Source organism: Tamandua tetradactyla, chromosome 4, assembly GCF_023851605.1.
Source record: "Tamandua tetradactyla isolate mTamTet1 chromosome 4, mTamTet1.pri, whole genome shotgun sequence".
In the NCBI taxonomy this organism is placed as follows: Eukaryota; Metazoa; Chordata; class Mammalia; order Pilosa; family Myrmecophagidae; genus Tamandua; species Tamandua tetradactyla.
The window spans coordinates 22321774-22393862 of record NC_135330.1 but is presented as its reverse complement, the minus strand read 5'-3'; the positions used below and the strand labels follow the sequence as shown (position 1 = coordinate 22393862).

The 72089-nt window shown below is 41.0% G+C and overlaps 1 protein-coding gene across 1 annotated transcript; it reads left to right on the top strand.

Moving 5' to 3' along the window:
* Positions 1-18976: 18976 nt before the first annotated feature.
* On the top strand, positions 18977-50667 carry DPT (dermatopontin). Its single transcript, XM_077156898.1, has 4 exons — positions 18977-19358; positions 32088-32213; positions 45335-45442; positions 49555-50667. Exons 1-4 carry the CDS (start codon positions 19054-19056, stop codon positions 49619-49621), a joined length of 606 nt encoding a protein of 201 aa, XP_077013013.1. The 5' UTR covers positions 18977-19053; the 3' UTR covers positions 49622-50667.
* Positions 50668-72089: the final 21422 nt, after the last annotated feature.

The window sequence follows — 72089 nt, the reverse complement described above, 5'->3', positions numbered from 1 at the left end:
TTTGGTTTGGGGAGGGGTAGGAGAGAAACAGAGTACTTCTCAAGGTTGCTTGGAGATTGATTTTTCCTTAGATCACTTCCTTGTATTTTTACCCGATGAATGTCACAGTTCTCCTGGGCCCAGTTTTAGAAGAGGGGGTGCTTTCCAATTCCACATTAAATAGAGCCTACGTGGCCCCAGGGCCCCAGCGTTTTCTATTCCTCAGGAGCCTTTAGCTCTATTTCAATTTGCAATTAGTATGCTAAACTTTTCTCACTTGCCACCAACCTGACGGAGCAGCTCTGCCACTGTCACTGCTGAGCACAGGCTGCTCTTTTTCCCTCCTCATGGACTCCTGGATTCTTCTTTATTATGACCTCTCAATAAATACTGGAAGGGAATAGAAAGACTGAAAAACAGTTGCTGTTAAGGTAGGCATCTTTAATATTGTCACATTACCTTCTCAGTGAAAATCACATGCAAAAGATTCTTTCTTAACAATTTCATTTACCCAAAGTGAAGAGCTAATGAACAGAAACAGTAGCAACCAACAGATATCACTGACCACTTATTTTCACAAAGGTTTATACAGGGATGATGAAAGCCCTGACTTTGAACACGTAAAGTGAGCCTGAAACCTGCTCCACCGCATGCTAACTGAATTACCTTGAGCTCCCAGTACTTCAACTGCCCCCCTCCATAAAATGGGAATAATGTTAATATACACCGGATGCAAATGAGCCAATGCACAATGAGATGCTTATTCTAGGGCCTGGCACAGGTGAGATGACCAAGAAATGCCACCAATGTAATTAATTGGTGGTAGTGATAATTGTTTTGTCAATGTGGCCACACTGAAAAGCAGAGGAAATAGAATGAAATGCACATTCCATGAATAGAAAGAAACAGGGGATGAAGAACGATGGAGAATAACCTTAAAGTTCCTTAATCGGGACAGATGGCCACACTGTTACTGATAAAAGTCAGTCAGCAGTAAAGGGGCCTCAGCTTTAGAACTGCATTTTAATGAGAAGGATTTTTAATTTAGTTATCATATGGCTCAGGGGTGTTGGTGATAATTTCATTCAGTCCACAAATATTTTTACTGCCTACCATGTGCAAAAGTTTTCGAAATAAATTAACTGACATTCAGACAAGTGTGGTACTCATAATTTCTTGTTAGCGGATGTGACTTCTTTGGGGGTGAAACTGAAAATCAAGCCACGTTAGACCTATGCATTCTCCACTGAGAACGCTGAAAGGTCTTCAGCCTTCTCTGCCGTCCAGGTGCCCTCGCACTCCACGTTCCATCTCAGCCCAAGGTCCTTAGTTGTTTCCTGGGGTATTTTTGCCTCTTCCTGATGCAAATCAGAACTAAACTGTCCTAGTTCATCTTGTCTTTGGTCTCCCGGTACTGCAGTCTCAGGTAGCCATAGGAACTGAACTGGAAAACCGCATTTCACATGACAATACTGGGTTGTAATCCCATTAAAGTGCTAACCATTCCAGAAATATGTACAGGGTTAAGAGGAAAAGCTGGAGATTCAGCATCTTGGTCCAAAGAACTGAATCTAATAGAATTTCAGACCCTAGAGCAGGAGGATGAGCTGCAGAAAGAAATTCCTCATGTGCTCCGATCATATGCCCTACTCTGATATTTTTGCCAAAAGATGAAGGAAGAAGGACAAGAATAAGAGGGAGAAGTGATGAGCAGGATACTGAGTTAGGTTTTGGAAATACCTAAATAAATGAGATCGCCTGGACAAGATTTTAAGTAGGAAATAATTATGTGATTTGGGGCGGGGAAGGGGACATGTTGCTAAGATACTTTTCACTCCAAATGGAGATTTTAGTCACGTTATATTTGTGATGGAATCTTGACATTTTCCCCCTCTGTGGAAAATTTCCTAGGCTTTCCATCTTTCACTGGCCACCTGACTTGACTCCTGTTTGACTTGTTGGAACAATCCTTAAAACGTCCCAACTCACTGAGCAGACTTTTAAAGGGTAATTTGTGATTGTATCAACACATGACTGGCATAAGTGGCCAATCCATAAATTTGTTTTTCCAATAGTCTGAAACGATGGCTTCCCTAGGGTGGCTCCTAGTACTGAATCAGATCAGGGCGGTGTAGCAGGTGAGTATGAGTTCTTATCAAAATTTGACTATTTCGTTTGTTTATTTTCACACTCTAGCTCAAAATATCTTTTTCCTGAGGAGATATCTTTGAAATCATAATGCAAGGAGAAAGTTCAATTCATTGAGGAAATATGCAGAAAGGAACCTAAGGCTTATAATTTGAGGTCATTTGATTAGAAGCTCATAATACTATGCGGATATAAGAATTTTCATTTTTAACCTGACAACTGTTTTCTGGAATTTGAACTTAAAACTGGTTTCTTTGAGTATAGGAGCAGTTCCCTGTATTTTACCTCATCTGGATATTAATCCAAAGTCAGAAAATATTAGAAAAGATTCCTTTAAAGTGGGGATTCTTAATCCATGGTTTATGGATGGATTCAAGGTGTCTATAAATCCCCCCAAAATGGAGGTTAAATGTTGAATATATATGCTTTGTCTTGGAAAGAAGGTTTACAGTTGTCAGATTCCCAGAGATGATCTTCAAAATGTTAGGAACCACTGCCTTGTTTATCAGCTACATTGACCAGCTCATTTTACCAATTGGGAAACTATTCTCTCCACCCCAGCATGAAAGGGTGAGCAACTTGCTTGACTTTCTTCATGAGTGAAGCAGAGCCCAGATGCGAACAGAAGTCTGTGGACTTCGGGAGCATAAGAGTTAGAACCAACCCTGCTGACACCAGCACTAACAACCCCAGCCTTGAAACCTTTCAGTTCAACAGTGGATACTAAATACAGTTTATAAAAGCGTTATGTTTTATCATAGCTTATAAATGTTCCTTTAACACTGAGGGGGAGCCAGAATCACATCAGTTAAAAAAAATGCATGAAGCCAGATTTACTATCACAGGATTTGACTCTGACTTGGGACAGGGGCTACATATATGCTGGAAAAAATACTCCCTTCTTAACTTTCTCCTCCATTTCATCCAGCTCACAGGTTTGGCACTTGAGGCAAGCATTTGGTTTCCTTTGATGAAGCCCTAAGGTTGGGGAGGTGCTGTCTGCTTTTGCTTCATGGAAAAGTACTGCCATATCTAACCCTGACATCTGAAACCTCATACCACAATTCTCACCCAGCAGGTCTTTTGGGTGTGAGATGGTTGCACAACATTCTCTTGGAAAATTATGGAGAATATAAAATTTCACAGGTAAGGTGGAAGCAGTTCTGAGTGAGAACCTTTGGCAGTTTAATTTCCATCATCTTCTTCCCACTTCCAATTTTCATCCTTACCTCTCTTCCAGTCTGTTAATGAGATCTTGTGTGCATGTTAACTACACATTTTAGGCAGTCTATAAATATTAGTTGTGAAAGATCCAGCAATTAATAATTATTTTACACATATAATGCATAAAACAGCCTTGTCTTTAGCTGGAGAGTAAAGTTGGATTTGAAAAGGTTAAATTAGCTGTCAGCAATTAAGTGATCTTGATCCCCTTTTCTTGCAAACCTAGGGGGAAATTGCTCAATTCATCCATTTCAATGCTGTCCAAGCAGCTCATTTAATACTATTAACTCTAGGAGTTGAGTAAGTACTCTGATTTCCACAAGCAAGAATTTTTCTCAATGATTTCCCTTGTAAGTGGAATTTCTGTATACAGGATTCTGTCTCCTCTCACACAATCAACTTCCTGACCATTTCAGGGTGACTGTTAATCATGGTTTGCTTCTTGCAGTTTTAGTTGTTGCCTGTCCTAGCTATCAAGTTTGGCAGAAGTTTTCTTTTTGGGGGGGCTTTGGGTGGGTGGTGGTGCATGGTCTAGGAATTAAACCCGGGTCTCCCGTATGGAAGGTGAACATTCAACCACCGAACCACCCGTGCACCTTCAGAAGTTTTAATTCACTGTTTACTTTAGTTCAGCAATAAGCTTTGAGTCTATACTAGGTGCCCCCATTGATTGTGTAGAACACATCACTGAAACAAGCAGTCTTTGCCCACAAGGAGCAAGCACGTGGTTTTGTTTAGGGAATTTCATATAAGCTACTACTCATAACACAAGGCAGCATGACAACTTCATGTTGATAAGAAATACAGGCAATGTGTTATGGCAGTACAGAGAGCAATGACTCTTAGTCGGGTGGTCAGGTAAATCTTTAGAATGCATTTGAGCTGAGCTCTTAATGCCGAAAATAGTGAATAGATAACATTTATTGAGTTCATACTACCAGATATTGTGCTTGGCACTTTCACATGCATTTTCTCATTTCATACTCGCAACAATCCCAACTTTACAACTGAGCAAGCACAGTCATCGAGTTCAAATAACTCTAACTGCCAAAGGCCAGGAACCAGGGATGCCTGCAACGGGTTGTTGCCTACAACAAACTGAAATCAGTCCAAAGGAGGGACTTCGCCAGGCACTTAGGGTATTCTTTGCTGAGATGGCAGTGTTTACAAATGTTCTGATTCCCCGGTGTGAGCTGTTCTGTGGAAGTTATGCATCTGCAAGGCGCCTCACCCACCAGAATGCTGTCCTGGTTTACTGTGGGGTACGTGAAGTATTATAGTTTGACATCATTGGCTTCTTGTAAGCTACTTTTTAATATTTGAAAAGTCTATTTCATATTTTTAGGGTGGTGTATTTGTGTGCATATATGTGTATGTGTGTGCAGGCATGTATTTGTGTATATGTCTGTGTTTGTGTTTTTGTGTGTATTTGCATGCTAATATGTGTGCGCAGGTCTAGGACAAATCAGTGGATAAGGGTTGCAACATATAGGCACTTTCTTTCAAAGCTATGCATCTGACTTGTAAAGTGTACATATAATTAAAGAAAATAGATTACCATCATGAGTCAGATAAACATTTTATACTCTACTCCTTCAGTACTAGCAGTCCTTTGTCATCATTGTAATAAATGACTGTTTTTTTTTTTGAGCTAAACCCAGGCTACCTCCCAATATAGGCAAGGCTGAGTCCATGACCTCTGGAGTCAGAATTCCTTGGTCCTAGTTCCAAGACTCATATTACCTGGCTATGTGACTTTGGGCTATTAATAACAGCACTCTGTGAACAGTTTCCTCATTTCTAAAATGTGCATAATCCCATCTCAAGGAGTTGTTGTGAGGATTAAATGTAATGATAAACAAAAAGAGTTTAGCATAGTGTCCAGCACATAATCATGAAGGTGGCAACTTTTGTTACATCCATAAAGTCGTTGCCATGGTATACTTACTTTTGCTGGTTTAAAGCTATTATGTACCCCAGAAAAGATATGTCCATTAATCCTCATTCAGTATTGCTGGGTGAAATCTTCTTTATTGTTTCCATGGAGATGTGGCCCACTCAATTGTGGGTGGTAACCTTTGATTAGATGGTTTCCATGGCAATGTGTCTCCACCCATTCAAGCTGGGGTTATTTACTGGAGCCCTTTAAGAGGGAACCATTTTGGAAAAAGCTTTAGAGTCAAAAGAACTGACAGAGCTAACAGAACAGACTGAGCCCCTAGGAAACTGTTGACGATTCCTGGAGAGAAAGCTGGCAGATATCACCATGTGCCTTTCCAGCTGAAAGAGAAACCGTGAACATCATTGGCCTTTTCAAACCAAGGTGTCTTTACCTGGATGCCTTAATTTGAACATTTTCATAGCCTTGTCTTAATTTGGACATTTTCACAGCCTTAGAACTGTAAACTTGCAACTTAAGAAATTCCCCTTTTCAAAAGCCATTCCATTTCTGGTATATCACATTCTGGCAGTTTACTAACTAATAATACACTGCTCATAGAGTTAAGTCAATGACCATTCTGCCTTTAGAAAGAGGAGGAAGATTTTTTTTTTTTTATTTTTCATGGTAAATCAGGATTTTCTTTTTTAAAGATTGATGAACTGAGACCTGGCAAAAATAATATTTACTTTCTCCCGTTTAAACTAATAACCCTTTCCCCACATACTGGTTTGTGTTTGTTTTGTTCTGTTTTGGTATGGCTTTTATTTTGTTTTTGGCTGACCTCTTTAAAAGAAGATACTTTATACAATTATCAGATTGTTCCTAAAGAATTAGAGTTTAACAGACGGTTTTCATTAACAAAACCCAAATTTCCTTACATTATATAATATATAAAAGCCAACATCATTTACCTCTCGTGTGCCTGGCTCTTCCAAGTATTTCGCATTTATTGACTCAATTCTCACAACAGTCATATGCTGAAGGAACTATTAAGTTCACTGTTTTACGGAGGAGAAAAACAGATATATTATTAATTTGCCCAAGTTTCACCATCCTGTCTTCCCAGGGTCCTCTAAAATCAGAACCTGAGGCAAGAGCTAAAATATCAAGGAAATATTTTAGAGATGCAACCCCAGAACAGCCAGGCTGAGCAGAGAAAGAGAAAGTGAGGTAAAGAAAGAGCTAAAGCATGCAGTGATACTCAGCAGGCATGCTCCCTGGGAGTCTGGAGTTTGCAAGGAGAAACTGTACCTTGGTGCAGTCCCTGGGAGACAGAAAGGAGGGATATTTATCTGCCCATTTCAGCTCTGTGCCCCATGCACCCCAACCCTAGGAACATACACTGTCCAGCAGCTCCAGGGTTTATCCAGTCCATCGGTGGCTACTCAGGAAGCCAGAAAGCACAGCTTCACTGTGGCATACCCTCCACATTAAAATTTGGAGGGGCAAACTGGTGCTGGGGAGAGAATTGTCTGAGAGAGAGAGAAAGAAGGAGTTGGCTAGGGAAAATGGAGAAATCTGACAAGGAGTGGGTCCTATACACACAGGTGTATATGGGACAAAGACTGTCTTAATCCAGGGTAGAAACCCTAGAACCCAGACCTCAGGAAACCATCAGTGCTAATGGCTGTAGTGAAGTAAGTAAAGAAGTAAGCGTGCCTCTGCCTGACAGAGGGCAAGGGCCATTTGGTGCCTCTGTAAGGTATCAGGTCAAATTCCTTAAAATCAAAATATTTCAGAAAGTGTTGATAATTTGGTTTACTGAGTTTATCGGAATTCAAAAGTCACTTGATAGCTACTAATGGTTTTGAGTTACAGTGCATTTTCTTTGTGAGGTCCAACTGAAATGAGCTCTTGTCTGACCTTATAGTCACAAAACGGATACGTTCCATGTAGAAGCTATTATAAACACCCCTATGTATACACGCACACACACATTTGTATAGAGAGTGAGGTGGAGTGAGGGGAGAAAAGAGGTGTATGTATATTTATGCACCTATATTTACAAAGTATGACACTTTTTTCAGTTTTGCCTCTTTGCTCCATGAACTATACTTCTTTCTTAGAGCCATCTCATTTTGGATATTGCCATAAGTTGTGCTGTTTATTGTTCATCATTTTCTCTGTATGTCACTAACCAGAAGATCACATTATATCAAATTTTGATTCAGAGACTCCTGGAAATATTTTGGAGGGTGGAGGAGTGTGAAATGAGAAAGGAGGAGTAAATTATATTTTCACTTCATTGGAGCTGGCCTATGTCAACGGGGTGATCCAATGAAATGTTAATTCAGCTTCTATAGTGGATGCACCAGACCCTGAGCTGGCCTCTGGGATCAGTGGTGGACACCACAGATGGGTTCACTGCTCTCAGATGGTTTACTCTCTAGGTATCCAGACAGTAACTTTTTGCAGGGTATCCTGGGGTCATATGTCCAAAAATAAGTCAGAAAAACCATTCTTTCTGAGCTACTACATGATCTGAATTCAGTGTCAGACAAACAGAATTCATGCCCTGTTCCTGAGGATAGGTGTGTATGAAGTCAAAGACTGAAGGGGACCTTAGCCTCCCAGTTTCAGTCAACAAGGAGCTGATGAACAATTATTAAATGTCAACAGTGTACCAAGCACAGTACTCTACAATGAAGAAATAACAACTAGCAAACACCATTCTGGAACCAGCCATCACGGAACTTACAGGCTGTGGGGACTTGGGCATTACCAAATAGTGACACAAATCATTATAAGATTGCAATTGTGACAAGAGCTCTGAAGGGGGTGTATGCAGTTCCTGGAGAGTGCGGCATGGGGGATTTGGCTGAGTGGGGGAGGTCTGGAAGGCTTCCCAAGGAACTGAGAATTAAGTCAAGATTAAGCAAGGAGGAGTTTGTCAGGAGCAGGGAAGTGGGAAGGGCATTCCAGGCCATGGAGAGAACAGGCAAATTAATTGTGGGTTCCCATTCCATGTCCCCTCACCAGACACCCAGTATCAGTCTGTGAAAGGGAGGGTGGCAGGAAGATATAAATATCATAATTTTTGTTTTTGTTTCTTTTGCTAGCTCTCTAGGTGATTCTGACGCAACCGTGAGACATCCCTCATCTGGAGAACACAGACTTTGTTTTCCAGCAGACTTTGAAACAGACCTTCTCTACCAGTTGTGTGACCTTGGGCAAGTTTCTCTCTAAGTATCAGTCATCTTGTTCATAAAATTAACATAATGTGCCCCTCAAAGAATATGAAATGACATTAGATATAATGAGTGTACAAGTATGTGCCACATTTTTATTGATATAAGCATGCATGTCGGGGAGACATTGTTTTTGTCTCAAGGGGATCTCCAGGGACAGAGATCTCCTGTGGCCCAGTGGGGAAGAATGACTCATGTGTCTAAGGACAAATCAGAGAGATTCCTAATGTATTTCAGGAAAGATTTACTTTTTACTACCTCAATGGGAAAAGTTGCAAAGGTTGGCATTTGGATAGAATGATATGAGGGTGGTGGAGCAACAGATAGAAGGAGTGTTGGCTTTACAATGAAAAGGGAATCATGTTGGTGCTTCTCAACATCAAATAGCTTGGGAGAACATTCTTCCCCCATAAGTAGCTTAAAATTATTAGCAGCGGGAGACAAGCACCCAGTCCTAAAGACTGTCCCAAGGTTTCAGGATCTTCATGGCATTAAATTCAGTCACCTTTGTCAGGCCTGGGCAGGAAATAAGTGTATACTCAAAACAATCTCTTTAGTATGCCTAAAGAGGATTAATAAAGGAACTATTTACAAAAACGTGAGCAGGATGAAGGGTGAACACCCAGGGCCAGCTAAACTGGAAACCACTGAACACCACCCCTGGGCCTGGAGCACCTGGATGATGGAGTGCTGTTCCTGGAACCCAGCAGAGGCTTTAGCTTGGGAAGAGGGGCCACGCAACAGAAGCCAGGGCTACTTGCAGAGAAACACAGTCTCTGTCAACTAGGGCCTGGCAGGGGAATTAATATTTTGACCCCTCTCTTCTCTCATCCTTCTGCATGTGCCTCCCATTGGCTGAGCCCAACAAGGAACCAGAGGGCAAGAAAGCACTTAATGTACTACATAAGGCCTCCCGGGGCACAGTGCAGAAAAGAGAAGACATTTGGAAAGTGACATTGAGAATGCCCAGCACATCACTTTGCAAAATAACAGCACATGTTTGTTGAGCTCCAGGCTCTGTTCTAAGGACTTCATATGTATTGTTTCATCTAATTTTCATGATAGATTACAAGTAAAGTAAATACATGTGCACATGTGCACATGCATGCGTGCTGGCACACACACATATACCCTACGGGGCTTTGACATCACAGCAGAAATACTGCAATCTCTATTAGTGTTTCTGCATAGGTGGAGACAGGCCACTGCCGAAGAGAGCTAAATTATTTTAGTAGATGTTAATATTGCAGCATTTTCATAAACCGGAGTAGAAAATAGTACTAATTAGCGTGCAGTGTGCTCAGCTCCAGGCTGTTGACAGAGAAGGAGGGAGGCGGAGCTGTTGCCTTTGCTGCAGTTCTCAGTTCTGCTCTGTCACTGTCTGCGTGGGTGGAGTGTGCGCAGAAGGCAGGCAGTCAACTCCACGAAAGCCAGATTATAGTGCAAAGTTCTCTGCACAGCCCACGTGCCTTGGAGCTAGAAGCACGCCCGTGCTTTGACCAGCACCCCGGGAGTTGGCAGAGAAGCCTGCTTTGTTCTGCCTCATAACTGGGGAAGAATACAAAATCAGAAATACCCTCAGGGAATAAATATGCCTGTGGTTCTAGACTGTGGAATGTATAAAAGTCATCTAGGGAAAGCTTATTAAAAATACAGATCTCAGGGCCCTGCCTCTAGAGATTCCACTTCAATAAACCATGGATCTATTTGCTGGTTAGCATGCTCCTCCATGATAATGAGGTAGGTGGTTTATGGACCTCACTTTGAGAAGTGCTTATTTGGAGTGGGCATGAGTCTTTAGAGTGGAGGAGACTGTAGGCTTCATAGGTAAGCAGGTCCAATGTCTGAAACTCATTGATGTTGACTGACTGTACAGTGCCAGAAGGAAGTACAAATATGGAGCCACAGGGATGGCAGTGAGAGCCTGAATCTTAAATAGTAAGCCAGGTGTGATGAGAGGAAGCAGCAAACACAGCAGCACTAGAGGAACCAATTAACAGAGACAATGGAAATGCTGGTTCATCTGAAGGGCAAGTGGCTAAAGTCTCTTTCAGGAAGGTTAGCTCCCTAGCTAAAATGCCCCAGCCCCCACCTCCTTGTCTTCAGGATGCTCTGGGGGAAGGGGCTGGTGAACATGTATGAAGTGGGTCTTCTAAAGCACTCGGGGCTGGGCCACCTTGCTTCCCTAAAGGACATGTGCACCAAGTGTATTAGTTTCCAAGGACCGCTGTAAGAAATTACTACAACTAGATGGCTTAAATCAACAGTTCTGGAAGCCAGAATAGGAAATTGAGGTATCAAGGGAGTCATGCTTGCTCCAAGGGCTCTAAGGGAGAATCCTTCCTTGCCTCTCTAGCTTCTGGTGGTACCAGGCATTCCTCGGCTTGGGGTTGCATAAGTCCAATAATGCCTCTATCTTCATGTGGTCATCTTCTTCCTGTGTGTCTCTCTGTCTTTTCTCCTCTTATAAAATTTCAGTCATGTTGGATTAGATTCTACCCTAATTCAGTATGACCTCAGCTTAACTTGAATGTACATCTTCAAAAACTCTATTAAAAAAAAATCTATATCCAGACAGGAACCGGAGTTAAGACTTCAACATATTTGTGTGTGGGGGGTGGGGGTGGGGGACACAATTCAACCACAAAGTCTCTCAATGCCAAGTTCTCCAGATTCCAGAGATACCTGGCAGAACTCCTTGGAATTGATGTCAGAGTAATGCGGTGTGCTTCAAGAGCCTCAGTTTGGACTTAGGAGATGTGAGTTTGTGGCCAGACAGGTCATGCAGTAGTTTTGTAACTTTGGGCAACACTCTAATTCTCAGAGCCTCAGTTTTCCAAATTTGAAAATAGAAATAATAAAACCAGCTTTACTATCTCCAGCAATGCACAGATGAGCTGAGATCAGATTAAAGCCTTACAAATGGAAGAGAATAAATAATTACCAAGTGCCTACTATCTGTCAGATCAAATGGTTTATACACATGTAAAATGCATTGCAAATGAAAGCTACTGTTATTTCATAAACTTCAGGTTACAAGCACCTATAAAGCTGCTTTCAACGAGGACATTTGACTTGGAATGTCCTCACTTAAGTGCTTTCTGATTGGATTGTTTTCTTCTCAAAGGGATATTCCTTTAGCATGTTCTCTAGCATCTCTGGGTTATAGTAGGTATCTTCTCATTTTTGTTGCTCCTCTTACAAGCACATAATATGTGACTTAAATTTCTCTAGACCTCCTTCATCCTCACTATCCCAGAACACTAATTAGGCACTTAAATCTGTGAGTTTCCTTCAGGAGCATTTCAGAGTTAATCTGGTTTCACTCCCCTCTCCATGCCCAAGAGAATTCTGGTGCCATTGCTTAAGAAGGCTTCCTCCTCCACCATGATGACTCCTCCATCTACCTACTACTCAGAGGCTCCTGAATTTTCCTCCCTCCCTCTCCTGATACACCTCTTTCTGCAAACTCCCTCTCACTGACCTCTGCCATCCCAACTCTCTCGATTAGTGGAGACCCTTTGAGTGGTAAAGCTACACCCTCCCAGCTTCCTTCATTCCTAATCCCCACCATTCACTCATCTGCACAAGAATGTTCTCAACTGTGCAGAGCCCTGGATGCAAATGATGATGCAAACTCAAATCTGGTTTCTAGGTGTCTCTCAGAGATGATAATGACAATCAATACTTGTACCAAGCACTACATTTTACAAAGGCTTTACATAGCCATCATTTGATTTGACTCTCACAATAACCTTGTAGTGGTAAAAGTAGCAAGTACTATAATATCACCCATTTTACAGATAATTAAAACAGATCTTGTCTAACTAAGTCGTTCTCAATGAGGAGTGATTTTGCCTCCCAGGGGACATTTTTGGCAATGTCTGGAGACATTTTTGTTGTCACAACTTGCTGGGTGGGGAGGGTACACTGACATCTAGTGAGTAAAGGCCAGGAACACTGCTAAACTTCGACAATGTACAGGACAGTTCCCCCTCCCCCCAATAAAGAATCATCCAGGACAAAACATCGATAGTGCTGAGATTGAGAAACCCTGGTCTAAAGTTGTTAAGCTTACTTGTGGAAGCAGGATTCTAACCCAGATGGTTGGATTCCAAAAATGTCCAGCTCTTCTCAGGACCATCTGCTAGTGCTCTGAGGCTCTTACCTGACTACCTGGCATCTAGGAATACAATCTCCTCACTTAAGAGCATCAGACAGATGAATTCAAGTCTCTTCTGTGCAATGGATTGGCTGTGAAAATTCAGTCACGTTAACAATCATTTCTGAACCCTGTTTTCCTCAACCATAAAATAGTTATCCTGGAACTGTTGCAAGATTAAATGAACTGTCACATGGAAACACATAGTAGAATGCCTGGCAGATGTTAGGTGCAGTTTATTCTACCCCTTCCAATCATCTCTCCTCTCTTTCCCCTGCTTCAGAGCTCGGCTTACTATTTCTCTTGCTTCCTCCAGTATGAGCATTTTTAACCACACTTGTAGCCCCAGGTCTAACCTAAATGGCCTAATGGTGGGTTCTACAGAAGATTTGAGAAAAGCAATAGATCATGCAAAAGGCAGCAAGCTTGAGAAAGGGGAAGGTAGCTGGACAGCCCTAGGCTACAAACAGCCTTCTTCAGCTAAACTGGGAAACTGGCAAACATTCATTCTGAACAATGCAGATTGCTCAGCAGACACTTGCCATGGAGTTCCTGACAATTACGTATTTAAACACCCTGTAATTTGATTACACAGAGCTGTAGCCAAATCCTGATTATCCACAAGGTGCTAAAAGGGGAAGAAGACATAATGCAATGATAAAATCCTGCAATAATTTTCAGCCAATATTTAAAGCTACCTATTTTCTCATCCGGGAATACCAGCTTCATCTAGGCATAAGAATAAGCCATGCCCTTGGCTCTCCCAGTAGTTCATCCACAAAGCCAACAAGGACACACCTAGAATACTCCAGGTGAATTCAGATGTAAGGAGACCTAGAGTCTGCAGTGTTCCCTACCAATATGAAGAAGGATCTGTCCCTTAAAATGCAGGAGTAGCTCAGAGAGACAAATTGATTCTTCGGACATTCTGGGGGCTCCCCACTGAGATCAGGTCAAAGCAGAGTATTCAGAATCTCTTGAGAAGGGATTATAGCTCTGAAAAGGCTGCCAGATAGAAGTGGATCCAGGCCTCAAAAAATATCACCTGGAATGTCTGTGGGTTTCCACAGCTTTCAAAAGAACCCTGGCCTAATAACAAGCGTTGGCAAGAATGTGGAGAAATTGGAACCCTCACACATTGCTGGTGAGAATGTAAAATGGTGCAGCTGGTCTGAAAAACAGTCTGGCAGCTCCTCAAAAGGTTAAAGAGAGTTACCATGTGGCCCACCGAGTTTACTCCTAGTAATGCACCTAAGCGAAATGAAAGCATATGTCCACACAGAAACTAAACAGTAATGTTCATAGCAGCACTGTTAAAAATAGCAAAAAGTGGAAGCAATGCAAATGGTTATCAACTGATGAGTGGATAAATAAAAGATGTATAACCATACAATAGAATATTATTTGTCAATAAAAAAGAAGCATTGATATATGCTACAATGGATGAACCTTGACAAAATTGTGCTAAGTGAAAGAAACCAATCACAAAATACCATATATTGGATAATTCCATTTACATGAAATACCCAGAATGAGCAAATCCATAAAGATGGAAAGTAGATTAGTGGCAGAGTGTTCAGGGGAAATGGAGAGTGACTGCTAACAATACAGGGTTTCTTGTTGGAATGATGAAAATCTAAAATTGATTGTGGTGAATCTACTAAAAGCCATTAAATTGCATACTTTAAATGGCGAATTGTGTATCTCAAGAATGCTGTTATTAAAAGAAAGAAAAAAGGAGGAGGATCCAGGCCTGTGAGTGTACATTGGCAGAATCTCTCCAAATATCTCAAATGCATTTATCTATTGGGTGGTGAAAAAACCCATTGGTTACAAGTGTGGGCTGTGGAATAAAAAATGAATGAGTTGAGGTCAGATAAGCTCAGAGGGGGGTTGCACCACCTTTGCTTCAGTATCACTAATATGACCCCTTATAAAGTGATGACTCCTGGAATTTGGGTGGAGGTATACACAATGGCTCTCACATCACCGTGCATTAGAATCACCTGAAATGCTTGTTAAAACACATGTTCCTGAGCCCCACTGCCAGACTGTCTGCTGCAGTAGGTACTGATGGGACCAGGAAATTCCTGTTTCTAATATGTTCCCAGGTGATGTGGCTACTGGTGGTCCTGGGACCACACTTGGAAAACTGATCAAATCCTTAGTTCTTCAAGGTCCCAGAACCTACTAAGCAGACTTTGACAACAATAACAGAAATTCATAAGGCAAGTTAGTTTTGTATGTTATGTACAAATACTTTTATGATTATTTTACTTGCCAATTATTTCTAAATGCTAATTTATGATCAGTGACTGCAGTTTTGTTCCTTCTCCAAAGATGATACATTCAGATGGGGATCGTTTGGCTTTAGATGGGTTGGCTGCTGCCGGGAGTTTCCTGGTAAGCGGGTAGCCTCTGGGCATGGCGTGTGCTGGACACAGGGCCTGCTGACCTTGATCAACATCCTTGTGCAAGGGCTCACTGATGGTTCCTCTGTCCTCTCTCTCTGCCTGTCCTAGCCTGCCTTAAATCCCCCCTCAGCGAGTTTCTTGCCCCTTAATCTTAAGGGGTGCTGAGGGATGACAGTCCATCTTCTGCAGATGTTCTAACTTGTTAGGGAGTGTAGACCCTGCCTGACAGGGTGTAGAACTCTCTGGCTATCTTAAGTTGAGAGGGAAAGAGTTTGGAGGGACAGTTGGAATGGCTGAAAATCCTAGAATCAGCAATAGTTTGGAGTGAAAGGCTTCTGGTCTGAAAGAAATAAACTTGACGAGAAGCTTAAAAATCCAAGGACTGATAAATAGCCAGAGGGGGATAGTAAGTGAGCTTAAGATATGCATCAGCAAGTAAGACTGGGGAAGAGGGAAGGAAATGGCCATCTTTTAGTTTTCAGGGTGAATTTCAGCTGAGAGATTTGTTTGTGTTTAAGTAGTGTGTGTGCTAAATTAAGGGGCAAAGGAATGAGGCTTAGAAAGGGCTTGATTGAGCTGCAACTTTGGCTGCCCTTAATGATTGAAGTTTTGATGGAAGAATGGAAGGAATTCTAGATTAGGAACTTTCCAGCTCTGGGAATTTGGGCAAAAATATAGTTTACTCGTCTGTGAAAAACAGATCCCGATAATTTCTCACTAATATACATTGTAAACTTATAAGGAAAGTAATGTGGTAATTTAGTTAAAAACACATGGTAATCTTTGAGTTTGTTCAAATTAAATTATTGATGCCTGTTCAGAGAATCCATTCTTCCTGAGTTCTCCAGCAACTCACTCGAAGTTCTCAGAATTTTCTGCTGGCTCCCCCAACACATTGCATGAGTTAGGATGCTTTCAGCTCTGAGTAAGTGGAATCTGCACCCGAACAGGCCTAAGCTATAAAGATGTTTACCAAGAAAGTCCAGTGGTGGTAACTCTAGCTGTAATATGAGAGGTCTGCAGAGAACGGGAACCACACAAAGCCTGGAAATTGTTGTAAAATATATAACTGTAAAAAAGATGAATACTTACAATGAGTTGCATTGTCTTTTTGGGGCTCTTTAGGTTTAAGATCACTCTTAAGTCACCCCCAGAGTGTAGAATACAACTCTTGAGCATTAGGGTGACAAACAGAAGTTCCCTAGAGCAGTGGTTCTCAACTCTGGCTTTACACAAGAATCATAAAGGAGGTTTAAAGGTTTTTACTGACTGGGCACCACTCAGAGGATTCTGGTCCTAAGAGTCTGGGGTCAGGCTCAGGCACAGGTGTTTTTTAAGAGCATCCAGGTAATACTTGATTGCTGACAGAATTGAGAAGGATTGTTCATCATAGCATAAGTCAGACTGGCTGCTCTAAGCTGGGAGGACTCTAGCTGCTGCAACTGGGCGGTTTACAGTGTTGAGGATCGAATTATATCCCCCACAAAAGATATGTTCAAGTCTTAACTGTGTTCCAATGGTGTGAACCCACTGGTAAATAAGACCTTTGAAGATACTGTTATTAGTTAAGATGTAGACCCGTTTAAGAATAGGCTCATCAAAGATCCTATTTAAACAAGACCAAATTGAACCAGGGTGGGCTTTAGTCCACACAACTGGAATCCTTATAAGGCAGAGGGAATTCAGATGCAGTCAGTGAAAGCCAGAAGACAAAAGAAGCCAGAAAGAAGAGAGAGATCACCCTGTGGTAGAGAACTGCTATCATCACCCAACCTGGGAGAAAGCATGGCCTTGCTGATATCTTGGTTTTGAACTTCAAGCCTACAAGACTATAAGCCAATAAATGCTTGTTGTTTAAGCTAATATACTGTGTCATATTTGGCACAGCAGCCCCAGCAAACTAAGACATTTTGCAAAAGAAGAAGTGGGAGAAGATGGTGTCGAAAACAAACTGGGACTCATATATCTGTTCAGCCCAGAGCCTTGTGTCCTCCCTTCAGTAACCATCATCACAACAAATTGCCCTCCTCCTAACATGCACACACACACACACACACACACACACACACACACACACACACACACACACACTGCTGTGTCTGACTTTCTCCAATGTTACCTTGATGTTTAACCTAGTCTGAATGGCATCTGGTAAACATGACATGTTGTTGAGCCGGAGACAGGATTTATAGTGTGATTTTTCCTCTGCCCCACATTCCTTTAGGAAGGTAGTACTTAAACTTTGGTGTGAAAAAGAATCACCAGGAAAATCTTTTCTAAAATGTAGCCTTCTGCACATGCTTTCTGAGGTTATATTCTGCTAGGCCCTGAGGTGGAGCCTAGGAGTCTATAGTTTAACAAAGTTCACACAGGTTTCTGATAAATTGACCTACAGCTACAATTTGAAGAAATTTCCTTAAGGACAGTCCTGATGAAAAATGGGAAGTACCATGTGCTTATTGCTGAAGGGTTCAAAGGATTTGAACAGCCCCAATACTAAAGAAGACATACAGATGGCAAATAAGCACATGAAAAGATGCTCAAAATCGTTAGTCATTAGGGAAATACAAATCTAAATCATACACAATGTCACTACAAGCCGAGGGCTAAAAAAAATTTAATGTCTATTTGCTAGTAGGCAAACACAACAGTGCAGCCACTTTGGAAATCAGTTTAACAGTTTCTTGTAAAGTGTAACATGTACTTACTGTATGGCCCAGCAATCCCTCTCTTAGGTATTTACCCAAGTGAAATAAAACCTTCCTCACACAAAAACCTGTATGGGCAGATGTTTATAGTAGCTTTATTCATAATTACCAAAAACTGGGAACAATCCTACTATTCTTCAACTGGAGAATGAATAAACAAACTGTGGCACATCCATACATGGAATACTACTCAGCAATAAAAAGGAATAAACTGCTGATACCCATACCATGGATGAATCTCAAAAGCATCATGCTGAGTGAAGGAAGGTCACAAAGGACTACATGCTATACAATTCCATTTATTTGATATTATGAAGAGGGCATCAATAGTAGATAAATAGTTGCCAGGGGCTGAGTGTAGAGGCAGGAGCTGACTACGAAAAGGCATGAAGGGATTTTTTTGGTTGATGGAATTATTCTGCTGAGATCATGGTGGTTGTTATGTGACCATGTGCTAAATATTTAAGAGGATGGATTTTTAGATGTAAATGATACTTCAATAGAAAGAAAACAAGAAAGGAAAAACCCTGAAGGGTAAAACATGTAGTTATTGAGATTAAACATCTTTACGTAGCTGAGAGAAAACTGCAGTTTCTAGGTGTGACTGGGTCCATTTTCAGTGGCTAGAAGGATACTTGAGTGCAGAGATAATGCCCAACTTATCTCTCCCATGAGTCCATAGTACTTCAACGATGCATCTGAAGAATTTCCAGAGCAGCTCTGCAAACTGGTACCCCATACCTACTCTCAAGGGTTAAAAGATGTTGGGCTGCAAACATACAAGAATCCAGGAATCCGTTCCAGTAGACATCTGAATGACTCTGTCCTTTTGTTCTATAATTTTGGTTTTGAAATCACTCTCTGGATATTTGTACAGTCCTGGCAGGCTGGTTGGAGAATAAACAGAGGGGTTTGCTTATGTGGGGAGGGGGGCACTGAGGAGTGAGGTGCTCAGAGATGCAGGACAAATATGCTGCTAACCAGTACTTTTTCCAAGGAATGTTTCTAAGGGATGTGAAGCCATTTGTTTTGATAACCTATGTGCAAAGTTGTTCTCTCTCTGTCTCTGGAGAATTTCTTCAACTTGCTTGTTCCTAGAATTCCACCTTAAAACATCCTGGCTGTACTTGTGGCCAACATCTCAGCGCTGAAAAGTTTTTCTTTAACTATGACACGCTGCAGTTGGATCTTACTCACCACATCTGGAGGCCACATGTCAGCGGCAGCTGTATAAAACAGCCAGCCCAGCAGACCCAGGGTGACACATCTTGCCAGAAGCCCAGGCAGCATGGACCTCATTTTTCTGTGGGTGCTGCTGCCACTGGCCACGGTGGCCTGGGCCCAGTATGGCGACTATGGGTACCATTACCAGCCGTACCCTGACTATGCCGACGACGGGTGGGTGAACCTGAACCGGCAGGGCTTCAGCTTCCAGTGTCCGCAAGGCCAGGTGGTGGTGGCCGCGAGGAGCATCTTCAGCAAAAAGGAGGGTTCTGACAGACAATGGAATTATGCCTGCATGCCTACGCCCCAGAGCCTCGGGGAGCCCACGGAGTGCTGGTGGGAGGAGATCAACAGGGCTGGAACGGAATGGTAAGGGGCAGCTCTCTGGGTTCCTGCTGGGGACATCTCTGTACATCCCAAACCCTGTGGTGAGCCACTGGACCCTCAGGGAATAGCAGAGCCTAACATCTGGGAAAACAGTGCTGGGAAATCCACCAGCCCTGCTCTGGGTGGGGCAGGGCTGCAGTTGAGCAGAGGTAACCCAGGATGGGGAGTGTCCATGGCAGATGAACTCCGTTGTGGTTCTGCTCCTTCGGGAAGCAGCCGTACTCTAAGTTTGGTGCAGGGACAGGTGTGGGTCTGCAAACCACTTGTCACCAGCTGCACAAGGATAATTACAGAAGCCAAAAGTGTTTACAATTTTTATGGCAATTGAAAGTTGTTGTGACATCCAAATGGCCATTTTAGGTTTGTAGCCATTTATTTTTACCATTGTATAGTCCACAACAGTTTGGGAAAAATCATCAACTGGATGCTCACCATAGATAGTTTGGGAAATACTGCTTTAGAGCATGTGAATGGAGGAGAGGAGACAAAGGAAAATGACTTTAGACAGCTTTCTCTTGCCCCTCTTAAATGAGCTCTCTGCCAGTCCTTATTTTCATCTGAATTTAAAATGGGGTCCCATGCTAGAAAATAGAAAATAGTTTACCACAGGCCTTTAGAGAGAGGTGCCATGCCCACAGGACTGATCTGCTTGGGCAGCTGACACGGAACTGGTCAGAGCCCGCCCTCCACTGTGGGGTGTGACCATCCCCACCAGGTCTTAGTCCCATGACTTTGCCAAGAGTCCATCCTAACAAGTCACTGTTGATGCTGGACTATTGGACCTTACATTTCATGACTTCATCTGCTTCTACAGAGGTGCAGGAGCAGGCATTGATTTATCTGGTTAAAGAGCTGTAATGTCCTTGGACGGGATGCCATGGTCTGCATGGTCAGGGAAGCCAGATGGAGCCAGGGCCACCAGAGGGTGGAAGGCAGGAAGGGGTGGTGACGGCAGACCCTGGAGGGGGCAGGCCCAGGGAGAAGGAGCCTCAGCTGGCAGGGAGAGCAGTTCAGAACACTCTCTGTGGGCTTCTAGCAGGCTCCTGGGGTAGTAAGGAGACGATGCATGATCAGGCTTGAAACTCTGGAGGTTGCTCAAGTAGCAAAGAGATCAAGAATGGGAAATCTTAGAGCGGGAGACACCAAAGGGTAGGGAGAGTCAGACCAGAGTAGAGGCCTCTGAGTAATGAAAACAGCTGTCATATATTGAGGGCCTACTCTGAGCAGATACCTTGCTGAGAGCTTATGTGGATTATCGCATTTAATGTCCAAAAATTCCATTAGTCATTTTAGAAGTGAGCCAAAGGTGGCCGCAAGGTTGTTTCCAGAGCCTGCATTTGGATGCACTGAGTCTGAACACCGAAGCGTCTGTGTTCAGCTGCAGTGACCGCCTCCTAGAGGGCTCGGGGCAGCCAGTGGAAGGGGTGGGGTGACAGGTCCCACAGGCCACTGCAAGTGGGGGGACCAGGGCTGCCAAGGCTGGTGACTATGTGGGCTCTGCTTGGACAACCTTTACTGGGTCATCCTCACCCACCCTCACTGCCTCGGGGAGCAGATTTAATTATCTGAAACCCCTTCTGACAGATGGCAGTCTGACTCAGAGTCGGGCGCTCGCAATGACGGACAGTCTCCAGCGACTCCCTGCAGCTGGGCCCCTTGCCTGGTGTGGAGCCTGGAAATGACCTAGTTACAGCCATCCCTCTGCTTCTTCCATCTCAGGGCCCACCATATGCATGGGGCCCCTTTGCAGAGCCACAGTAAAACAGCACTCAGAGATGCTTCCTCAGACTGCAAAGGAAGAGCCTGGGGCTGTGAGTCAGGAGGCTTGGGTTTAAATCCTGGTTCTCATGACTTCTTGTGGTATGACCTTGGACAAGACGCTCAGCAATCAGGGCCCCAAGACCTCATGGAAAATGAGCAGTCAGACTGCACTGTCTCCTAAGGTGCCTCCTTTCCAATACCCTGTGTCACTGCTTGCCCTGAAAATGCACTTAGATTTCTCCTGCATTCTGCTGATACTTGTGTGCCTCCCTGCCAGTGAGAAAAGCTAAATGATGCTTAGCTTTCAACTTGCCAACTGGTCTGTCATTAACTCCCAATACTATTGGAAGTGAAGCAAAAGAGGAAGTGGGTGAAATAACATGATTCTGTTTGGCCAGTGGGAGGCAAGTGAAAAGCCGGCAGGCGGCATTTTGGGATGTGCAGGGTCAAGTGAGTTTTCCTTCTCTGCGTCTATCCTCAGTGGCAACCTCCTCCCTCTCCACTAATCACAGTGTAAAAACTCCTGAACACAGAAAACAACTTCTTTACAATAGGGCAAGGTTGCCCAAGGACCGAGAACAACTGCATGTGGGTGCTGGGTGGAGCAAGGCAAAGCTGGAATTTTCTAGAGAGACTGAGCCACATGCAGGGAGCCTGGATTTGGACGTCCTGTTTCCGGCAGGTCTTAGCTCTGGTCTTGGGTATTCAGTTCCTCGTTCAGGCAAAAGGACATAATGTCACCCACCTCACAAGCTGTCAGAGGGCATTGCTGTGCTGCCTAAAAGAGAGAGTGTAGGTGAAAACACTGGGCCAGTCAATAAAAGTAATGAATATGGGATTTGTTAAGGCCTTTTTGGAAAAGTTAGCTTTAAATCGAAACTGAACAAAGAGAAAGAATGTTCTGTCTATTGGTTATCTGTTTTTCTTCCTGGGCTTCAAATGCTCCCCCAAAGACGTTTTAAAATAGAAGCACTTATTAAGAGCTGCCTATTTGAATTTATGAATTCACCAAAGACAGGCCATGAGATTGAGAAAAGCATCCCACCAAGCTATGTTAGTATTAAGGTCAATTTGAGGCTGGATATGTTGGGCAGGAACTCAGTTTTCCATAATCAGACTATAATTAAGACCAAGTCTGTGTACAGTGCTGAGCTGATTCATAGCTCTAAGGATTCATGGTGCACAATTCTGGCCTGCTCAGAAACTGGCCTCTGTCTCAAAATCAGCATCGCCTCCCAATGCCCTTAACCTTTTTTCTGTTTCCTTCACTCCATTTGTCCCTATCTGGTTTGTCATTTATTTGTTTATTAGTTGTCTTCTTCAACATGTAAGCTTTGTGAAGACAGGGACTTTGTCACCTTTACCGTGGTATCTCCAATCCCTAGAGTAACGCTTGGCACATAGTAGGCCTCCAATAAATAATTAAGGAGAGAGTACATTAGATTAATTGGGGCTTAAGCCAGCTGGAATCCCAGCCAGTATGCCCAGAACCCTCATCAAAGATGCCTGGTGATTTTCCTGCCTGTAACGCGGGGTTCAGTGTTATTGTTCATATTTCATTTTGGTTTGCTGTATATACCAAGCTGCAGGATAATCTTTTCAGATTCCCTTAGCATCTCTAAGAGATAGTGCAGAGGATAGCTGACACACTTGGTTAACTTCAGGACAAATTCTTATTAGGTTTCCATCTTCCCAATAACCTTAGCGTCCACACAAGCTTACAAAACAGAATACTGCATGTGTTATCTTGGAAGCTGTAAGGACTGCATGCAACATTGGTATCAGGGTTTGGATCCTGGAACAGAAAAAAGGACATTAGTGGAAAAACTGGTGAAGTCCAAAGAAAGTCTGGAGTTTAATGTTGTTTCAGTGTTAATTTCTTAATTATGATAAATGCAACTTAGTCATGTAAAATAACATTAGGAGAAATTGGGTGAAAGTTGTACATGAATCCTGTGTATTATCTTTACAACTTTTCCCTAAATCTAAAATTACTTTAAAGTAAAAAGTAAAAACAAACAAACATTGGGAGTTTAAAGGACAAACAAAGCATAACAGAATTAAAAAATGCCATCACTGGAAGACGCCTTGGCTGTAATCTAGAGTAATCACTTTACTTTGTAGATTAGAAATTATGGCCAAGAGAATGAAGCAATTAAAATCACTGAAAAAATCAGTGTAATGTTTACATTAGATATAGGCGCAATGACCATAGCCCTAATCTGTGTGGCAATTTAGAGTTTATGAGGAGTTTCTAATTCATATGTTCATTTGCTCATTCACTCATCACCAAATGCCCATCATCACAGGCTCTGCCAGACTCCAGGGATACTTTATATACAATAGAGAGTCTATGTCCTTGAGTTACTTGTAGTCTAATCTTATTTGGTCTTCACAGTGACACTGGGAGGCAGGCAGGGACATTACTACTGTTCCAGTTATACACCCAAGGAGACTGTTATTCAGGAACACGAGAAGACACACCTCGCCAGCTCACAGCTAGTGGAGCAGAGCTGGAACCCAAGCAGGTAGTCTGATATCGCATTTCAGCATGTGGATATTAAATGTTTACATTATTTTTGTTCTTGGATAAAGTGCTAGTGAGTGCTAGGTTAAAGAAGATAGCAAATCCATGTAAAAATGACTTCGGAGGGCAAGAAACCTGATGGGGAGAGAGCAGGATTACAGCACATCTAGGATTCTTGCCAACTTTCCATCTCGGTCACTCTCCTATAAGTACTAGGAATCAATTGTCTGGGGGAACTCGAGCTGTGCAAAAAGGCTCTTGGCTGTTCTCGTAAGGATGGCAAAGGGTCACTTCTCCCGGGAGGGAATTAGCTTCTGTCTGGGTACCTGCTGGACACAATCTTTCCAATAAATAAGAGATTTCCACAGAGTTAGGGCACCTTTCCTAGGTTTTCCTCTTCTGGTAGGGGAGAGGGAGAGAAGGAGACATAGAGGAGAAGGGAGAGGGAGACAAAATGTGTTTGTGTTGAAGTTTCTTGAAGAAATGGAAAGCTTATAAACTCTGCAGTCAAAGACAAAACAGTTCTCATAACGCAGCCTCACTACTACCTTTATGCAAGTTATTTTGACTCTCTAAACTTCAGTCTCTCCTTCTACAAAAATAACACCCTAGAATTGTCATGAGAATCAAATGAGGTAATATATATACATTATTGGTCGTATATCCTTAGGGAAAGTTACTTAGCCTCTCTGAACTTGGGTTTTCTTATATATAAAACAGGGGTAAGGAAGTGATTATTTAAGCCAATTTCATAGGATTATTTCATGATCAAATTAATACCCAGGTAGTACAATGTCTGGCACATGGTAGGTGATTAATAAAGGCTATTTATTACTGCTGTGATTACTCAAAGGAAACTGAGTCTCAGGGAGGTTAAGTAACTTACAAATATCACACCATTGATAAATTACCAAGCTGAAATTAAAATCCAAATTGCTAGATTACAAAGCCCCTGAGCTGTACCATTTTGATTCAATTAAAATCCATAAATATTAAATGTACATTATGAGTGTTTTGAATACTTGTCACATTTTAAGAGAGGCAATGAGGTAGTGTTCAATCCTTTGTTTGACAAACATAATGTTTGCTTATCGTGAAGCTTCCAACATTAAGCCTTAGCCCATAATTACTCTCAGGGTATAAATATATCTCCAGATAATCTGGATCTTCTCAGAACCTTTGGGGTAGCCTCCACTACTTGTATTTTTCTAAAATGAAGCAGGTATTTGTATCTGGGGGAGGTGTTCTCACTCTGTCCTCTGAAATGTCTTTCTATCCAGAGAAGTTGATCCATAGTCATTTCTGCTTCATCATCTTAAAATCTGATGGAGAGACTAGCAGGCTTGCAACATGGACATGGAGAAGAGAGCAAAACTCTTACTAAGAAGAAGACAGAGAGCAGACTGAGTACCACCCAGCATTATTTATAGAAACGGTTCATAACCCCAGTACTGTGGTGAGAGAATGGGTAGTATATGGTGCAATGTTTGCCTTCAAAATCTTGCACTGTAAAGTTGTGAGACAACTTAATGATAGTACAAGTTAGTTGAAATGTGTGATGGTGACATCAACATGTCACAAGGAAGAAAACTCATTATGAATTGGAATTATCATGGAAGGAAGGCTTCTTAGAGGGCGTGAGCCTTGAATATCTACTTTCTGTGGCTCATCTCATTGTCCCCCTGCAGGAGAGCAACACAGACAATTCCTAAGGTAGGCCCCCAAATTTACAGAAAGTGGTTTTTGGAAGCCAGGATGTTGCTTCTCTTTCTATTAGATTACAAATATTTATAATAGTAATGACATTATATTACTTTCTTGCCTCCATACTTTGTGCCAGGTGCTGTGCAAGGCACTTAACACACATCATCAATTTAACTGTTACATAATCATACCATATTAGGAAGTGTCATGCCCATCTGGCATTAGAAAGTGTCATGCCCATCTGGCAAAAGTAAGCATAAATGTCAGTGGAAATGGAAAGAAGTGGCATGGAGTCTGTGATGGTTAGGTTCTAGTGTCAGCTTGGCCAGGTGATGATGCCCAGTTGTCTGGTCAGGCAAGCACTGGCCTAACTGTTGCTGCAAGGATATTTCATGGCTGGTTGTTAAACCAGAATGCTGCTTTATTAAATCATCAGTCAGTTGATTGCAACTAAGGGCGTCTCAACTAAGGTATCTCAACTAAGGGTGTCTCAACTAACGGTGTTTTTCCTCCAAATGGTATAATCCAATCCATTGAATTTGAGCCAATCAGTTGAAGACTTTTAAGGAAGAGAGAATTTTCACTGTTTCTTCAGCCAGCAAGCCTCTCCTGTGGAGTTCATCCAGATCCTTCACGGATTCGCCAGCTTCAAAGCCTACCCTATGGTTATTGGACTTTCACATTCCCATGTTGCATGAGAAACCCTTATAAATCTTGTATTTACAGATATCTTCTGCTGGTTCTGCTACTCTAGAGAACCCTGACTCATACAGAATCATTCTGTTGGAGCTTAAGAGAGAAATCCAGAACTTGAAAGGTTACTTTGACCTTATAAATTCATCCCAAAATGTGTTTGTCTCTGCCTTTTGCCATTGCATTGCCTCACCATCCCCAACCATACTCCTATTTCTCTGTTCTTCTATCTTTGGCACCAATCTACTTCCTCTCCCAAATATCCATATTGCCATAGTGTCTGCCTACCAGTACCAGGCCTTGCGAAAGAATTCCCGACCAGGTACAGCACCAGGCACAGCACCAGAATATTTGTCAGAAGATTGAATGAACATTCTAAAGTTCTGTGGGCTGTATTTGAATGCCTGATAGAAGCTCAATGGATTATTCTGAGAAAAAGAATAGAATTAACAGGAGTCAAAGCTTTAAAAGAATGAAACTCTTTCGGTGGAATTTAAGTCCTCATCCTACTGTGGGGAAGAATTTGGGGAGCTGAGGAGGCTAGGCCACATGGTCTCCAGACTCAAGGATTTAGTCATATGTTTTGACTATGTGCAAAAATATTTTTTGGTCCAGTTCTGCAGTGGAATTGAACTCTGGCCTGCAGCCCTGGAAACACATCTGGTTATTTGTAGATGTTGGAGGAAAAAGACCAACCCAACAGCCCATCCACTTTATGAGGTTTTGAAAAGTCCTGGCCAAGCTGACACTGCTTTCATTTATTCTGTTCTACACCTGACCGTACCCCAGCCCCAGCTTGCTAAGAATTTGGACTTTATATACATTTGGACAAAGACCAGTCGAGACTAGAAGCAGACTCAAACTCCATAGAAGAGTTCACAAACAAAACCAGACACTCGCATCTTCCCATCTTGGCCAAGGTAATTCTGCCCATCCAAAGCCCTGGGAATAGTACAGAGGACAGAGGAAAAGCAGCCTAGAGTACTGAACTGAAGCCAAAGGGCAATTCTAAGACTATTTTTGTTTCAGAGAGCTCATGAACATGAGCTTTAGCTTCACATAAATCTGAGTTTGAATCACAACTTTTCCAGTTACAGCCTTGCCCAAGAGTTTTGCAGGCATTTCTCTCTCTCTCTCTCTCTCTCTCTCTCTCTCTCTCTCTCGCCCTGTCTCTCTCTGTCTCTCTCTATATACTAATTTCCAAAATTCACAGCACTCTATACCCACTAAGCAACAACTCTCCCTTCCTCCCACCTCCTGGTAACTTCTAAACTACTTTTTGTCTCTATAAATTTGCTCGTTTTAAATATTTCATAGACACGTATCTTACAGTATTTGACATGTGCCTTGCTTATTTCACACAGCATAATGTTTTCAAGGCTCATTCTTGATGCAGCAGGTCTCATTCCTTCTTATGGTAGAATAATCTTCCTTTGTATATATTTACCGTGGGCTGTTAATCCCTTTGTCTATTCATAGACCTTTTGGCTCTTATGAATAACGCTGCTGTGAACATTGGTGTACAAGTATCTATTCTAGTCCTTGTTTTACATTTCTCTGGGTATACACCTAAGAAAGGAATTGTGGGGTCATATGGTAATTCTGTATTTAACTTTTTGAGGAATTTCCATGCAGCTTTCTACAGTGCATGTGCCATTTTACATTCTCACCAATGGTGCCTGAGGGTTCCAATTTCTCCACATCTTCTCAGTGTTAGTTCTCTTAGTGCTCAAAGTGACCTAGCTCAAGGGCCACAAAGCACATTAAGATCAGAGCTAGGACAGAGGGTCTGACCACCGAAACTCAGTAGGGGCTCTTTCCCCTGTGTCTCCACTGCTTTCATATTTTACTATTGCAAATAGGAAGAGCTTTCTGTCTGCTTTCAGGGTGGGGGCCCTGAGATAAACCATTCTCAGACAGACCACTCTCTCAGAACAGATCCATGACTGTGGTTACCGGAGGAGGACTAGCTACCTTGTGATTCTCCTTCTGGAAAGTGCCTGCTGTCAGGTGGGGCAGGGCTAATGATTTCAGTTTGTAAAACTGAAATTGAATCTCCAGCCTGAAGGGGATGGTGAGAAAGGAAGCTATGTCTTCACAAAAGGAGAGGAGAGAGCCTCAGAATCAGCATATAAATGCCCTCACGCTCTAAGGAAAAGGTCCTAGGAATCTCTGCCAGTTCACAATTCACCAGGAAACTTTTTTTCATTAAATTATTTAGAAGCAAAAGCCAGGCACAGTAAAGTGGATCAGAGCTTCAGGTATGTCTTTTGACCACCACCTTTTTTTTTTTTAATTGAATTTGAGTAACTTCAGTAAGGCTGCCTTCACCCCTCTAACCTCCTTGACTCCTGAACCCTGAGTTTACATTCCTGCAGCACATGGTGAATGTTCAGGTGAGCTTGTTAAATGAGGTGCTTTTTAAAAGAGTGATAAAAGGTGAGAGGAATAACCACAGCTTTCATTTTCTACCCTGTACAAATGAAACCCTATGCTGGTTTGAAAGGACTTATGTACCCTAGAAAAGCCATGTTTTAATCCTAATCTTGTGTGAGCAACGGTTTCTTCTAATCCTATTCAGCACTATAGGCTGGAAACGTGATTAGATTATCTCCATGGAGATGTGACTCAGTCAAGTGTGGGTATTAAACTTGATTAGATGGACACGTGTCTCCACCCATTCTATGTGGTAGAGACACGTGTCCATCTTGATTATTTAACTGGAATCCTATAAAAGAAGACACATTTCGGAGCAAGCTTCAGAACGATGGGAGAATGAGGAGAATGATGGGGGAATGAAGAGAACGACGGGAGAGCCACAGAACATAGTCACAAGAATGACGAGAGGACCACAGAGTCCACCAGCCAGCGACCTTTGGCGATAAAGAAGTAGAATGCCCCTGGGGAGCTGCATGATGCAGGAGGCCTGGAGAAGAAACTAGGAGCCATCACCATGTTCACCATGTGCCCTTTCAGCTGAGAGAGAAATCCTGAACCTCACTGGCCTTCTTAAACCATTCCCTGGATGCCTTAGATCTGGCATTTCTGTAGACTTGCCTTAATTGGGACATTTCCCTGGCCTAAAAATTGTAAACTTGCAATTTATTAAATTTCCCTTTTTAAAAAGCCATTCTGTTTCTGGTATATTGCATTCCAGCAGCCGGCAAACTAGAACATACCCCCAATTTTTTGCTCTGATAACAGAAGATGGCCTGACTGGTCATTTGTGCATTCACTCTTCCACGAAGCATTTGCTGAGCACAGGTGTCAGGCATCGTGGGGCTCACAAAGAGGAAGATTAAATGATCCTCTCCCTTAAAGACTTCACTGTGCACTGGAGTGATAACACATAGAAAAGTAACTGTGCTACAAAGCTGGTGGGTATCAGCAGCTAAGACAGGCCACTGCAATGAGCTTTGTTGCAGGAAAAGAGCAGTTCAAGGAATACAGAGTAGCCCACCAGGTTTGTTTTACTGATGGGAGACTAGGGAGTCAAAAGTAACTTTCACAGATTATACTCACAATTGTCATATGGACTAAATAGAAAGTATGAAGATGATAGTAAACAACTTATTAAGCATTGCAGCATTGAAAAAACCCTATTCTGGACATTTTATATGCATCATCTTATTTGGTCTTTACAATAACTTTAATAGTATATGCTATTATTATGTCCATTTTACAGATAAAGAAACCGAGGGCATTAGAGGTTAAAAAGTCTGCCCAAAATGATACAGTAGTAGAGCCAGGATTCTGAAGCATGCTGCAATCTGGCTGCAGAGCTAATGCTCTTTACCACTTTGCTGTACTGTCCCCCACATGGGTGTGAAAATGTCCCCCTACAGAGATTCAGCTCCAGAAGGACAGGTTTCACTGCGGTTGGGCACACGTACTAACAAACTCCTTGAGCAGACTCATGCTACTAAAATGGGAAAGCAGTGGGACCAAAACTGGGGAAAGGGGACTGTGTTGGGCTATCTAATTTTCACCATATGCTCCTAGGCTCTGGGCCTGTAGATGTCCAAATAATCTTCACAGGACAGTGTTATCTGAGGTGGCGTGTGAGAAGGTGACACACACAATTCCCAAACGGGGCCATGGGGCGGGCTGCCTGGCTGACAGCCGGCGGGGAATTCGTGGAACTTGGATTGCCTTCAGAACTGGTACCCCGTGAAACAGGCCAGCTTATCTTATTCCATTTATTTGTACTCCGGGGAACTTACCACCATGGGAACCCTGTCCCCTGTGGTGGACAAACCAAAACAATAGAAAAACAGCTCCAGGGAAACCACCTCTCAGCTCACTTCTCAGAGGGCTCTGTTTCAGAAGAAGACAGCGTATTAGTGACATTGAGAGGGAAGGTCGTGGTGAGCACCAGTTCACAGCCTTTCCTCTCTTTGGACACATACAGGCTTTGTTTAGGACTCCCAGAGGGTTATATTGAAGTTACCACTTACCCACATTGCTAAGAATTAGGATAGATTACTCACTTAAATCCACCTTTCCATGGTACCATGTCCCTAGCAGTCCATTCCAATCATGTGGCTCCTGAAATGTGCTGGGCTTTTCCCAAAATGGTAATCCTTCTGATGAGATGTGAGCAACGGCAGAGCAAGGGGCAGGACCAGAGGCAGCAAAATATTGAAGATTTAGTTTTGTTCATAAGCTCAGTTACAGCAATTAAAAAGAATAAAATGAAATCCGGTTGCTGACGGTGTTACTTCCAATTTTGCATCAGCAGAGCTTCTCTCACAGGTCAGCACATGGTACTTAGTCTTTTCTTATCCTTGTTAATTTCTGCAAACTTATTGTTACTTGGAAAACAGGGGCATATTGCCCTCAGGTAGTGCCACTTAGCTTCCTGCCCTGCTAAGTGGGGCATGGTCAATGACAGGGGTGGTAGGACATGTGGAGAAAGTGAGGTAGCCACAGACCTGTTTTGAAAGGGCTTGTGAGAGACCTCACTTGGAGTGAGATGGGAACCCACTGTGGCCAGGCAAACAGGATCCCTGTCATCACAGCAAAAGGGGCAAGACTTAAGGTACTGGTCAGGTTTAGGGGTAGAAATGGGAGAAAATAGAGCTGGAGACTGAGCAAAGGAAGAAAAGAGTCTACAATTGGCAGAAATGCTGTGGGATCAGGGAGAGAGATCAGGCTAGTAGGAAGATTCTGCAAAGGTGCAGCTGCTGATTCCTAGACCAGCAGCAGCATAGGGAGAACGAGACTGTGAAAATTCCTGTGGCTCCAGGAGGGTCTGTGGAGAATAAGGACTGAAGAGCTAGAACAGGTAAAGAAACCGTCGCCATTTGGCTCCTTACGACTTTGTAAGGACTGACCCGATATGCCAGGACCCCCGGTGCATTCTGAGCAAAACAAACCCTGACCACACAGAACACATGATCAAGGGGGTGGTAGAAAGATTTCTGGGTAAGTAGTGCACAGTTGGGGCTGTGTCCTGTCTTTCCCACTGCATCACCAGGTAGCCTTGGACAAATCACAGCACCCACAAGGAGTTCAATAGAAGTTAGACTGAATGAACATCTTGTACTTGATTTCCCAGGCTCTGATCTTGAGCAGGAGAAACATTTATTTGAAGTGCATCAATCCGTTCTGTTTCTCTGTAGTTTCTTTTTATCTCAAATTCAAGTAAAATGAATTATGTTCTCTCTCTTTTTTTTTTAATGTAGTGACTAATACAATCCTGCATTTGTAAACTTTCAGATGTCTCTATATTCATTCCTTTATGCATTCTTCCACCTAATTATATAGTCATAGAAATACAGCTGAAACATTGTTTCCCAAATTTTCTACATTTCAAGGATTCTGAATTGCTCAAATTTTAATGATGATCATGTATCATTTCTACTAACATAATAAAATCTTCATTATTTATGTAAAAATGTAATAAATCTAGAGCCAAAGAAATAGTGGCATGATTCAGTAATTGTGGAAAGCTGGGTCTTAGGAAAGGGTCCATTTGTGCATCAATGTCTTTAAGTTCTTTGGGGTTATTATCTGGTCTGCAGGTACCAGACGTGCTCCAACAATGGACTGGTGGCAGGGTTCCAGAGCCGCTACTTCGAGTCAGTGCTGGATCGGGAGTGGCAATTTTATTGCTGTCGTTACAGCAAGAGGTGCCCGTATTCCTGCTGGTGAGTCTGGCAGCCACCCACAACCTCTCACAACTTCCAGGGCTGGAGGGGAGGGCATGTGGGGCATTCTGGTTCATGTCTTTGCCTTCAGAGAGACCTGAGCTGTTACCAGTTTGGGATGCAGCAACTAAGCATCTAGAAGAGGTGAATAAGTGAGTAAGTGAATGAATGAATGAATGAATTTTCACACTAGGAGGGGTTTTAACAGTTCCCCAAACCAATGCTAGCACATCTTTTTCTCAGAAAAGGAAACAGAAAAATAGAGCAAAGAAGTGATGTGTCCAAAGTTTCCCAGCTATTTAATGGAGTGTCAAGTCTGGAGCTGAGGTCTACTGACTCCTGTTACAATGCTCTTTTGCCACTACCATGCTAACTTCTTACCATAGTTTACTTTGGAACCCTTTTTTTTCTCCCCCTAACAAGGGGGGAAAGGGATAAACCAAACCTGTCACAGGTCAAAATGTCACCCATGGTACATAATTATAGATAGCAAAGAAAAAAATAGGCTGCTGTTTTCTAGATCAATTTCTAATTCCATGCTTGGAATTTGTGTTCGTCCCTCCCCCCCCCCCCCCCCCATTGCTCATTGCTCATGCCAGATATCCCCGGACTTAGCATTCTAATTGGCCAAGAGAGTATGTATATATTTCTTAACCCTGGTAACTTATACCTAGTGTTGACAGCAAAACTTGTCCTAAGTCCTTCTGTCTGTGAACAAGCCAGTCTTTTTTGCCTTGGACAAACGAAACCAAAAGTTTCAACATTTCAAGTTTGCCTTACTCAAATGATTTATCTCTCCACAATGTGATACTTAGAAGAGCAGCCTTGTGGGTTATGCTTATTCTCTGCAATTAAATAGTGTTACTGCACAGATGCTGAAGTGGGGCACAATGTCTCCAGGGACAGGCAGCTCCAAAAATGTAACTTTTTTTTTTTAAAGCAGTAACCAAGGGTAAACTCAGAGTTCAAAGTCAGTTAATATGAGAGATGGAGCAGGGACTTCTCCAGCTCTTCAAAGAGGCTTCCATAAAGCAGCTCTTATTTGACCACAGCACATGAGCAGGCACGGTTAGGGTGAATGATAGAATTGTGAGAGCTCCTGAATCAAAGCAGACCTAAAGATTTACATGGTGGAGTATACTGGAAGGATTATAGTTTGGGCAACAAGAAACTTGAGTCCCGGGCGGGCCGCGGTGGCTCAGCGGGCAAGAGTGCTTGCCTGCCATGCCGGAGGACCCCGGTTCGATTCCCGGCCCCAGCCCATGTAAAAAACAAACAAACAAACAAAATATAATAAAAAACAAGAAAATGTTTAAAGATGTTTCCCTTTCTTCCTCCCTTCCTTCCTTCCATCCTTCCTTCCTTCTCTGTCTTTCCTTCCTTTAAAAAAAAAAAAAAAAAAAAAAAAAAAAAAATAAACTTGAGTCCAGGTCTTGACATTGAACCCTTTGTATTCCCCCATTCCACCGCAAATAACAAGTCACTTTATTTCTTTAAGGAGTCTCAGATTTATCACTTAAAACAATGGCCACATTTTCTGGGTATTTTAGTTTCCTAGGTGCTAAAACAATCTATAACAGGTTGGCTTAAAAAATAGGACTTTATTGGCTCAGGGTTTTGAGGCTGGAAGAAGTCTAAAATTGAGGTGGCAGGAAGGCAATGCTTTCTCCCCAAAGACTGTGATGCTCTGGGGCTGGCTACCAGCAACCCTTGGTCCTTGGCTTTTGGTGGCATCTTCTCCTTTCTCTTCTGGGTTCCATTGACTTTCAGCTTCTTGCTTCCTATGGTTATTTCCCTTCAGTATCTGGATTTCATTCTGTAAAGTAGTCCAGATTAAAGCCCAAACTGACTCCGTTGGCCACACCTTAACTAAAAATAAGATGTTCAAAAGGTCAATGGGCCCACATCCACAGGAATGGATTATGACTAGGAGCATGTTAGATTAAAATTAATTCACGCTGGGATTTTTAAGATTTTTAAAACTCTGATGAAAACTATCAACATTACCTGCAGAAAAAAATATACTTGAGCATATTCACACAAAAGTTTGCAGAGAATTTCAGGAGTCTTCTTCCATGGCTGCCCGCCAGGAGCCCCTGGACCACTAGCTAAAATCCACAGGACTAGAAGGTCTTTGATGGTGTCATTTGAGACCTAAAAATTTCTTGACTCCAAAGATACTTTTTTCAAAGTTCTGGATGCCCAGATCTGTTTCCAAAGAGAAGATGAAGGTTTCTAGGATGTGTCAATCCAAGGCAAGAGAGAAGTAGGTGGGAGACTGCGAGCTGTGTCCTGAGAACCTTAGGTTCTCCCATCTTCCCTTCTCCAGTCTGCTAACAGAATGGCCCTTCCCGCCTTCTGTGGTTGCAAGGCATTAAAAGCCACTTAAAATGTAAATAAATTAACTGAAAGAGAAATCTACAAACTGATACCCTGTTAGATAATCCATTTACCACATTAGCAAAACTCTGCTTTAGACTCCGAAGGAACACATCAAGGTTGGGCACTCTGAGGGGCTAAGAGAGGTGTGTCAGGAGAGCGAGGAGTGGAAGAAGGAAGTCAGTCCAGAGCAGGCTCCAGTGGGAAGGATAGGCAGCACAGGGGCAGTGGGAGGACTAGCTGTGGGTGGCCCTTTTCCCTGCCCCCCGTAGATACCTCTGCCACAGCACTTAACACACTCTGCATCTGAACTGTCTGTATGTGTTTCCTGCTCTCCTAAGGATAGGGCCTTATTGCTCTTTGCATCTGGTGCTCAGCACAGGTTTTGAAACATGGTGGATGCTTGATAACTATTGAATGAACAGTTGGATTAATTATTTTGGGGAAAGGAAGTCCAGAATAAAGGGAAGTGGGCCAGAAAATGTAACTAAGTCACTTATAAAGTGTTTCTGATCTCCCCCCGACCCCCGACCTCTGCCCCAGATTACAAGCTCTGCCAAGCAGAGATTTTTGTATTAATATATTCCATGCCCCCTAAATAATGCCAGACACATAGTAGACACTTGGAAACAGTTGTTCCATGAATGAATAACGTCAGGCTACTTTGCAGTTTTGTTGTGAGCACTACACAAGGTAAAATACATCTGGCATTTAAACCTTAACATGCATTGGCTGTGAGCACGCAGAGCTGGCCCATTTGTAGACAGTGTCCCCTCACCCTCCCAGCTACAATAGGGACCCAGCCTTCTCCTTGACCTTTCAAAGGCTGACTGCCCAGGCTCAACCCAGTTGGAGGTCAGGTTGCCTGTCAGGAAACAGAATCTGTGAGTGGGAAAGGTTATACAGAGGAACCAGAAACATGCCCATTTGGACAGCGTGTCAGGAGGTGTACTGACTCAGTCCTCCCCAGACACAGGAGAAACGGACTGGGAAAACTGCATTCCTCATCATCATGAGTCCTCTCTGCCAATGAACGGGAAAGGCCACACCTGTGGGCCACACCACTCCTTGCTCCTGGCCACACAGAATGGCAACATGGAGTGGACTTAGGGCCCAAGGCTTTCATGGATAAGGCACGTGAGAATCCGAGGCTCACAGATTTTAGAAAAGTTGCCAAACAGCAGAGGTGGGGTTGAATGGAGGAAAGGGTGGGATAAAGGGGGAAACATCTAAATCTTTCCCAGCTCCCCATATTCTAAGCACATCTGTGAGCTGTGAAACCAACCTAAACATACTGCTTGAGGCGTAACCTGTTTATGTGGATGCTGACACCTGAAAGACCCAAGGTCTAGTCTTCTACTGATGCCCACACTTAGAGTTACCTGCTGATGGCTGGTCCTAGGCTCCTCCCACTTCCTTGCAAATGCTGCATGTCCTACCTCTTATGCACTTGAGAAATGACTTCTGGAGTTCACTTTCATACAGCCCACAAAAAACTAGGTTAAAAATTTAATGAACATGAAGCTATATATGCAGCAATGAAAACCTGACAAATAGACAAATAGAGCATAGCAGCTTTTCTCAAGTTGCCCGAGACAGTATGATTTCCAGTGAGTAGCGGCAAAATCTGCCCCAGTCTTGGTCTGCAGTGATATTCCCCAACCCCACTCCAGCCCCAGTTTTCACACCCCACACTCATATGGTTGTGCCACAAATGGTTAGTAGAACCATAGCGGCAGGGGAAAAAAGAAGAGAATTAACTCAGAACAACATGACAGCTCGACTTTGAAGTGAGTCCCTCTATAGTAGGTTCACTTTGGATGGCTCCTGTTTCCCATTGTGTGGAGGCACTTTGTCAAAGGAATTGGCACTTTGTCAAAGGAAAACTTTTAGAAGCAATAAAATGAGCTTGCAGTTTGCACCATGGTGCACAGTGCATGACTCACTCTCCTACTGGTATGTCTAGACGCTTTAGTGGCATCTTTAAATTGTCTGAGTCATGACACTATGTTATATGTCTTTCCAAACTGATGGAAGTCTCTATGGCATAAATTAAGTCTCATTTCTTCAGCATCTCAGCACAATGCCTGTTCACAAAGTAGGCCCCTTAATAAATTCGTCGAATGAATAACTGTATGTTGCAGCCCCCTAGCAATGGTAACTGTGGTGAAACCTGACATTGACACAATGATAGGTTGTAGTTGATAAAGACTTCTTTTACATGCATTCTTTTATTTGATCCTTTTAAAAGCCCTATGGACTGGGAAGAAATTGTCCACACCTTCCCACAGTGAATCTACTGATCACCTCCTATCCAAAAGCTTCCCCTGTATCACTTTAATTTGCCTGAATTACTGGTCACATGTGGATGGGGATAACATTTTTCCCTTCCCACTCTGAAGGACATTCTGCAGCACCAAGCCCGATGCTGCTTTGAAATAGCTAAGTGAGCTGCTAGCATCTGCACTTGCAAACATTTAGGTATTCAGAAGCATCACCACTCCATGTAGGAAACAACAGATCATCCAACCAACTCCCCAGTGAGCATGGGATTTATTTGTTTGGTGGCGACCATGGTGCTGGTCATGGTTCAGTTTGGGAGTTTCTTGTTAAATATTCTAGCATCACTGAACTCTGGCAAGAAAGAGAATTCCTAATAGATACAGACATGCTGTTAACTAAATGGTTCTCATGGGTTGGATAAATATGTAAATTTTACGCATATTTATTTACCTAGGGAGAATTTGAATTCTTAGATCGGTGGTCTGCAAACCACAAACACATGCCACTGAAGTAGCCGCAGCCCCTCAAAGACTGCTGGTAATAATTCCCTGCTCTCTAAAGATGAGCCTTTGATTGAGTACTTTGGAGGGGGGCAGCGGGGAGAGGAGACTCTCCAGCTGTTGCACACCCATCGGCGTACTGAGGCTGTCCAGAGACTACGTGTCTGAGGAACTGATGGTTTTGAATTGAGCACCTATTTTCTTTTCTAAATGCTTCTTCTCCAGATCCATGACCTTTCGTGAGGTTCATCAGATACTACTTTTCGAACAAAAACATAATGTCCTTCTGCAGAATCAACTTAGTTGACCTTTAAGTTTCCCTTCAGCCCTGAGATTCTATGACTCAGACTTTGCATTCTCCACAGCCTAACTCCCCTCTTCTTTGTGCTCAGTGCATAAGGCAGAGAATGGTTTTTTTTCCCTGAATTCCTAGATAGCTCTGGTTAACAACAATAAATAAGTTTATCAGAGCATCCTTCTCTTCTTCCACCCCACCCCCACCCCGAAGTACTCAATCAAGGGGTAATCTTTACCTCCAACTCACCTTGTTCAGCTTTTAAGAAAAGACAGGTAGGGACTGCATGCACGCCAGCTCCCTGGGGAGGTCTTGGAAGCAACAGGAATGCCCTTGCTCGTCCATCTGGTATGGTGTCCATCACCCCCACTCCTGACCAACTGTCTGCTCTTCCTAGAGGCCTGGGGCCACCCATGCTTAGGGAATATAAGACTAGATGTTACATTTTAAAGTCACATGCATTGGCTTTAGATGTTTCTATGCCCAACTAACAAGCGTGTCCTTGCATTTCACAATACACAAAAAGTACACATCCTGGCGGAAGTCAGCACCTCTGAGCTTGAGCAAAACAAATCATCCCTTTCATCAGTTAGAGTAGCAGTCCCATCGACTATGCCATAATTATGATTTGGTCACGTATTTGCTGCCTGCCTATGGGTGATGCTTCCTCCTGTGCTCAAACTTTGAAAGCAGAAATTTCAGAGATGTGGCAGGTATTGCACATTACTTGAATTAGCATTGACTAATTCAAGACCAGGCCCAACTAACAGCATAAAACTGAGTAAGCCACTCCATTAAAGACCAGGTTTGCTGCTTTATTCCATCTAGTCTACTCCCCTTTATTGGGTTCTAGAAGCAATCATTGATTCCTCCATTCATTAATTCATTTAATCAATTAGTCAAACAGTCAGTTCATAGCTTTTGGTTGAGTCACTAATAATGATGATGCTGCTAACAATTATATATATAATTATTATATATAATTATTGGGGGGCAAACACTATGTGCCAGGTACTATGCTTTTTTGCTTTATATGTGTTAGCTCATTTACTCTTCGTACACCGTTATGATACTATTACACAGATGAGGGAACTAATACTCAGAAGTTGTGATTCATTCAAAGTTACAAGCTTGGCTCAAACAGGTCTATCTGCCTCCAAATCCCATGCTATTTGCACAGTATGGAGCCATCTTCCATTCTAGGTGAGAAAATAAGACCTATAAAGATGAGGCATTAGATATCAGAATGTACCTACAGAAAAACAGAGAAGAAAGCAGCTAATGTAGTTGGAGGGGAAGTGTTGGAGGTAGAGTTGTCCCCATCAGTGAGTGAGCCCAGGGCAACCATGGAATATGGCTGATGAAAGACAGCATAAGTCAAAATGAATGTCCTGACTGACCAGCTCTGAGTTTGGACAGTGCACTAGAAACTCAGAAATGTTCAGGGACTTTCCTTTTCTAATTTAAGCCACAAATATCCTTGGTACTATGTTGCCCTGTGCTGTGATACAAATTTCAACTGTTGGAAATATAAATCCCAAAAGCCACAAGAGAACAAACATGAACATTCCACACCTTTAGGGTTTGGCCTTTCTCTACAGAGAAGGGCATTTTAAGGTTCTTGTCATTTAGTCCCACTTGGCCAATTTTCCCAGCTCTTTGGGGAAAAAGCCAAGGTTGCTGTTCCTTAGTGAGTGGCTTCTTTTATACATAACTGTATTTGGGTTTGGTTTTCCCTTTCTTTATAAAGCTAATTTGAACAGGATCTGATGCAATACCTATTGGATATGCCAGGCCATTGACAAAGTCATCTAAACTGAAATATTCTCATCATCATACCTACAAAGGCATCATGCTAGAGTGGTCACAAACTGTGTTTATTTAAGAAACTTCTTGTTCTAGTTTCCTAGCTGCCAGAATGCAATGTACCAGAAACAGAATGGCTTTTAAAAAAAGGAATTTAATAAGTTGCTAGTTTACAGTTCTAAGACTGAGGAAATGTTCCAGTTAAAGCAAGTCTATAGCCCCATCAAAGGCATCCAGGGAAAAATACCTTGGTTCAAGAAGGCTGATGAAGTTCAAGGTCTCTCTCTCTTAAGTGAGAAGGTACATGGCGAACACAGTCAGGGTTCCTCTCTCACCTGGAAAGGCATATGGCAAACATGGCATCATCTGCTAGCTTCTTCTCCTGGCTTCCTGTTTCATGAAGCTCCCCGGGAGGCATTTTCCTTCTTCATCTCCAAAGGTCGCTGGTGGTGGGCTCTGCTTCTCATGGCTATGTCGTTCTGCTTTGTTCTCTCTGAATCTTCTTTCTCCAGAATATTTCCTCTTTTATAGGACTCCAGAAACTTATCAAGACCCACCCAAATGGGTGGAGACATGTCGTCACCTAATCCAGTTTAACAACCATTCTTGATTTAATCACATCTCCAGGGAGATGATCTGATTACATTTTCAAACATACTGTATTGAATAGGGATTATTCTGCCTTTATGAAATGGGATTTAGATGAAAACATGGCTTTTCTAGGGGACATACATCCTTCAAACCAGCACACTTCTCAATGATTTGCCTAGCATAAAAGGACATCCTGTATTTAACTGGGTATAGAATGGAGACCTCTATTCTACAAACGTTGATTTTCTCTTCCATGCCCTTTGCTGAACTGGATCATAAAAGGTGCATATCTTATTTATTAAATATGATATATATCCATGTACCACATGATCTCTTAAAGAGCTCAACACATTAATGATCATCATAAAACAACAATGCTACACGGTCATTGATTTTAAATAAACCTCCACGCAGTACTGAAAAATAATAGGGCATTGGAAGAGGTGGTTTAAGACAAGATACTAACTGGATAGCAAAGATATCAGAATTAAAGACTGGATTTGCCAGAAACAACTTCTCTAAAATGTAGTTTCAACTTGAGTTGATTTCTAAAGAATGGATTAGAACATATGTTAGTTTTATTCTTATTTTGGCAAAAACCTGAAGTATGGTTTCCTTGGGTATCCCATTATGGTTTATTGCTAACACCAATAAACCAAGGATTTTTCTTGTAGTTTTTATAGTAGGGTGTTATAGTTTGCTAGCTGCCAGAATGCAATATATGAGGAACAGAATGGCTTTTTAAAAGGGGAATTTAATAAGTTGCCAGTTCATAGTTCTAAGGCTGAGAAAAGGTCCCAATTAAAACAAGCCCACAGAAATGTCCAATCAAAGGCATCCAGAGAAAGATACCTTGGTTCAAGAAGGCCGATGAAGCTCAGGGTTTCTCTCTCAAATGAGAAGGCATATGGCAAACACAGTCAGAGTTTCTCTCTTGGCTGGAAGAGCACGTGGCAAACATGGCATCATCGCTAGCTTCCTCTCCTGGCTTCCTGTTTCATGAAGCTCCCTAGGAGGCATTTTCTTTCTTCATCTCCAAAGGTTACTGGCTGGTGGACTCTGCTTCATGGTGCTGCAGCATTCTCTGCTCTCTCTGAATCTCTAGCTTTCTCCAAAATGTTTCCTCTTTTATAGGATTCCAATAAACTAATCAAGACCCACCCAAACCGGTCTTGATTGAGTCACATCTCCAGGAAGATGATCTAATTCCAGTTTCAAACATACAGTACTGAATAGGGATTAGAAGAAACGGCTGCTTTTACAAAATGGGATGGGATTAAAACATGGCTTTTCTAGGGTACATACAGCCTTTCAAATCAGCACATACAGAGTCTGTGCTGTGTGTTTCTCTGGTATCCCCATAAAGTGGGACAAAATTGAGGCCATGACACTTGCTGATTTGGAATATTGAGAACCGCCTAGAGACAAAGCTCCAGTTGTTCATGTGCAAAAGTAGGAGATATGTCCTGCAATGTGGAGCCTCCAAATGTCTCCAAACAATCAATTGTCCTAATTACTGCTACATCAGACAGATGCAGCAAACAGATCCCAGTGCTGTGACCTTTGGCTTTAAGTTCAACCACTTAGTGATCACATGGTCTAAGAGGGATAGCTTTTCACACAATCCATGAGTCAAGTCCTGTTAAGGAAGAGCTTCCAATCCCTTTCCTTTAATGATTAAAAACCTCATCACGATGGCACAGTGTCAGAGTTCTCGCCTGCCATGATGGAGACCTGGGTTCACTTCCCGGTGCCTGTCCATGCCAAAAAAAAATAAAAAACCTAATCAGTCCTCAAGCAAACTTCTGACAGTGTGTAACATTGGCCTCCTATGTTACTAAAATATATCTCTAGCTCCCTTTTTAAAATGTTTGTGATAGCACGTGTCTGGGCTCAGCTGTTCAACCTCTATTGGAAACGCAGTCTGTGACACCGTATAGGTCAGCAGGCATTCATTGTGAGTCAAGTTGGATCTGTTGGTGATTTCTGTGCTTTAAAATGTCAAATGAGAAAATCCTATATCAATGCTCAAAATTCTTTCAGTTTGAATGGATTTTATTCACTCATAATCAATAGATTAATTAAATTATCTCCATCTCATTCAACCTCATCTGGCACAAAAAAATTGTACAATTTTCATCTTTGGAATAACTGTCTACTTATCTGTCTGTCTTACCTGCAGGAAGCAGAAAAAGGTATGTGGAGAAGAAATTGCATCCCAACAGTCCCTCATTCAAAATTGGAAGGAGGAACACACACACACACACACACACACACACACACATGCACACACACACTCACATATACATGCAAGTGGTTTTTTGAAAAGGGATTAATATAGCATAAATCTCAGGATAGAAGAGCTTGAATAATACACTCATTTCAATAAATTGAATAAAGGCGCCTTCCTGAACTGCCCTTCCTTTCATCTTGCCAAACTGAAGACTTCTTTGATTGTTTTAATTGGTGTAAGAATGCATGGCAATGCCCAGTATGAAGTAAGCTTTGCCAAAAAGCTGCCTGAAGTGACCTTGTAATCCTCAAGGAAGCTGGAACCGCCTGCCCTCTCAGAGCCCCAAGCCAAAGTCATGAATTCATGATCATTCTGCTTCCTTGCAGTTTTCTCTAGTTCCCTGGCAAGTCCCTATGCCCTCATCCCAGTGTCTGGTTCTCAATGCTTAAATTCTCTTTTCTCTCTGAGGAGCTATTACTAGAGGCTTTTATTTATTAGAAATGTTTTTGTGATGTCGTCAAGGCTTAAATGGAAACGCATCTCAGATGCAGCTTCCTGGGCCATATTGCAGCAGCAGCTCCCACTCTGGATGGCGTTTAGGGGGCTCACTTTCTAATAGCAGATGGGGCCATTTCTCCCCCTGTATTTTTGGTTTCACAAGATGGGTGATTTCCATCTATAGCCAACCTCCTTCCCCATTCCCTTAAGTCAGGATTTTGTAAGAGTCTAAACTTAACCTCACAGTTTTGTAACAAAAATGAAATGAAACAAAAACCGCATAAACAAAACAAGCAAACAAACAAAAACCTGGCTGGGACCAAGATGGAAATGCACCAGTGAGCAGGTGCCATATTTTCTCCAGGATGTTCTAGAAGCATGCTGGACAGCAGTCCCTCCAGAGAAGCTTCCCAGCACAAATTTCCCAGTTAGATAGGAAGCTTGTGTTTGGTCACCACCGAAAATGTACAATGCTAGTTAAAGAAAGCATTAGGTAACTCTTTCTCCCTTTGAAGTTTTAAGCTTAATGTTTTAAACAAATGAAAGTCTTTCTGATTTTATTCCAAATGTGTTTAGCTATCTAAGTAGCTAACTTAGATAGCTAAGTTAGCTTCCTTTTCATGAAGGAAGATGAGAGTGGTCGGTGGAAATGTAAAAATTACAAATCTAGCCTGATTATTTTCAAATAGGCTCGGTGATTAGATTTAGCCTAATGCGTTATTGCTATGTGTCAATTCAGCCTTAGCAGAAATTGAAATGTTTTTTACTTCGCTTTTTTTTTTTCCTTTACAGTCTCCAAAGAACGTTTTGAAAGTTCTGGAAAATGTTTTGTGTTCTCTGAAATAGGGAAAACAACTCCTTTTGTAATCCTAATTTGTGTTATTTATGTTCTGAACAAACCTCTCTTTCTTCTCTGCGTAAATTTTAATCTAGCCTTTGTTAGAATCCTCATGGATCACACATCAGTGGGATCCAAGTGAGGCCCTATTAGGTCCAATTCTATGGCATTTAACTGACTTTTCTTTTCATTAGAAAGAGGAAGATCTGGTTCTGGGTCTTTTATGAGGCACAAAATGGTTTTCTGAATTAGCAGGGCCTTATTCCCTTCATGACCACATTAAGCAAAAATATATGCAATTTATTCTGGGTTGGGCTTGGCACCATAATAGACCATAATTATGTCTTATGAAGAGAAAAAAGCAGAGAATAATAGAGACTACATGACAAGGAAAGAATGATTATGAATCAGGAGAGAGGTTTCAGTCCAAGGCTCTGGCTAACTCTGGCTAACTGGTTCTCCAGGGAACTGAGGAACCTACCCTTTGATCTTGCTGCATTTCAGACTGAGATCCTCCTAGGAGCCTGGAATTCCATTCAAAAATCCATTTTTCCAAGATTTCATGCCAGTCCTTACAATAACAAAAAGGTCATTCAATCTGCTAAGAGGAAGCTCTTTCCATTATCAATAAACAATGATCTGGCAACACAGATCAGATGAAATTACAGACACCCATGAGCTAGTTGTATCCTGAGAAGCTTTGGGTGTATAGATAAAAACTTTGGGCCCCATTTTATACATGAAAAACTAATTTGGTCCCGAAGATCCCCAGAGCTGAACCCTTATTAGAACCATGTGATTTTAGACAGAACTAGATTTATTTCAGACTGGAACATATTGAACCTAAACATAGGAAAGCCTAGCACTGACTTAATCCTGGGGGGATGGGGAGGAGAAAAAGGGGGCGAAAGAAGAAACCGGATAGCTTCTAACGATTCAGCACTTGGCATGTACCAGTATATCACACATATTAGCTCCAATAACCAACCTCTAAGATAGCTTCCATTCCTCCATAGATCAGAAAACTGAGATCAATTCACTCTCCCAAGGCCATTTATTTATTCAGCAAATACTTATTGTGTACCATGAACTCTTTTAGGGCCAGAGAAATAAATCCCATTTCGAAGTCTACATTTTAGTTAAGTATTTGTAGACACTTTTTTTATAATGACTCAGTAAGGAATATAGATTAAACTATTCATGCAATACAAACATACTGTATATACATACCTACATATTTAAAGCACAATTTTTACATACGCCTATATACTCACAAAAACTTATCCTTATTGTATGTTCTCTGATGTTTTTCATTCTACTTTATTTCTTCTTTTTTGAAGCTGGTCATAACCAATTAAATTGATTTCATAATCCACTACTGAGTCACAATCCACAGTTTGAAAACATTGCTTAATTTGATGTGAATTAAAGGGGACTAATATTGATATTAGTTGATTTTTTCTCAAGCCTAAGGAGTTACCTATGTCTTTTCCGGTGTATAGTTTAATGGCAAAAAAAGAGAAGATGAGAATAGGGAAGAGCTGTCTGTCTTTTTGCAGCTTGAAGTGATTTGATGGAGGTCATCTAACCCCAGTTTGGTTCTCCTAAGATGTCCAGACTCTGTCTCTTCTCCTGCTTACTCCCTGCGTTAATGACTTACTTTATCATTTTCCTCTAACCCTTTCTTCTCTTCACCAGGCTGACAACAGAATATCCAGGGCACTATGGTGAGGATATGGACATGATTTCCTACAATTACGATCACTATATTCGAGGAGCAGCAACCACTTTCTCTGCAGTGGAAAGGTGAGCCCTCCCCCTGAGCTAAGGCTTACAGAGGCCAGAAACTAACTCCACCCATGGATTGGGACTTCAGGAATTTTGATGTGGGGTTTTCCCTATTTTACTTTCCTACTTAGTCTGTGAGTAGCAAGAGTGTTGGCTGGACAATGGGACTCCCTGGGAAGTGAGCTTCTCGTGAGTTTACCCCATGGAGCAGCTTACGTGGAGATAAAAATGGCCTTCAGACTTGCTCCAGAGCAGAGAATTCTAAACTTCCTATTGCCATGACATTCTAATCTTTTTCCCTCAATTCTTTTTTTTTTAAATACTTTTATTGAGAAATATTCACACACATGCAGTCCAACCATATTATACAATCAATGACTCACAATTTCATCACATAGTTGTGTATTCATCACTAGGATCATTTTTAGAACATTCGTATCGCTCCAGAAAAAAATAAAAGGAAAAAAAGTGTTCTAAAGCAGTAAAGCTAAGAATAGTTGAAGTACCCACTGTCAAACTGGACTCGTATCAACTCTGTCCTCCTATATAACCTCTGCTTTGGGCTGTGGGAAAACAGACAGAAAACAGGGGGAGAAGACTGGAGAGAAGGAACACACAAAACTTACCAACAATATTTAGAAGGTAAAGAGGGCAATTTAAATAATCTAAAGAAACAATATTGCCTTTTCCTCACCATCAGTTCCCTGACTCTATTTCAAATATATCAAAATAAAGCAAAACAATAAAAAAAAAGAAACCAAGAATTCTTCTCCCTAGTGGTATAGAGGTGTGGATAAATTTGGTGTCAAAAGACTAGTTCAACCTATTTTATTAGATAGTTACACAGCAAATGAATTCCTGAAAATTATAGATACATGATTTGCAAGCCCAGTAAAATTTACACTAACTCAATAGATAAGGAATACAAAGAATTTAAGTGTCACTTATCTTTTGTGTTTATTTATATTTTCAAATGAATCAGTATCTCACTCAATTATTTTATTATTTAATATAGCCCATAATTTTTTTAAAAAAAACTAATCTATTAAGTAGTTCTGAAAAGACAAGTTATGTGCTTCAAGCTCCATGAACTAAAATCCCATATGTTTGCACAGAAGAGAATCCCTCAGGTATCACATGTTACTTATATTTATTTTTAGTACATGTTTAACTAGCTTGATTATCTATTTTTTAGAAGCAGTTAATTAGTAAAGGAACAGGGAAGATAGAATGAAACTCACTTCATCAATGAGAAGAAATAGATGAATGACATATGACATTTAAAAATACATTCACAAAAAGAAAGAAAATTGAAGACTCAAGAACTCAAAGAACATAGAAGCCCAGTATTATTTAGCCCCAGAGGCCAATAACTGGAAAAAGTATAGAAGGATCCTCAATATTCCTAATGAGGTCTCCAAGTCTATAAGAAAATTTGTTTGATATTCCCTGTTTAAGAAGAAAGGAAAGAATTCAGTAAAGAATACCATCTCAAATTCTGACAAAATAAAAAGGTATTGGGGCAGTTAAAATGCCTAATTCCAGCTGATTTGGAAATTTTCAGTTATGTGGATTACACAGAATTCTAGAAAATTGAGGGATTACATCATTGAGTTTGTTAAAATGAATTATGCTCACGCAATTCTGCTACTGTCACTGATAATCAGTGACTAAAAGATCCATAACTTTGGTTTCTTTAGCTGTGCTGCAAGATACTAAACTAACTCCACTGCCTTGAAAAATATTGTCAATGCAGGACACTGGCAGAGGCTTTCCCTCTGTTTTAGTTTGCTAAATGCTGCCAAAATGCAATATACCAGAAATGGAATGGCTTTTATAAAGGGGATTTAATAAGTTACACATTAAGGCATCCAGAGAATTATACCTCGACTCAAGAAAGGCTGATGTATCCAGAACCTCTTTTTTTTTTTTTTTTTTTTTTTAAAGGAAAGACAGAGAGAAGGAAGGAAGGAAGGAAGAAAGGGAAACATTTTTAAACATTTTCTTGTTTTTTATTGTATTCTGTTTCTCCGTTTTTGTTACATGGGCTGGGGCCGGGAATCGAACCGAGGTCCTCCGGCATAGCAGGCAAGCACTTTGCCCGCTGAGCCACCGCGGCCCGCCCCTCCAGAACCTCTTTTAGCCTGGAAGGCACATGGCTGGGGCCTGCTGGTTGTTTGGCTTCTGGTTTCAAACAGCCTCACAAAGGCATTTTCTTTCTGCATCTTCAAATGTCTCTGTCTGTATCAGGTCTGAGTTTTTTCCAAAATGGTTCCCTCTTAAAGGACATTCAGTAAGCAGATTAAGACCCACATTGAATGGGCAGAGATATATCTCCATGGAAACCACCTCACCAAAAGTTAGCAACCATATTTGAGTGGGTCACAGCGCCATAGAAACAACCTGACCAAAAGGTCCCATCCTAAACAGTAGGCCTGTCCCACAAGACTGGATTAGGGAAAAGATCATGGCTTTTCTGGAGTATATAACAGTTTCAAACCAGTACACCCTCCATCTGCAAGTCATAGTGGTTTCCTTCTGAAATGGAGTCTCTCAACCTTGGCACTACTGACTTTTGGGGTAGATAATTCTTTGTTGAGGGGTCTGTCCTGTGCATTGTAGATGTTTAGCTACATCTTTGGTATCTACCCACTAGATGTTAGTAGCACCACCCCTAATTGTCAATCAAATGTCTCCTGACATTGACAAATATCTCTGGCGGTCATAATGCCCTTGGTTGAGAATCACCGTTCTGGAGAGAAATGAGAGACTGAGGCTTGTTAAGTCCTAGCAAAGCCTTTTTGGACCAAGTCTGAATTCTGTTCAACATCTGAAAAATAGTGTGAGTGTCTAGCCATAAGATTTTATTTATCTATATCTCTTGGTATCACACAGACCTGCTTGCAGCAATGAAATTCATTTGATAAACACACATGTCAACGATTTGCTAATACCCATGTAAAACGGGTCATGTGCTCAACTGACAAAAATCACAGGAGCAAATACAAATAAGTAGTTGGCCACCCAGGCCCTCAAAAACTCCTTCTGGGAGACCCTACACTCAATTGTCCTAAACAAAAAACCTGGACCAGCAGTCTCAGAATTATAAAGCCTGTCTTAGTTTGCTTGATCAGTGTGTTCATAGGTGCCAGGAAAAGCTACCTCCCAGAACTGAGAGCGGTCAATCCTGCTTTCCAATTCAAAGGGTGGTAGAAGCCTTTTTCATCTTGGTGCTTTGGATAGATGGAAACTAGGGAAGGGGCCTTGCAGATTGAAAAGGGAGAAGGATAATTTTAAGGCTAAATGATCCCACTGTGCTTTGGAAGGATTTGCATGATCAAATATGGAATAATGCTTACATTTTGTTCATCAGGACAGTGCAAAGGGTGCCACAGTCTTGGAAACTATGGGTTTCCTAGTTAGGTAGGTGGTATAAAAAAAAGAGCAAGAGTTGAGGGTGATAAAATTGGGAAGCCTCTCAAATCATCACCCAATCTCATATTACATTAAAGCAAGTCACTTATCCTCTCTGAACCTGTTTCTTCACTGATACTATGATTTGTTTTGAGGATTCTTATACAAACATGGCACAAACATCTAGTGCCATGTGGGATAATATTGGAGGTGTTCACGAAATAGAAGTGACTCTTACTATTAAACATTATCAGACGAGAGAAGTGCCATGCAGAGTGGACAATCAATCTTTGTTAAATGGATGAATGAGGAATGCAGGCTTGCCTTTAGCAAAGAACATTGCTTGAAATGTATCCATACCACATTTTTTTTTAATTTGAGCAATCCTGTGTACTATGCTCCTATCCTGATACTTACACCAAATATGCAATTCAATTTCTTATGCAAGAATGTTAGATATTTCCTTTCTCACTCATAGGGGTTTAGAGTTGTTTCCCTTCATTCCATTTCTCTGTGATAATGTTTTCTGAAAAGAAACACACAGGGCGTAGCATGGAGCCTAGCACATGGTAAGTACTCAGTACAAGACAAAAATCAACGTGCAAATGGATAACCTATTTTAAATAGGACTCTTTGCAATGACATGGAGGCAATCACAGGGGTTCCTCCCATGGTGTCTTTTCTCACTGACATTGGCTTCCTGCCTCTCCCCACAGGGATCGCCAGTGGAAGTTCATAATGTGCCGGATGACTGATTACGACTGTGAATTTGCAAATGTTTAGATGTGCCCCAGACGGAAACTGAGTGAAGGGAAAGGGGGGCAGGAGACCTGAGAGTGTCCACCTTTGGAACTCCTAGAGCTGTTTCAGCTGCTTTTCTTTCCTCTCCCTGAGCTGGGAGCTTCATGTCAGCTTCCTGGGCCTTTCTGACAAGTATCACACTTACAATAAAATCCACAATTAAACTATGTTTCTCACTTTCAGCACATTCCACAGCAACCGATTTGTATAACTACAATGGCTTCCTTGTATGTCACATTCACTGTGTGCCTGCTCATAGCCCAGAAAAAATCTGGGCTCCTGGCAGCACTTGTCACAGCCTTGCCACCACTTTTACTACAAAATGAGCTGTAAGTAGGTTTGATGCTGAGCAGTACCTGGGAAGAGGTTCAGTGAAGTGGAAAGCAGGGGGAGAACTTGGGGAGGGGTACAATAAGAGTTCTCTACAGCTATGCCTGTTGAATGACACTCAAGTCCATTTCCCCACCACCACCACAACCAACAACAACCTATATGCAAATGAGCAAAGCATGCCCAGAAGTACGGATGCAGACAGCTTCGTGCACCAGGAGTGAGGAGGGTGGAAAGTGAAATGGGGAGGCAGAAGGAGGCAGAGCTGAAAGATTTAGGATCAGAAAAGTTTCCTGAGTTGGAAGAAGAATCTTAGCATACACAGTAGCGAAAGTGAGTTTCAAGAGCCAAAATAGAAAGGAAGAAGAGCGAGCATAAAAAACTGGGCTCAGTTTGGGAACTTCAGAGTGAGAGCAGCCAGGCTACTTTGGCGAGTGAATAAAGAGGTTTGGGAAAGGCCCAGGATTCCTGAGAAGTCCGGCACACGCCCTGCAGCCACGGGGAATTATTGGCAAACTGCACCTGAATTGGTCCTGACCTGCAGGGTGGGAAAGTCTGCCCTGGAGGATTCACGACTCTTCTGTGTATGGTTGGGGGATGTTTTGGGCAAAGACCTAGCACTCTCTTTCCTCCTAAGATGTCCCCAGCCCTTTGTACTCCCATGGTCATAAAAGGAATAAAAACACTAACGTTCACTATCCTGCGAATGTGAAGCATCAGTTTCTATTCTCTACTCCTCCCCTTTCCAGTTATTATTCCATTTCTTTAGAAAATATAGCTGAACATAGTACCATAGCATCATGCAAGGACTAGAGATCCAGTGATGACAATGAGAAAATACGGTTGAGGAAGCAGATAATTAAAACACACAGTGCAAGTGCTTTAATTAAGGGATGGACAAATGATGAAACAACATTTCTTAGCATTTCAATCTATCCTGATTTTTCTTCAGCATCCTCAGGCCCCCTCCACCAACAAGTTACGTGCATTTTTAGCCACAGGAAGCACCGAGGTCCTTTATCCATGCAGTTTACCTTTGTTTTCTGATCTATTCTGCCTTTCCCTCCTCCTCTCCCCCGGTGAGCCCAGGAGAGGAGCAGGGCAGGCAAAGTCACCAGGGCTCCTTTTTGTCCATCTCATCTTGGTGACGGAAAGGGTGAATCTCAATCATAGGTAACTGCACTTCCCACTGTGAGGTCACAGTGTTTTGATGGGCAAAATAAGGGTGTCCTTTGCTTTAACTCTGAAACATGTTTTCAAATATGGTTTTGCTTTTATTTCCTCCATTTCATTATTTTTGTCTCTCTGACCATTTTAATTTACCACAAGAAGACTCACTGTGTTCTGTTTTGTTTTTTCACAAAGGGAGCGATTAATATTTTAGCAATTGTAGTGGTGTTTCACCATGGCAGCCAGGAAATGGCCTTAGTTAGGTGTGTGGAGCACAGCTGGAACAGAGACACGCAACGCTGCTCGGCTGCCTTGGCAGTTACGAGGAAAACAGAAAGTAGCTGAGAGGGTGTGGGAAGGCAAGAAGGGAAACCAGGAAAGATGGTTGGGGTTAGAGAGGTCTGCAGCTGTAAGGAGCAGATGAGACTATTTATTATTCCAAATGGAATAAATGTAGCAGTTTAAACCAAAACAAAAGGAGAAGAAGAAGAAGTTATTCCTTGCATATAGGCCAAGGACAATGACAGTTAAGACATTATCAAGGTCAGCCAATGAGAACTAAGTGTCAGAGAAGGAATTAAATTCTAGGTCTTCTAATTGCAAGCTCGTTCTCTATGACATCATTACTTCCATCTGTCTTTCTACTAACTGGCTCCACAACCTGGTAGTCCCTTTCTGGGCCTAATCCCTAAAATGCGAACATGGATCTCAGTCATCATTGTGGTCTCTTGTAATTCTAGAGTTCTATGAACTCTAACATCTGCCCTGAATTACTTGAAAAGAGTTTTGCTAAGGCAGTTTGTTCCAGGGGAAGAAGCCTAGGGCTGGAGTTGAAGCCTTGTTCTTACCCCTGGCTCTGATAGAGTGGCTGTGCAATATTATGCAAATCCCCAAGCCACCATTTCCTCATCTGCCTAGTATAGATAGGATGCTTTCCTCAACTTGAAAATAGTAACCACGTAATATAATGGGAAGATGGGAGAGGACTCCTGCCTCATAGACCCTATAGTCTAAAGTGGACATATGAGAAAATAGACAATAAATAAATACACCTTTGAGGGATATGCTCCAGAGGCAGGAGAGGGCTCTGAACCAGTTTTGGGAGGCACAGGAAAGTTTCCTGAGGAAGGTGAGTCTAGGCTTTGCCCTGAAGTATAATGGGGACTTCTCCAATGAGTAGAAAAGACTGTGGGCTCTGGATTCAAACTGCCTGGGCATGTATACTGCTTTTGCCACTTATCAGCTGTGTGATGGTGGAAAAATGAGATTCCATTTCCTCACTTATGATGATAATAACAGCACCCACATCATGGAGTAGTGGTAAGGATTCAATGAGCATTGTGAGGTATCTTGCACACAAAGAGAGGAATGGAAGATTCATTAGTATATATTAAAGTTAATCAGAATTAACTGATAACTTGATATTATAATTGATATACTAACTTGATATTATAATATCAAGATGGATATTATAATATAGGTCAATAATAGGGAAAAGCTCATGAAAGAGGTGGGGCTTAAGCTTGACTCATTAATTCAGAAATTCATTTGTTCAGTCAATGAATCAGTAAGTGATTGAGTGCTTATTATGTGACAACCAAAATATTAAGTTCTTATTATAGGCCAACCACTGCATTAGGCATAGTTACTGCATTCCAAGAGATTATAAAGTAAAGGAGTTAGCCAAGCAAACAAACCAACCATTACAATATTGCTTGATAAATCAAGGACCTGCAGCACAGTCAGAAGACTATGGGGAGGGGTTAGGGTGGGGAAGGGGATAGTGGCATTCCAGGCAGTGAAAACAATGCACAGAAAAGGATACAAAAGGATGTATGGGCTTAGGGAAGTTTCCCTAGGGAAACTCTGCCCTCACCAAGGGGGTCTGGGAGGCCCAGCATGCAGTCATAAGCTTCTGAGGAGGGACAGATAGTCCCTCCATTTATGCATATTGATAGCAATATATTGATTTATCATACCTATATGGAACTCAGATTTCAACTGGGGTCTTCTGGCCCTAGAAATCTAGGGGGAGTGGAGTAGAAGGCATTGATTCCCCCATCCACCCATCTACTCCATTCCCATAAAAGCTTTAGTGAATGAATAAACTCTGGGGAAAAAAAACAACTGATGTTTGTTTCCATTAGATTAGATGTTTCCACTCTTCTCTTCTCCAAGGCTCTTTATTCATAGTAATGTCTTTTATGCTCCACTATTTTGTCTCTGACCTGAAATTCAACACTTTTTTTAGTTCCCTCAGAAGAATCCACTCCCATAAAAGCTTTAGTGAATGCATAAACTCAGAAAAAAAAACCAAACAAACGACTGAAAAATCTACATTAGATGTTCCCATTCTTTCAAGATTTTTCTTGGCCCACTTGCAGTCAGGGTTTCCCTCTCTCTGGCTGTTCCCCATGGGGCCCCAGCTTCCTTGACCATCTTCTCCCTCCCAGATTCTTCTCCTCCAATTAATGAGGGACAAGGCTACTCAATGGAGACCACTTCTGAACTTTTGTTAACCTCAAGGTGGCCAACAAAGCAGGCTTATAGTCAACAGCATCCACTCTCCTTTTAAAGCCATGATCAGTTTTAATTAAACCACTTCTGGGACTGCTGAGGATTGGTACCTGAACCAGGTGACCATCCTGATGTCCAGAGTTGGTGAGCACAGGTAAGCAGGACCCTTTAAGAAATGGTGCCTGAACCTAGGTGAGTGCGTTACCTCTTATCCATGAACTTGTTGGATCTCTTTTATTCAATTTATTCTTATGTAAAGCAAGGATAAAAAAAAATACTTACTTCAAAAGTCATAAGGAATAATAACATATTCACTCAAACCTCAAATTTTCATGGGGCTTACAACTTTTCACAGAATGTAACATCCATTATTGCATAAAAACTGAAAAACATTCAAACTCCATATTAATTTTCAAATATGTTTATTAGACACCACTGTGTGTAAGCTACCTTACTAGGTACCAGAAATCTACCAGTGTGTGACCTCTTTCTTCTCCTCAGCTTAGTGCAGCACTCTGCACCCATCAGAGCCCAGTTATCAATGTGAATGTACATGTGTCCTTAGTAGAAGATGCTGAATAGAAATATTCCAAAATGCAAATTGTGGTTCACTTTGGATTGTAGCATTACTAATTATTTCATTATTCTTTATACATTGCTGCCATCCCCAACTTTCAGCAACAATTACCATCAATTATGTTTATAATTTCTTTTAAAGTGTAATTTTAATCACGTGGAACAAAAATAGTCATCTACTGCTAAGCAGTTCAGCCCTGGTACCATGTTCCCGCTGAAGCTTGAGCATATGGCGACTTCATGGAAAGAAAGAGATTGTAAAGCCAGACCCTTTCATCTAAACGGCCACCTGATGGGCTATAATTTAATATGTAGAATTACCTGCTCTTTTCAATGTCTCTCACCATCCCCAGAGACAGTGGAACAGATGCTCAGCCTGTCTTCTGGCCAATGAGAAATTAACATATAAAATAGTCACTAGAAATCTACCTCCCTACCTCTGCTATTCACCAGAGGAGTCCTACTTGCCTTTCAGGTCCAAGCATAGACTTGGCTTCACTCAAGAACTTTTCTGAGCCTCCCCAAGCTGGTTTGGGGTCCTCTTCTTTCCCCTCAGAGCTTGGTCTTCATCTTTATTCCCCTGAAAGCAGGGATCGTGTCTCTCTTGCTCCCTGGTAGATTTCCAGTATCTAATAAGGTGCTTTACACAGAGTGGACACCTAAGACATGTACTTTTAATTAATCTGGAGTTTTGCTGGTTTTCAGTTTGCATTGGGAAGACCTATCAAACTCAAAGCAATCAATAATTGAAAATGTGTGTAAAAGCACTCAGAAAATTATGAAGTTCTTTTAAGAGTCAAGGTATTCTAAGGCAGCTGTGATTTTGATAGAGTTTCACGCCACCTCTTACTCTCTTTCTCCAACATCACTAGTTAATAATTAACTTCAATCTTTTAAGAGCAATTCACTCATGATGGATGAGTTGGAAAGCCCAACAACATTCAGCCAACAGCTGTCACTTGCATGCTCAGAAAGTGTATGTCACCATGCTAGGTTACCAAATGTCAATTTTGGTGTTGAGACCTATGAACCTGTATTGAAATTGCCATCTGAGCAGTTTGCATAACATCAGGCCTTTTAAGGGTGTGAGCTAAACCCTTGTTGACTAACTGCTGACAGGGAATGGAGCTCAGGTTGATAAAACAGGTATAATCCTATGTGAATTTGGATACTTTTTATAAATCTTAGAATGGCATATGAGTTTCAGAAGGCAGGGTTTTTTGGCTAAAATATCCCCTGTAGTGAGAGCAGGGGCTGACCCATAGTAGATATTTGATAAATATTTGATGAATAAATAAAAGTAGAGTCCAAGGCAAATGCTAACACATACTGTGATTTCATGAAGATAGTCTTTATAACCTTGGCTTTTTCTTGTTTCTCCCACTGGAGAGTGTACCTTGTCTTGCTGACCAGCTGGACTGAAGCTGTTTGTATGGTTGCCTGGCAGGCATTCATAGGTGGGGCTGATGTCCAGCATCTCCCCTTTCTTACTGGTGGATTTCAGCTGACCTGCATGTCTCCATGGGACTCTTTTGTTGGTAGACTCAAAGGTAAACTCATTAGCCATTACCCTGTGGAAAGATGCTTTGGAAATCAAACATGCTGTGCATCACAGCTGCCGGCCCATGCTGCCACAGTATAATGTCATGCAGATTGGTTCTACCCATAGGCTTCCAGGAGAAAGGGACTGAAAATCTCTCAAAGCATGAGGACAGCACAGCTTGTTTGTAGAGGGACTTAACTCAGCAGAAATTCACACAGAGTGAAGCCAGGCTCTTAGCTGTATCCATATATAAGTTCTGTATAAACCTCAAGAAAATTCACAGATCTCTGGAGGTGGTAGAAAGAATGGAAAGAGATGGACAAATCGATGGTGCAGAGCAAGGAGAACATTCTCAGCTACTCCCAGAATAGCAGCATCCCTCATTCTAAATCCATAATTTCACATAACTGTGCTTTTGTACACATTGATGTTGACTATTCCTTCAACAAGGCATTATTCATACCCTACTTTGATCCTGGCATAAACCGAACGAGGTCAAGAAACAGTAAACACACTCTTTTCCTTGGGGAGACTTTTTGATCTAGATAAGGAGACAAAAACTAAAAACCTGAAAAGTGAATGAATAAAAGAAGGCTTCTTGCAATTAAGCACACAGTGAGTGATACACACAGTAAATTTGCTGCTTTGGCAGAGGTGGGAGGATCTTTTCAGGTGGTAAAATAGAAGAGATTAGCACAGGTAGAAAGGAGAAGAAAATTCACAGAAGTAATGAAGACTACCCAAGCAAAACATATGGATGTGAGGATGCCCAAGGAGCTGAGAAAAACCTTGGAGCTCATGGGTCCAATTCTCATGTCTTACCAACAGCAAGAAGGCTGGAGCCCACATGTAAATAATATGCTCAAGGACCCCATATAAGTGACAGAACTAGATCTAGAATTGAAGACTCCAGGATCTTAGCTTGTTCCTGCACTCTGCCAGGTCATTATCCAGTGTTTCAGTGATGCAAAGTGAGAGAAGGAGTTCATGCATTTTGGGCCTTTGCACTGTGTGTGTTAGCAGACCTTCTCATTTAATACTTGCAGCTGCTCTAAATAGGCATGCTTACAGCCATTTTAGTGGTGGACTCAAAGGTTTCTGAAAGGCAAGTAATCTGCCCAAGGTCATGCAGCTAGTCAAGGTGCTATTTGAATCAAGTCTGACTGTTTTCAAAGCCCAGGTTCTTCCAATATTTCAATCTGGAGAAAGGGCTCCCACTGGGAGTAATGAGAGATAATATTTTCATATCCTGATTTCATAGTTCCATAATTGACTGCTGCACAATATGAAGAAATAATTCTCAGATTTCTTATAATCTTTTAAATATTGCCCTTGGAGAAGGAGATGGAATTGTAAGGCAGACTGGAGAATTTGCAGGAGGCCTTAAAAGCTGATTGAGTGGTCTGAAAATGATAATGTTGCTACTCTACTTTTTCATATTAACTTAGGCCTCACCCATCATAATAAAATCAGGCACAGATTCAATTTATCCTTCAGTTACAATAGCTCTCCTTTTCTGCCTTCTAAAAATGATTACTAAATAACAAAACTTCAATTCCATAAACTCAGTCTAACCCAAGTAAGCAGAATTACTCTGACAACCGAGAAAGTAATTGACTTTTCTTGGTCCTTCAGGCTCCATAATCGTTTCAGCTCTTCCTACAGAATCCAACCTTGTTTATCTTTGCTGTGCGTGCTCTGGGAATCTTTTTGTCTAGTGAATGAGCATGTTCAATAAACACAACTGTTCTCAGTTGATTAAACCCCAGGATACTTAGTCAATTAGCAGAAATGTGTCAGGCTGATATCAAAGCTCTAGCCCACCCCAATACATGAGACCATTTTCCAATGCTATCTCAGAGTGTGCAGGTTACCTGCATCATAAACCAAATTGGTCACAGACTTTGCAGTTCATAACAGCTACAATGGACGTAGTCATTATTTTTCATTAGCTTTCAATCCCAGCAAAGGAGTTTGGTCACAATCTAAAGAAGTGGCAAAAAGTAGTTCACCTCTCTTAGATATTGCAAAGGTTCCACTTACCATGAGTAGGAAGGTTATGATAGCTACAACCATGAGGTCATTCCTCATGAAGTCACAAGGTAAGCTGCCACTGATATTATGGGCTTTGTCAGACCACACTGGCCTAAGTGAATACAGAGAAGACACCGTCTGCTAAAATGGCCAGGTCTTTGATTAAATAGTGGCTCTAAATGTGCATACCAAATAATGATGATGATAATAATGAATAATTATCTTTGTGTATACTCCAAGTCAAGCTCTTTACCCAGCCCTTATATGGACCTTATTTGAATAGTTATAGGAGCCTTACAATTGTGGCTATCACTATTCTCATTTTACAGATGATAAAACTGAGGCTCAGAGAGGTTACTACTTTCTCAAGGTCACACACCCTACATATCAGAGCAGAATTCAAACTCAGACCTGGCTGACCCCAGAGCACAGGTGTTCCAGTGTAGACTGTGCTATACTGCCATTAGCTTGCACTGCTAATGTCACCTGCTATCTCACCACCTAAGGCTCATCCAGCATTGGCACCAAATAAACTTAATATCAAATCTCATTTGAAGCCTTGGGAAGAGCTAATGCTTCTCTGGTACATGTAATTCATTAATCTATCCCCCAAATCTAACAGAGTACCTCGAACATCATTGTTGCTCAATATTTGTTCAGTGAATGAATGACTTACTTGTTTGATTAATATTGGCTAATGTTCTAAGTGACAACACCTTTCTTCATCGCTCCCATACTCTCTTTTTTATAGCTCAAACTTCAATGCGTAGCAAAAGTACAAGCTCAAAAGAAGACAACAGCAGGCATTCTCCAAAGGAGGAGAAGCTTCTCCCATACTCTTAATTCATATTCTTTCAATATTTTTTCACTGCTGCTCTCATTCTTATGTCCCCAAGCATTGATACTGTGCTTTTAGGACTTCTAGTCCTTGATCTAAAAAAAAAAAAAAATGAAGGAAGAGAGATCACCAAACATATTCCACGTTTTCATAGACCTGTGCCTTAGGGCCATACCTTCACATGTGTTCTGAACCAGTGGAGTCACTGGCTATAATTTTCACCCCCTAAGTAATTCTTGGTTTTGAACTCTTTTATCTATTCCTTTATTCAAATCCTTATTCTTGCTTCCCAGTTTCCTTGGCTCCAGGATTTTCCTCAAGAAATCCACCCACCTGCTAGGGGAACATTTTTCCAAAACACCAATCCAATTATGTTGTTTCTCTGTTAAGGACACTTTCGTGATTCCTACATACTTTCCAAGTAAAACATGCATGCATTTGAATGGCCTAGTACCTTTCACGCTGCTGCACTAGTGCCCATGCTCCAACCATGGGAAATCATCTACATTTCCCTGAATAGACTGTGTCCCTTTATGCCACTGTCCCTTTTCACTTTCTATATCCCACACCCAATGCCTCTGTATCTGCACCTTCTTTCTCTGACTAACTCTTAGAATTTTATTCCCAGATTCCCGGGATGGGTTCAAAATTCCTTCCTGGTGCTGCCATAACACTTGTTTACACCTACATCATAGCACTTGTCACACCTTTGTATTTTCCTGTTTTGACAATGATTTAATACTCTCTTTGTTCCTTGTACTCAGTGTCCAGAATATAGTTGGCATTCATTAAATATTAACTATTTAAACAATTAAGGGGCGAAAGAAGTGAATTTTAACATGTGAGAATCTATAGCTATGTAAAAATTAACTACAAGTAGAGCTCATTGCAACAGCTTTCTAAGCAGTCTCTCTGTCTTCATTTTTGCCTGCTTCCCTCAAATTCCACTTACACGGAACTACCCAGAGTGATCATTCTAACATAGAAATCTTTCACCTACAGCTTGTACTTTGCATACTCCCCAAAGGGCATGGGTATAAGTTCAATTTCTAAACAAGGTAGCAATTGTCCTCCATGGGTTAGCCTCCTCTGCCTCTTGCCTCCCCAATCCCTGACTTTCTTGATCTTTCCCAAATGCAGGTCCAAGGTTTTCATAGGTGATGCCAGATGCACAACACAATCATTACCTTGCCACAATGTTTGATGATAGCTATTTAAATGTATGAAACCATCAGCAGAGAGTAGATTTCTCAAGGGCACAGCTTGCATCTTATTTATCTCCAAATCCCAGGTAGCTAGCATAGTTTCTGACCCATAGGAGGTGCTCATTAATGGGTATTGAATTAGTGTTATCTAACAGTAGGCTTAGTAGTGAACCAGCAGGAAAAATATGCAATGTGTTGCAAAGGAAATAAAGTTATAAACAAACATCAGGGCTTCTAGCACGCTTTAAACTCAACATGTCTCAGGATGATAGGGGGATTTATACTTCCCATCAAAAGTTCTTCAAGCGCGAACAGTATTTCATGAATTCTTTTGGTACAAATTACAATCTGATTATATCATAAGAAGATAAGTAGAAAATTAAAATGCAAATAATCTTAATAATGTGCAACTAATTTCATAAAGCAAGAAGTTTTAATATACATTTTTAAAACAAATGATGTATAATATTAACATTATTGCATTTGTTAGTATTATACACAGCAGCTGATTACATTATTTCACCTATTCTTTCTCGTTGTCCCCAGCCACCATGCCATGCATGTATCATTGGGATAGTTTTTTGTCAATGGGCCGACAAGTATTTATTAAACACTTCTTGTGGAGATAGCACCATGATGTTTGCAAGGGGAAATAATGAGGTAAAAGATTTCTGGTCTTCAATCAGCTCACAGTTTATTTGAGTAGAACAAAGAGAATCCAAGAGCAATAAAAGTCAGTCTGTAAACACAAATATCAGAAGCTAACCACTGCAGATCTGATGAGAGGAAGAGTGATCACTCAAGGCTTAATGGAAGAAGTGACTTAAATAGGTCTTGAAACAGAAAAGGATTTGGATAGTTAGAAAGAGGGCTTTTCTAGGATTTGAGAGGCAATATATGCTTTATTTGTTTATATTTTCATTCATTTATGAAGTACATGTTGAAATTAAGGTCCAATTGAAATTCACCCCCATTCCCAAAAGCTGGTTTGATCATAGTGACATGAGCTACATGCGATTATCACCAATACGCATCAAGCACACAAGCATCACAAACAACTGCATAGCTCCTCCACACACATGCAGGGTAGGTTTTATTGCTTCATTTTACAGATAAGAAAGGAGGCACCAAGAGATTGTGATATGCACAACTTTACAGAGACAGGAATAAGACTTAAACTCAAATCTACTGCCCCCAAAGCCCAAGCTTTTTCCAGTACCATGCAAGAATCAAAAGTTAAATTTTGCCAAAAAGTTTCATCAGTTTTTCCAAATTCCCTCCAGCTTGGGGTTGAATAGATTAGCTGTGCTAAAGCAAATTTGGTTACTTAGTACTTGTCTTGGGCTAAAAAATCTATAACATGTCTTTTTAATCTGAAAAGCACATTATCCTCTCTAGTCTGAATTTATGGATACCACTAGTTCAGTCATAATTTGCTCACTACCACAGAATTAACTCATCAAACAACCAGTCAGGACAATTAAGAAATAATATATCTGATGTATTTAACCAGAGAATTTAAGCACAATGATTAAACTGCTTGAGAGTGAAACAAAACCAGAGTCTTGGCCAAGCCTAACATTACCTCATCCTTCACTTTAATACACTGAGTTCCTGTTTATAAACAGTACGTGCTCTCATTAAAACTGAATTTTGACTATTAGAGGTTCTAATAAAATTTATTTTAGCTACTAAAAATATTCATGTTATTGTCTTCTGGCTTCTCTCATATCTCTATACTCTTGTACAAAACACTATATAAAAAAAAAAACTCATGGGCAGGCCATGGTGTGTCAGCAGACAGAGTTCTTGCCGGCCATGCCACAGACCCAGGTTCGATTCCCAGTGCCTGCCCATGCAAAAAAAAAAAAAAAAAAAAAAAAAAAATCATTAAGTTTCTGAGTGTGTTACTCCTATTTGAACACTAAACACTTATTAAACGATCTCAAAATTCTACACTTTCCTATGGCAGTGTATGAATGTCTTAAAGTATTCATCTGAATCACTACAAAGAGAATCTTGAAAGGCTTTTGGAGCTTCTAAATTCACATTTTCTTACCTTGATTGGAAAGCAGTGCCAGATGTTTGAGGCAAATTTTCAGGTTTCATCCAACTCCCATATGGCCATTCTTTTTTCCCAGGGTGAATTTCTGGAAAGCTAGGGACTGTGGCTTGCTTCCCCAGAGTGCCAACATTAATGAGAAGAGTTTTGAAGTATCACAACAAGAGAGACTTCCTAAGTGCACCTCAGGGGTATTGACCTTGGCTTTGCCTTTAAAGCTGGGCTACAACCATTGCAAGGTCCATTCTGCTTCTGTCAGCTTCATGTCCCCTTGACCAGATTTCCAAACCCAGGTGCTTGCTGTAAGTTTAATTCTAAGGCATATCAAAAGTCATCTCTGAGAGACAGCATATTAATAGTGAATCTCCTGACCATGATCATAAGCCTTACGTAAATTTAGTTCCAGCAAAGACAACCAGGACAGAAATTTCTCTATATAAGAGCATTTGCTTCTAGGACAACAGGACAGAGAGATCAAAGCATGACACCTCATGCCTTGGATCAGCTGTATTAGATATAGTTGAAGTTTTTCAGGAAAATCTTTCATTGACTGGGTTAGTGAGCAACATAGAACCATTAGGAGAGTATGGAATATGAAATCAGTTCTCCTGTTTCTTATTCTTCTTTGACAACTTTTAATTTGCACAACTTTGGACCAGTAACTTAATTCTCATGATGCAGTTTCCTAATCTGTAAAATGAAAATAGCTACAATGATTCTTCCCTACCTCACTGAGCTGTCTTGAGGATTAATTGAGATATGAGCAAACAAACCACAAATACCATATGCTGATTCAGATTAGTATTAATTCCACATTCCTATCTACCATTATAGATTGCCTGAGTAAATGTTTTTTTTTCAAACTCCCTAATTGCCTTCAACTTTGAATTTAGGAAAAAATTTATAAGCAATTTATCATGCGCCATATGTGAGCCCCACCCTTGCTTGGAGCTACAGGAGTGTAGTAGTTAGGTTCAGGTGTCAACGTGGAAATGCGATGGTGCCCAGTGGTTCTGTTGCTGTGGACTTAAACCATCAGCATGTGAACTTCATCAATGGCTGTTTACACATTTGGTCGTATAAAGGGAGTGCCTTCTTCAGTGAGTGAGACTTAAAAGAAGTCAGAAGAGAGAGAAGCAGTTCAGCACAGCTCCAAGGAACTAAGTACAACGTAGCTCAGAGCTCAGAGCTGATTTAGACCCAGATGTATTGGAGATGCAGAAAGGAGCCTCCCTGGGGAAAGTCACTTGAACCCAGAAGCTGGGAAAGAAGTCCAGCAGACATTGCCATATGCCTTTCCAAATTAGTAAATTTGTAACTAAATAAATTCCCTTTACAAAATATACCATTTCTGGTGTATTACATTTCAGCAGCATTAGCCCACTAAAATAGAGTGTTAACAATAAATATCCTAACCTTCGGGATCTCATAATTTAGTCATAGAGAATATTTGGATACAAAAGAAACAAAGGCTGAAAAAATCAGGGCAATGATGAACTAGGTCAATAGGAAAGGCCGCTGCTGTATGGGTTCATACATGGTAGAGGAGAGTGGGCGATGTTGAAGTCTGGAGATGCAAGAGGGCAAAGCTTTGTGAAAGAGGGACATAAGCTGGGTGAAGATGTACTTGGAAAGCCTAAATTAACAGAAAGCTCATCCTTTGAGCTGTTCCTGCGTTGAGTTGTGGCCTAAAAAGAATGAGAAAGTAATTGACAAGAAACAAATAAGATAGAATCCATAATTTATGTCTTAGCACAAGCATTTCTTCCTAGAAAACAATGGAGTTTTTAGCAAAGAGCGGAAATGTTTTTCACTCTCAGTGAAGGTGACTGCAGGGCTGGATAAAAAATTCTAATTGCTTTGATTGGCAATCTTGGTCAAGAGAAGCCTCTGGAAATTCTTGTGTGTTACTGAACCCAGTGAAATACTCGTGTGTATTACAAACTAGGAAAAAATATTTTACTAGAGGATTATGATTCAAGTTTTTAGATATTCATATCTTTTCAGAAAATGATTAACATTTATTGAGTGTGTTAGTATGTGCCAGGCACTATACTAAGAAATTGTATACATTACATAATTGCAATTATCTAATAATTACAAAACTTAATACAAGTACACAATGATGCTATTTTTCCTCTATTTTATGCATGATAAAACTGGCATGTAAAGCAGTGGATTAACTTGCCAGCATAAGGGGTATCGTTAGGATTCCAAGGCCTATACTTTTAATCACTTCATAAATATTTCTTATTTTTCTTTTTCATTTTTATGAGCTACTTGTTTATTTAGATGTTGAAGGGTTACAGAATATTTACAGGAGAAAGAGCATATGTTGGATATCAGTTTACTCTGTAAATTTTATTTTCTCAGTGAATTGGGATGTAACCTCCATTATTTTATTCTAGTGACAGAAGATGCTAGCACTAAATATTTTAGTCATGGAACATGTAATGTGTTCTGTAGGTGCTCAGTATGGAAATCACTGCTAAGGAAATTTAAAACTTTGAGGAAGGGGTCCATGGGTGCTTTACTGGTAGAATGCTCACCTACCATGCAGGAGACCAGGGATCGATTCCCAGCCCGTGAACCCCACCCCCACCCCCAAAATAAATTCACTTTAAGCAATACAGAAGCAGGGAGCCTTGCCCGACCACAAGAACCAATTTGTTCTTGGCCACAAATTCTTTGGCTTTCTCCAGTTGTTTTGCCATGCCAGGATCCCAGATGGCACTAAGAAAGGGACTTTTGGACTTTGGGAGATTCAGTCACCATGCTCAACAGTTAAGGAAAATATGGTTTTAACAACCCAACATTTTAAAAAATACTGCCATGCATCTCAACCAGCAGCTCTGAGTATTTCTGCCCCTGTCCCCAGAATCCAAGTGAAAATCTTTCAATATCAAAGGAAAATCATCCTCTTCCATTCTCTTAAAGCGGGTTCAGATACATTAGCCTGAGCAGTCCATGTAACAGCTGTGGGAGACTGCAGTCTGTCAGGCTTTCTAGACCACATCTTTTCTTTCCATTCCTCATTTCTGGAGATGATTTTGTGTTCCAGAAGTTTGCCTATAGGTCACAGCTCAATTCAATATGGTGGAGCATTATTCAGGAAATAAGTGTTTTGTTTTGTTTTTGTAGAAGTGCTCAACATTTTGCAGAGAGTTCTTCATTTTTCCAGGAGTACCTTTAAAAGGCAAACAACACAGAAAAATGGAGAAATTCAGACAACAGGTCATTAGGGCAAATCATCTTCCCTCGAGACAAGGTTAGAAGAGATATTAAAAGTTTTAAATCTTGAAAGAAATTTAGCATCTTCAGAAGTCCTCACTTAGGCTTTTTGTTTGTTTTTCTCCAGTGTAAGCAAAGACCTTCCATTAGAGGCAGTCTTAGCAAAATGGGCCTACAAGGCAAAATTTAGCCCCTCACTCAATTGGATGGAAAGATTCTAGTGCTCCAAATATCTCCTTAGACTGTACCTGCAGTGAGAGTTGGGACTGACTAGTAGAGAGGGGTGAATAATCACCACAAGTAGACATAAACAAAAATAGAGAAGGAAAACAATTAAAGGGGATGGTAGACATGTATAAGAGGAGTGTAGAAAATTAAAATAGCCCACTATGTGGTCATAAATCACATTCCCTTCTGGCTTTGCCCCCTGCTCCCCCCACCTCCCCCCACCCCCAGGTAGAGGGTTTAGAAGTCATCAGTAATGAAGTAAGGGGAAGTTAATTTTGATAGACAGTGGTGAGGGTAACTTGTTGGGGACAGACCCTTGAGAAATAAAGAATCATTTAGAAAGGAACAGGGAAATGAAGAGCAAAGATGATTCTTGGAGAATTAGTCAGAGCCTCTTACATTTATTTGAACTCCAGAAGGAGATAGCTGTTTTCTCAGATTCTTCCTGTCTTCCTTTTTGACCTGGAGTACACTGTTTCATGGAGGGTTTTGGCTCAAAAGGATACTCTCCTTCCTTTTCATGTGTCCAGTGTATGGAAGATCATTCATGGCCCATACTCACTTCTACCTAGTTTCAAATTAACAATCATAATAAGCCTTTTTTGTCTAAGTTGTCCAGATAATTATCTTTAATTCTTCCTTTCTGTTGTGAAGCTCCCTATTAATAATACTTTTTAAACTTTTGCCTCTAAGGTAAATAACCAGCCTAATGTGCTTAAGGGAAGAGGGAGGGAGGGAATAGTAAGAGCAAGATATTCCTTGGGAAACCCAAAGCAGAATCATCTTGGTGAGCAACTATGATTATACAAATTTAGAAGCTGGGGAAGGAGGAGGAGGAAGGAAGGAGTCTCACAATGTGTATTCTTCAACCAGATAATGGTTTTCATCCTTTGGGAGCAAGAGGACCTCTTTAATATAAGATGACCAGTGGTCCCAGTTTGCCCAGGACTATGTGGTTTCAACACTTTAAGTCCCCTGTCTCTGGAAAACTTCTCCTAGGGTGCAAAAAAAGAGTCTCAATGGCAATGGGTGTGGAAGTTTGGAGAAAAAGAACAGAACCCATGCAGTGGCCTAAAAAATAGGAACTGAAAGTAGCCTAAAAAATAGGGACTGAAAGTAGCATTGTTTTTAGTGTCAAGTGGCTAGAACATAGAATATCCATCCACTTTCTATAGCTGTGGTTGCTATTTTTATCCCTGACCACCAATGCTGGCAGCTATTATCTGAGGCTCACAATAATGGATCATCCATTGTTGCATTACTCTAAGTGATAAGACTTAAGCGTGCAACTTAAGCACAGTTAATCATGAGTCTTAACAATCCATATCTTACTTTCCTGTAGAATAATTATGGTGCTTTGTATCAAGATAGTGCTAGTTTTTTTTTTTTTTTTTTTTTTAACGTTGGTGACTATGACCATGTTTTCTAAAAGTCCAGATAATGAAAATAAGATCCATTACAATATTTGTGCCAGCATGCCCCAAAGGTCATGGATAATGAAGGCTAAACAACTGCATTTTCAAATGATGGATGGAAGGGCACATACTACGTGACTAGGGAGATAACCAAAAAAAGAGCATACTGCAGCACAATATGCAAAAGAATTTGGGATTGGGGACAATGGAAAAAGGGGTTAAAAAAAGCAATGGACTGATTTTCAGAGGTCAAGGATGAGATAGGCAAGTACTTTTAAATAATTGAACGTGTTTTCAGCTCCCAAAGAGATGCCAATGCTCAGTAGAAAAGACTAGCCACTAAATTAGCTTGCACATACCACATGGATGAGCATGTGTTTTTGAGTCCTCTAAGAAACTGAGTAAAGCGCATCTTCTAATTCAGAGATGGTAACTAAAATGACTTGTCAGGGAACAAAAGAGAATTTTGATAAAAAGTTGTGCTGGAGCAGTGCAACGGTGGCTCAGCAGCAGAATTCTCACCTATCATGCAAAAGAGTCGTGCTGAACACTTGAAATGTAAAGCTGATTCTGTCAGAGCCTACCCACAATCATGCTTTCTACAAGGTATAAGAAAGTGATAAGTAGAATCATGGCAACAACAACAAAATATTCCCTAGCTCTATTTTGGTTTGAAAAATGGAGTTTCAAATCATCTTCTTGAATATTTTAGTGAAACCACAGAAAGCATACAATGAAAGATTATTGATATCTTATCCAAATACAAATCAGACTTTGTTCATCTATCTGCATCTTTGAAAGGCCGTACAAAGGTAAATTTTGGCAAATTCTAATCAGCCTATAAATTTCTTACCAAAGAAAATGAAAAGATCTGATTTAATTGTCTTACACACCTTGTACCCAGCACTGCTAAAAGGTGGTATGATTTGCTTACCAATGATATTGAGGCTTCCATAGTGAAAGCGTCTGGTTGCTTTTCACTTTACTCAAATTGTGTGGAAGCACTTATGACATATTTTACTTTATAGAACTAGAAGGAGTTAGTTTCCTCAGACATGTGCCTGCAACATGACTAGCACTGTTGCCATAGAAAAATATGATTTTATGGTAAGACGATATTTTAACGCCTTTTCTAAGACCAGCAATAAAATTAGCCTTCCTGTAGGTACATGTCTAAGGAAGCTATCTCTTTACATTTCTATAAAGTAAAAAAATGAGAAAAAGATGAATTGATTGTGAACACCTCTGAGTTATTCAATGTTATGTGTAGGTTGTGGCAAAAAAAAATTCACATAGTGAAATAAATGACTCATTTTTTGGAAGTAAAGCTATTTCAAACTCAAGAAAAAAAAGTTACGCACTATTTCGGTTTGCTAATGCTGCCGGAATGCAGTATATTAGAAATGGATTGACTTTTACAAAGGGATTTATTAGGTTACAATTTACAGTTCCTAAGGCCATAAAAAAATTAAGGCATCAACAAGAGGATACCGTCACACAAGAAAGGCCAATTATGTTTAGTTTTTCTCTGTCAGTAGGAAGGTACATGGTAACTTCAGCTGTCCTTTCTCCCAGCTTCTGGTTTCAAGCGGTTCTCTCCACTTTGGCATCTCCTGGGGAACCTTCCTTCTGTGTCTCTGAAACGTCTGTCACTTGGTTTCACCTCTCTGTTCTCTGTGCCAGGTCTGAGCTCTCTATCTTTGTTTTCTGCCTTTTATTTTCTTCATATGGGGTTCCAGTAAAAGGATTAGGACCCACCTTGAATTGGGTGGGTCTTATCTCCATAGAAACAATCTAATAAAAATGTCCCTCCCAACAGTACTTCTTCCCCCACAAGATTGGGTTAAAAGACCATAGCTTGCTCACCTGCCATACCAGAGGACCCAGGTTCGATTCCTGGTACCTGCCCATGTAAAAAAAAAAAAAGACCATGTTTTTTCTGGGAGGTACATGACAATTCCAAACTAGCACACTTACCAATGCCCTGAACCCATTTCCTGCCTCCTCATCTACTCTCTTAATATCTGATGACACCATCATGTGCAGGACTCCAGCCATGATCAACTACTCACAGTTTCTTGGACAAAACCTCCATATACTCTTGCTTCTGAACTTTAGCACTTGCTCCTCTCTCCAGCCTATCTTCTTGCCCAATTAACTCTTAATAGTCTGAAAAGTCTTCCCTGAGCATCCCAGACTGAGTTGAGTGCCCCCTGCTCTGTATTCCCATAGCTTCTTGGGAAGAAGTTATCATGCAACTTATCACATCATTTAGTAATTACTTTATTTTGTTTATCGGATGTATTTTGCTCATTATTATACCCTCAGCTCCTAGGATAGTGCCTTTCACACAGAACAGACCCACAATGAATGTTTATTTGTTTGATGAATAAGCAATATAAGGTTATGTCATTAATTAGGTATGAAATTGCATGAAGGTTAGGTATGAAATTGCATTGTACATCCAATATTTGTGAGATATTGACTCACAACATTAATTTTTTTTAATTTTATTAATTAAAAAAATTAACTAACACAACATTTAGAAATCATTCCATTCTACATATGCAATCAGTAATTCTTAATATCATCACATAGATGTATGATCATCATTTCTTAGTACATTTGCATCGATTTAGAAAAAGAAATAGTAAGACAACAGAAAAAGAAATAAAATGATAATATAGAGAAAAAAATTAAAAATGCAAAAAATATATATAACAAACAAACAAACAAAAAAAAACTGTAGCTCAGATGCAGCTTCATTCAGTGTTTTAACATAATTACATTACAATTAGGTAGTATTGTCACAACATTAATTTATTTGACTGCCAAATCTGTTGGAAAAAATTATTTACATAGAACCATCAATGAAAGTACACATTTTATGATTTTACTCATAAAATAATACAATGAACCACAAAGAATTATCACATGTATTATTACTATCACTTTGCACTGCTTCTCCTGACTTGTCAACAAATTTGAGGTGAGGAGTAGGCTCCTATTTTGCTGCTCAGGTCCTTGAAATGACACCCAAACTAGAATATTACATCCTTTATATTACTGCCCAGAATGCAGCTGAAGCACCCCTTAAATTCAAAGAAACCACATAGAGGGAGCATTTCTGTCTCAAAATATGTTTATATATGTATATAACTGTAGTCAGTAATGCATCGTCTTAGATGTCCAGAGCTATTTTAGGAAGAAGGTTTAAAGACATTATAATCTATGTAAGCAAAGATACTTTTATTAAGGTGTTTTGCCTAGAGCCTTCCTAGGAATTCTCTGATTTTAATGTGGTTATCAGATCAATTTAGAATATGTGGCTCCTGATATAATTTAATAAAATTGTTAAAGATTACATAGAAAGCGATTTTGGCAAAGTTAGGGAAGGACACTTGTCACAGAGAGTATGCCAACTAACTGCACTGACAAAACCAAAGAAAACAAAGCTTCCCTTTTTTGGTGAGCTCTCTATGGTTAACATCTGTCCTTCAATGAGCAGGCTCATAAACTCAATATCCTCAGTGCCCTAGAGTTGATTTACTTTAGAAAACTGATTCAAGCTAACAGAGCTCATAAGAAGACCATTTATAAAACCAGACTGTCAATGTGTTAATTGAAAAAAAAAACTATACTAAGGGTACTGGATGCCTGTATCCTCCTGACATGTCCTTCTCTGTTTGTGAAAGTCTCAAGGAAAGCCTAATTCTCAAGAGGTTTCTTGGTGACTGTAGAATTAGATCAAGAGAAACTGAAAGAATCAAATATCCAATGGGAAACTGAATTTTCAGGCTCTGCTAACTGATGCTTCCATTTCTACAGTAGGGATTTACTTTTCAAAAGAATTAAATACTTTTTTCAGTCTGGCTAAGCCCCCTTTCTCCAGAATGGACTTGAATAGCAAGCTGCCACTGTCTAAACCTATATCTTGCCATGTCTACAAAATAAGGTTGATGACCTTCATGTACAATCAAATTGATGTATTCTTTAGATATTCTAATTTTTTCAGTCTGGTTACAGTCAATAGTCATGTTAGTCTGTAAGTCAATCATTCTCTTGAAGACGACCTAGTAGTTATTATAGTGACCCCTTCTGGGCACATGGTATAATGGCACTTCTTGGCCTTGAGTGTGGTGGGGTCATGTGACTATTTCTGACCCATAAATTACAAGTGGAAGTGACATCATTTATAGACTGGAATATTTAAATATCAGCATAAAGCCCTCCCGAGTTCTGTTACCCTGCCAAGACACCGAAAAGGTAAGCAATACTTTGGTAGTTGCTCTGGATTCCAAAGGGAAGAAAATATGGGACACAGGCCTCCTGAAAACTTGCAAAGAATTATAGCATAAATAAGGAAAAAACCTTGATATTTAAGCCATGAGAAGTTTGGAGTTGTTTTTCACTATAGTAAAACCTACCCTATCCTAATTAGTCAAATGACTTGATGTATTTACGTCTTTTACCTACGATATTTGGGTTTCCTCAGGTAGCAATTTCATTTGTCCTTTTCAAAGTTTTTAGGAAATAACTTACTGTTGTTTATTTCCATGTGTTCTAGTTTGCTAGCTGCCAGAATGCAATACACTAGGAATAGAATGGCTTTTTACAAAGTGGAATTTAATAGGTTGCAAGTTGACAGTTCTAAGGCCATGGAAATATCCCAATTAAAGCAAGTCTATAGAAATGTCCAATCTAAGGCCTCCAGGGAAAGATACCTTGATTCAAGAAGCAGATGAAGTTCAGGGTTTCTCTCGCAGTTGGAAAGGTGCATGGCGAATATGGTGTTCCAGGCTTCCTGCTTTATGAAGCTCCCTGGGATATGTTTTCCTTCTTCAAATCCAAAAGCCACTGGCTGGTGGACTCTCTGCTTTATGGTTCTGCAGCATTCTCTCTCTTTCTCCAAAATCCTTCCTCTTTTATAGGATTCCAGTAAACTAATCAAGACCCACTTAGAATGGGTGGAGACACGTCTCCATCTGATCAAATGTAATACCCATAACTGATTGTGTCACATCTCCGTGGAGATAACATAATCAAGTTTCCAACCTATAGTGCTGAATAGGAATTAGAAGGAACAGTTGCTCCCACAAGACTGATTAGGATTAAAACATTGCTTTTCTAGGGTTCATAAATCCTTTCAAACTGGCATGCCATGTATCATCTATAACACAAAAAATAATAAATTCTACATATGTAGTGTTTATGAAGCAAAAGGATACTGTTTTAGTTTTACTAGCTGCTAAAGCAAATACTATACAATGGTTGGTTTAGCAACAGGAATTTATTGGCCCA

What these genes read in the sequence shown, in the direction of transcription:
- DPT (XM_077156898.1), top strand. Translation starts at nt 19,054, where the DNA reads ATGGACCTCATTTTTCTGTGGGTGCTGCTGCCACTGGCCACGGTGGCC. An exon ending in AACAGGGCTGGAACGGAATG is followed by an intron (nt 19,359 to 32,087) that starts GTAAGGGGCAGC and finishes TCTGGTCTGCAG; the next exon opens with GTACCAGACGTGCTCCAACA. An exon ending in AGGTGCCCGTATTCCTGCTG is followed by an intron (nt 32,214 to 45,334) that starts GTGAGTCTGGCA and finishes TCTCTTCACCAG; the next exon opens with GCTGACAACAGAATATCCAG.